General features: G+C 45.4%; 1 protein-coding gene across 4 annotated transcripts; it reads right to left on the bottom strand.

Moving 5' to 3' along the window:
• Positions 1 to 24,028: 24,028 nt before the first annotated feature.
• Positions 24,029 to 70,473, bottom strand: DESI2 (desumoylating isopeptidase 2). Of its 4 annotated transcripts, none has more exons than XM_035010969.1 (5): positions 70,188 to 70,473; positions 39,695 to 39,767; positions 37,063 to 37,156; positions 34,862 to 35,003; positions 24,029 to 27,339 (listed from the first exon to the last, which is right to left on the bottom strand). In XM_035010969.1, the coding sequence occupies exons 1-5, from the start codon at positions 70,227 to 70,229 to the stop codon at positions 27,181 to 27,183; spliced, it is 510 nt and encodes a 169-aa protein (XP_034866860.1). In that variant the 5' UTR covers positions 70,230 to 70,473; the 3' UTR covers positions 24,029 to 27,180. The 4 variants fall into 4 exon arrangements, with proteins under 4 accessions (XP_034866860.1, XP_034866858.1, XP_034866859.1 ...); XM_035010967.1 differs by having other exon boundaries at positions 24,029 to 27,414; positions 70,188 to 70,462; XM_035010968.1 differs by lacking the exon at positions 70,188 to 70,473 and adding an exon at positions 69,546 to 69,789 and having other exon boundaries at positions 24,029 to 27,414.
• Positions 70,474 to 71,896: the final 1,423 nt, after the last annotated feature.

Raw genomic sequence — 71,896 nt, 5'->3', positions numbered from 1 at the left:
TTTGGGATATACTTATAATCAAGAATTGTTCTTTATCTGAAATTCAGATTCAACTGGGTGACCAGTATTTCATCTGGCAACCCTAGACCCAGGGTCCCCCAGGGCTAGTCCAAGCAGCTGTGGATGGTGACAGGTGTCAGAAAACTCCAATCTCTAAGCCAGACCTGAGGCTGTCTGAGGCTGCCCAGATCTTCCCTGGTGGCCTGGTCAGAGTTGTACGGAGAGCATCCCTAGAGGGAGCTTGAGCACTGGGGTGCCAAGGAAGTGCCTCCTGGTGTTGTGAGAATGGAGGGGTTTACGGCAAAATAAAATGGTAGGCAAAGTCGGTGAGCCAGGGATTTTGTTCGCTAGGACCATCATAATAAAACACCACACCGTGTGGCTTAGCCATCAGAAACTTATTTTCTCACAATTCCGCAGTCCGAGAGTCCAAGATCAAAGCTTTGGCACGTTTGGTTTCTTCTGAGACCTTTTTCCTTGGCTTGTAGATTGGCCACTTTGCCCTGTGTCTTCACACGGTCTTCCTTCTGCGTCGGTGTCCTGTTCTTCTTATAAGGTCACCAGTCATATTGGATTAGGGTCACCCTTAGGACCTTGTTTTAACTAAATTACCTCCTTGGGGCCCATCTTCACATTCTGAGCTTCTAGGGGTTAGGACTTCAAGATAGGATGTTTCAGGGGACACAGTTTAGTCCATAACGGCCAGAAAAAGATTCAGGAAGCACGTGAATTGGTTTGTGCAGGTGAACGGCTCTGTCATGGTGCCTGGGGGACCCTGTATGCATCCACATAGGCCACATGAGCCAGGTTTGAATGACAGCTGCATCTAAGTCTTGACAGAACCCTCGGTAATCGTCCCAATACAGGAGGGCATGGGGGGCTTGTGAGGAGCTGCCAGAGCACATCCTCCTTGCCTCCTAGCTGCCCGGGAGGCTGTTCCTAGACAGTTCCACATCACCTCTCAGCTTCTGATGATGCGTGAGGCTGTCTGCCCTTGCTTCCCCCCGGCCCCCACCAGGGCACAGATGCTCACTGGACACGAGCTGCAGCAGCCTCAGTAACAGGGTGTCCCACCACTGCCGTTCAAGTCATCAGGATTGACCTTGGACTTGACTTTCTGGCACGGGAGGCAGGAAGCTCACCTGGCCAGAATGAAAGGAGGAGGCAACCATGGAAGACCCGGGAAGGAGCAAATAAAACAAAGTTGTTCTGAAAAGGGAATGGCTGGTGGGGGTGGGCTCTATGCAGTCATGCAGAGGGGAGGGAGCAAACAAAGTCCACTGTTAGGATATGCTCAGGGGACATGGGAACCGAAAGGCTTCTGCCCAGATGACTGTGAACTTATAAAGTTGCTAGAAATAAGGACTGGACAGCTGTGTGTGTGGGGGGGGAGGGGGTTTCCTCCTGTTTTGTGCATGCAGAGTCTACACAAACATTAAATGCTGACCCTTACCTTTTGGCTGTGGACATTTGGGACGATGGGTGTACTAGAAGAGGGGACACTGAACTGCTAAAGTGAGTAGGTGAATGCTCAACAGCAGTATGGTCATTTCATATCCTGGGGCTCAAAGAACCTGGGGTTCAAATCATTTTCCTTAACTTAAAAGCTATGTTATCCCAGATGAAGGATTTTTACCTCTTTAGGCTTTACTTGTCTCAATCAGCACAATGGGAATATGCACTTAGGAAACACTTCACTTGAGTTGTCATTAGGATTGCATAATAATAATTTACTCATGTGCACTTACTATGTGCCTAGTGTGTACTAAATGCTTTATATATATTATCTCATTTAATTCACACAACACCCTCCCAGAAGTAGGATTGCTATTACCTCAATTTTACAGATGGGTAAGGGGAGGCACTGAGAGGTTAAGTAACTTGCCCAAAGTTAAAGCTGGTAAATGTTGGAGCCAGAATTCAGACTCAGGCAGACTTATTCCAGAGCTTGCTCACTTGTGGGTGGGCTACCAAAAACAACCACAACAAACAAAAAACAAAAACAGCCAAACAAACAAAAAACCCCCAAAACAACAAAACGAGAAAAATATACAGAATGTTAGGTGGAGCGCTTAGTACATAATAAGCACAAGATGAGCTAGCTATTATTATTTAAATGTGTCCTTACTTGAATTTGAGAAATTGACAAGTGCAAAAAATTATATAAAGCAGGAAAAAGATGCTTTCTTTTCTTTTTCTTCTTTTTAAAAAGATTTTATTTATTTATTTGAGATAGAGCACAAGCAGGGGGAGCTGGAGAGGGAGAAGCAGACGCCCTGCTGAGTAGAAAGCCTGGGATCACGACCCTAGCCAAAAGCAGACGCCCAACCGCCTGAGCCAGGCAGGCGCCCCAAAAGATGTTTTCTTTGTTGTATTTGTGTTTTTCGATTTTTCCACAAAAAATCTTACGTTTGCAATCAGAAAAAAATACTGGAAAAAACATCAGTCATCATCCCACAAGGAAGAGGGCAGATGAAGAATATCAGATTTTGAGGTCTTTCCTGAAACTCTGGTTCCCCGCTGGCGGAAAATTACAGAACCCCTAAGACCAGTCCCCCCAAATGATCAGCCTCCGGGGCAACACAGGCCTGGGGCTGACATCCAAGCTGGGATGCAGTGGGGGGAGGGGGGTCGCGCACATGCTTAATGTGGGAGTCAAGGGGGGCCGGATGGACCCCGGGCACATCCTAGATCCCTTCCTGCCTGTCCGAGGCCAGTCCGGGGATCACCCAACAGAGACTCGGGCCGACTGACCCCCTTCGCAGCTCGAGGGCTCATGTGGGCCACCGGCGTGTCCCCGGGCGCCCAGGGTGGACCACGCGCTCGGCCGTGCGGGGGGCATTGTGGGGTCAGCGTTCGGGTCTCCCCGGCGACCGGAGCCCGAGCGCAGGCCGCGGCGACCCCCGGGAGGCGGCGGAGAGGACCCCTTGGCCGAGAGGGGGCCCGTGTGTGTGCGGAGGCCGCGTCCGAGCGGCGGGAGGGGGCCGGCCGGCATGGCGGAGGCGCGGCCCGGCGGCCCCCGGCGCGGCGGCGCGCAGCACGGGCTGCCGGAGGGCACGGCGCGCCTGAAGCGCGGGGACGCGGGCGACGGCGGCGCGGGCTGCTGGTGCTGGCGGCGGCTGTTCCGGCGGGGCGCGGGCCGCGGCTGGCGCAGGAGGAAGGCCAAGCACGCGCGGGGCAGGGCGGCCCCTGAGCGCGGCCTGTGGGCCCACCCGCGCCTGCAGAGGCTGCTGCAGCGGCTGGCGGCGTGGAGGCGGCGCTACCTGCGGCGCGGGGAGCGGCCCGAGAGGCTCGAGGAGATCCCGCTGCTGGTGCTGGAGCGCGCGCCGAGCGGCGACTAGGCCCCAAACTAGGCCGCGGGCGGCCAGAGCATCGGTTTGGTTTTGTTGGACAAAGGCAGGAAAGGAGAATAAACCCGACGCCCTGTGAACGAAAGACCGCGCGCGGGCTCTTTGGGGCTAAGCGTCTGAGGCCGGGCGTCCCTCGCGCGGGTTTTCAGGGACCGAAAGGGCTGCGTCCTCCCGCTGTCTCCCGGCCGCAGGGCCTCAGGCCCCGAGGCGGTGGGAAGCCAGGGTGGGGCAGGCAGGGGCCCCGTACCCCACTGGAGCCTCGTCCCCTCTAGGGGCCTCGCACCCCCTGGGGCCCTACCCCCTCCCAGCACCCCCCAGCTCCTCTGGGGCCCCGCCCCGCCCCCCTCCCCGCGGCTGCTTCCGGGCGGACACCCCGGGGCGGGGGGGTAGTGAGAGCGGCAGTGGCCATCAGTCTGTGCCTTGCCCTCCGGGATTAAAAATAAGTTTGTTTAAGCGGGTTGCTGAGCTCTTCACCCCACTTCGAAGTGCTCCAACTCTCCTTCGTTTGTTTACAGGCATTTGTGAGCTCCCATAAACCAACCAGGATTTGGGGTTTGCATGCAGGGAATTTGAAAACCAGCGTTGGAGATAAAAGAGCACAGGGCGAGGGACTCCTGGGTGGGTCTTTAATTTCTGCCTGTGCCTCATCAATAAAAGCCAGCTAATGATACTCTCCACAGGCTTGTGAGGATGATAGTAAAATACTAGAAGCGAAAGTTCTCGGAGCACTCTCTGAAAAGAGCAAACGCGGTCAGGGTACTTATTAAACTGTTAGGCTTGCCTCTCCTGGGGGCTATTCCCAGACCACTGTCTATACCTGCGGCCCTCCCCCCACCCTCACCCCCAAACTGCCCTTTCAACTAGCAAGCCAGGAACACCCCGCAATGGGCCTGGAAGCTCTGCGCCTGATGCTGAAGTGGCCGTCAGGGGAGCTCCTGATCCCTCCCGGGGTCTCCCGGTGCCCTTGACCTAGAAAGTCAGTCTCTGCGGAAGGGAGTGCGAGGACCACCACCCCTGTCCAGTGCACTGCAGTGAGAGATCGGTGGGCAGGCCTGAGAAGGGCAGAGAAAACCAGGCATGGGCCAGAAAGCTGGGGACAGGACTCTGTAATTGAGGTTAGGTGCATTTTGATCTACTAAGCTCTTCATTCCTGCCATTGCCCTGACTGCTTAAATTATTCCGTAGGGCTGTGATGGGGGATGCGTTTTCACCAGGAAAGCCATTAAGCTGCATAGACAGCCTCCCTACCTACAGGGAAACCAATCCTGCTGGCTTGTCTCTAGCTGGTTAGACGGGGGATCCCAAGATGCCTGAATTAAAAGCTGTTCTGTAGGAAGCAGCCCAATGAAATCTTCCTTGCTTGGAGAGGTTCAAGGTGAGAGACTAAAAAAGGAGAAGCTCAGGCGCCTGGGTGGCTCAGTAGGTTAAGCATTTGCCTTCGGCTCAGGTCATGATCCCAGAGTCCTGGGCTGGAGCCCCGCATCAGGCTCCCTGCTCAGTGCAGAGTCTGCTTCTCCCTCCACCCCCTGCTTGTGCTCTCTCTCTCGCTCACTCTCTCAAATAAATAAAACCTTAAAAAAATAAAAAAGGAGAAACCCCTCGAAGAATATACCAAATCACTGAATCCTCAGACACCGGAATGGTGGTGCTGTTGCATAATATGTAAGCAATTCCAACTACGTCATGTTTCCTGGGTTTCTTTCAGAAAAGCAAGAGCCAAACTAATGCAAAGTGAATTCTGTCTGACCCCTAATTTGAATGTGGCTGTGCCTTTTTGTTTTGACTGACCGTCCACTGCCTCCACAATACTTCCTCCTCAGGAGGCGAAGGAAATTGGTCTAGCCTGTGCTGGGGTCCTGGGGCGCTCATCTCTACTCTCACGCAGGTCAGCTCTGTGGACCAGCACATGGCGCAACGTCAGTGTTTCAGTTAGAGAATCTCTATGGTGGTTTAATGGGCGTCCGTCCTCTGTCTTCCTAGTTGGGCTCCTAGGTATCCCCCCAGAGCCACATGTTTTTGGTAATGCTGCCTGCCTGCGATTGGCGCCTCCTGGCCGTGGGCTATCATGGATCCCTCCCGGGCCAAGAGAACGGTAGCTTTTATTAGATTTGCTGGGCGGTGGGTAGGTATCTCCTGTCAAAGACCAGATTCAGCAGAAACAATGGCCTTTGGGTGCACACGCTCCCTCGGGGTTGCGAGGGGGTAACTGCCGGTGGACACCCCATTAGACACCCCACCCCCACTGCTCAGGAACCTGACAGTATTTCATGGTGACTATTTGTACTTCTGCTCTTCTGGGGCTGGAGTCCGACCAGCATGTGACTCGTTCCTCCTCTTACATCCATCCCCCTCCGAGCAGGAAGCCAATAACAAGAAATGCAGTTTTTCATTAGTCGGCCATTTTGAGTGGTTTTCTGGTGCAACCCCCAACCCCTCCGTGAGTCCCTGGAGAAGGACATCAGCCTCCTGAGCAGTCCCACACTCTGAGCTCTGGGCGGTGGCTGCCAGCAAAGAGGGGGCAGCTCGTGGTGGGAGTGGGGTCTAAGGGGGATGACCCACCGTGCTTGGGGTTCTTCTTGGAAAAGAGAGTTCCAGATGGTGAATTGTTTTATCCTCTGAAAGAGAAGGGGAGGGGCGCTGTACATTTGGGTCACCACTGATGAGCCCAAGAGGAGGAGCCTCAGCTCTGTGAATAGGTCAATGTGCTCAGTGTTCCAGAAGCTTCATGCTGCCAATGCTCCAAGGAATGTATATAGATAGGGCTAGGCATGCCCGCCAAGGGAGAGCGGTAAGATTTAAGATGCCCCCCATCCTGGTCTGATTTACACGGGTTCAGGTAGATCTTACTTTGTCTTTATACAACATTATATTTCTGACAACCACTACATGACTTGAATCATTTCTAAAAGTTATTTTTAAATGTGGTAAAATAAACATAACATTTACCATCTTAACTCTTTTTAAGTGTACAGTTCAGTGGTAGTATGCACATTCACATTATCGTGCAGCCATCAACATCATCCATGTCCAGAACTCTTTCCATTTTGCAAAAGTGAAATTCTGTGCCCATTAAACAATGACCTTCCCTGCCCCCTGCCCCCAAAACCTTGGCAACACTGTTCTGCTTTTCGTCTCTATGAATTTGACTCTATCATATAAATGGAATCATGCACTAGTTGTCCTTTCATGACTGGCTTATTTTTTTAATTAAATGTTAATTTTAATTTTAGTTAACATAACAGTGTTATATTAATTTTAGGTGAACAATATAGTGATTCAACACTTCCATACATCACCCAGGTGCTCATTACAACAGGTGCACTCCTTAATCCCCACCACCTGTTTCTCCCAGCCCCCACCCACCTCCCCTCTGGTGACCCATCAGTGTGTTCGCTAGAGTTCAGAGCTTGTTTCTCCGTTTCTCTCTCTCTTTTTCCTCCCCTTAGCTTGTCAGTTTTGTTCCTTAAATTCCACATATGAGTGGAATCATATGGTACTTGCCTTTCTCTGACTGATTTATTTCTCTTAGCATAATATCCTCTAGCTCCATCCACGTCATTGCAAATGGCAAGATTTCATTCTCTTTTATGGCTGAATAATATTCCATTATCATGATATATATATATCACGTCTTCATCCATTTATCAATCGATGGACACTTGGGCTGCTTCTGTATCTTAGCTATTGTAAATAATGCTGCTATAAACATTGGGGTGCATGTATCCCTTTGAATTAGTGTTCTTGTATTCTTTGGATAAATACCCAGTAGTAAAATTGCTGTATCATAGGGTAGTTCTATTTTTAACTTTTTGAGGAACCTCAAATTGTTTTCCACAGTGACTTCGAGGGGTTCATTCCCACCAACAGTGCATGAGGATTCCTATTTCTCCTGTTTCTCAACATCCTCACTAACACCTCTTGTTTCTTCTGTTGTTGATTTTAGCCAATGTGACAGGTATGAAGCGAAATCTCATTGTAGTCTTGATTTGCATTTCCCTGATGGTGAGTGATGATGAGCACCTTTTTTATTTTTATTTTTTATTTATTTATTTGAGAGAGAGAGAATGAGAGACAGAGAGCACGAGAGGGAAGAGGGCAGAGGGTGAAGCAGACTCCCCGCCGAGCAGGGAGCCCGATGCGGGACTCGATCCCGGGACTCCAGGATCATGACCTGAGCCGAAGGTCATGACCTGAGCTTAACCAACTGAGCCACCCAGGCGCCCCTGATGAGCACCTTTTGAAGTGTCTGTTGGCCATCTGTATGTTTTCTTTGGAGAAATGTTGGTTTGTGTCTTTTAATTGGATTAAAATAAATTTTTAATTGGATTGTTTTTTGGGTGTTGAGGTTATAAGTTCTTCATATATTTTGGATACTAACCATTTATCAGATATGTCTTTTGCAAATCTCTTCTCCCATTCCATAGGTTGCCTTTTAGTTTTGTTGATTACTTCCCTCGCTGTGCAAAAGTTTTATTTTGAGGTAGCCCCAATAGTTTATTTTTGCTTTTGTTTCCCTTGCCTCAGGAGACATATCTAGAAAAATGTTGCTACGGCCCATGTCAGAGACATTACTGCCTGTGCTCTCTTCTAGGATCTTATGGTTTCATGTCTCACATTTAGGTCTTTCATCCATTTTGAATTTATTCTTATGCATGGTGTAAGAAAGTGGTCCAATTTCATTTTTTTGCATGTAGCTGGCCAGTTTTCTTAACACCCGTTTATTGAAGAGACTTTTTCCCATTGGATGTTCTTTCCTCCTTTGTCAAAGACAAATTGGCCATATACTTGTGGGTTTATTTCTGGGTTTTCTGTTCTTTTCCATAGATCTATGTGTCTATTTTTGTGCCATTACCATATTGTCTTGAACACTACAGCTTTGTAATATAGCTTGAAGTCCAGAATTGTGAGCCTCCTTACTTCTCTTTTTCAAGATTACTTTGGCTATTCGGGGTCTTTTGTGGGTCCATACAAAGTTCAGGACTGTTTGTTCTAGTTCTGTGAAAAATGCTGTTGGTATTTTGATAGGGATTGCATTAAATGTGTAGATTGCTTTGGGTAGTATAGATATTTTCACAATATTTGTTCTTCCAATCCATGAGTATAGAATGTCTTTCCATTTCTTTCTGTCATCTTCAATTTCTTTCATCAGCGTTTTATAGTTTTCAGAGTACAGGTCTTTTACCTCTTTGGTTAGGTTTATTCTTAGATATCTTATTATATTGGGTGCAATTGTAAATGGGATCGTTGTCTTAATTTTTCCTTCTGCGGCTTCAATACTGGTGTATAGAAATGCAACAGATTTCTGTACGTTGATTGTGTATCCTGTGACTTGACTGAATCTGTTTATCAGTTCTAGCAGTTTTTTTGGTAGAGTCTTTCAAGTTCTCTATATAGAGTATCACGTCATCTGCAAATAGTGAAAGTTTTACTTCCTTCTTACTGATTTGTACTAGGAGACTTGAAACCTTGAACTCAGCTCCTGGTGGCCTAAGGCTGGGGCCCTGGGACAAAGCAGCCCTCGTGAGAGTTAATGTCTGGAAAAAGTTCAGGGCAGTCAGAAGAATTTGCTGTTTGTTCTAGCCAACACCTGAAGATAGGCCCTTGACCTCCCTTTCTTAGAACATTTACTAAAATGGGATTACAAGTGTGAATTGTTCTTCTGTCCCTTTGAGATGTATATATAGCTCCTCAAACTGATGCCTATCTTTCTCAAGGACCTGAGAGCCATTCCTTTGAAATGGATCATCAGGGAGCGGTGGGGCTCCGTCTTCCAGACTGTGTGGGAGGATAGACTCCTAATTTCCATAACTGTCAGCTCGCAGACTTAACTGGCCAAATCACATTTCCACTGACCAACCCTTTGTCATTTTTCACTTGAGGCAACCCCCCCTTCCCCCTTAAAAAGACCAGTCACTTCTGCACAAACGGGAATGGAGGTCAGCTCTTTGCAGCCCGCAGAGGCTGGGGGCGGTGGCTTGATGGTCTTGTTCTTTGATTGTGGACGGATCTATGGACACCGGGGAGTGATATGGAATCAGACACAGCAAGCAGGGGTTTCATTTCAGAATCGGACTAAGAAGAAGCCTGTGCTCCATGTTGAATACCTGGAAAGGGTAGTCAGATCTACACACTATTCTGTTTTTCTAGTAGAGCCGTAGACTATGACTCCTAGTCTCCGCGTTCGCCCTCAGGGCCTCTGGGGGGTGGCAGGAGGTGTGGGAGAATATAAGACTCATGCTCTCACCTGGGAAGGAAATGTGTGGCTGAAGCGGAGATGCTTATCTCCATATTCGAAACAGAAGCCTGTCAGCAACATTGGGAGAAGGAGGAACACAGTCGTTTTTAATTCTGTGGCTGTGAGCTCCGGGGATAGGAATCCAGCTGGGTGCGTTGTCCTTGACAGTGGCGTTCATCTCTCATGGGTACATGCTTGTTTGCCACCGAGCATTCATTTCTTAATGCTCCTTGGGAAAAGTACCCCACGTTTTCTTTTGCAACATTCCCTCTTCCCCAGTCTCAGCCATTAGGTTTGCAAAAGATTGACCCTACTCCTGGGTCCAGGGATGGGTTCCAACTGGCTTTACTCGTGGTCCTTAATCCTGGCTGCACACAGATTCACCTGAGCCCTTCAGAAGCACTGTGCTCTACCCCCAGAGATTCTGGTTTAATTGTTACGGGTGGGGCTTGGGCACAGGTTTTTGTTTTCGTTTTTGTTTTTTGAAGATTTTATTTATTTTGAGAGAGAGAGAGAGAGAGAGAAAGAACATGAGTGGAGGGGGGAAGGGCAAAGGGAGAGGGAGAAGCAGACTCCCCGCTGAGCAGGAAGCCTGACGTGGGGCTCGATCCCAGGACCCCGAGATCATGACCTGAGCCGAAGGCAGACGCTTAACTGACTGAGCCACCCAGGTGCCCCTTTGTCTTTGTTTTTGATAGGCTATATTTCTTAGAGCAGTTTTAGGTTCACAGCAAAATTGAGTGGAAAGTACAGAGTTCCCATATGTGCTTTCTCTGCTCTCACTCATGCATAGCTTCTGCCCTCATCAGCATCCTCCACCAGAGTGGAATATTTGTTAGACTCACTGACCCTACACTGACACCTCATTTTATCACCCAGAGTTCATAGTTTACATTACGGTTCACTCTTGGTGGTGTACATCCGGTGGATTTGGACAGATGTATCATCCAGAGTAGTTTCACTGTCTTAAAAACTTTCTGATATTCAGGGGCACCTGGGTGGCTCGGTGGGTTAAGCATCTGCCTTTGGCTTGGGTCAAGATCCTGGAGTCCTGGGATCGAGCCCCATTTTGGGCTCCCTGCTCATCGGGGTCTGCTTCTCCCTCTCCTCCCTGCTTGTTATCTCTCTCTCTCTTAAGTAAATAAATAAAATCTTTAAAAAAACCTTTCTGATATTTAAAAATTAAAAAACGGGGTGGGGGGGGCGCCTGGCTGGTTCAGTCGAAGAGCATGCAGCTCTTGATCTCAAGGGTCATGAGTTCAAGCTCCACACTGGATGTAGAGATTACTTAAATAAGTAAGTATTAAAAAAGAAAAATTTTCTGTGTTCTGCCTATTCATCCCTTCCTCCCCACAGATTCCTGACAACCATTGATTTTTTTTTTACTATTGTCATAATTTTGCCTTTTCTACAATGTCATATAATTGGAATCATTCAGTATCTAGGCTTTTGAGATTAGTTTCATATGCATTTTTAAAACCCTTCAGTTAATTCTAATATGCAGCCCTATTTGAGAGCCTATCTGAAGCCAATCAGCATACTCCACTTTGTGGCTACTGTTGAGTTCGGGGACGGGAAAGTTTCCCCAGTGGGTCTAGTCAAGATAGACCTTAGGACCTTGGGACACAGGCTCTTTTTCGCTGGTGCCAAAGGAGGAATCCATAGCCTGCTACCGGCTACAGTGACATCTCGAGGAGAGGGCCTGCCTGAGGCTGGAGCCAGTCTCCAGGAGGTGGAGCGAAGACATGGAGAGAAATAGGGCCTGGCACCACTTATGAGCCTCTGTAGGATAGCAAAGCCAGATCTAGCCCTGGGCTGTTTTAGATGGATGAGTTAGGATGCTTTTGGCTGCGACACAAGAAAGTCAAATCAAAGTAGCATACAAATAGGGACATTATCTCACATTATGAGAAATTCCTAGGGAGACCGGTTTCAGGTCTGGACGATCAGCAGCTCAGTGGAGCGTTAAAACCCCAAGTTGTGCATATTTATGCTCTGCCTATCCTTGGTGCAAGGCTCTACCTTTATTGGCCCCAGCAGTCCCCATGCAGCTTCCAGGTATAACAGCGCCAAAAAGCAGAGCATTGCATCTTGTAATTTTCTTCATCAGACAGAGCAATCCTTTTCAGAATTCCTCCAGCAGGGGCGCCTGGGGGGCTCAGTCGGTGAAGCGGCTGCCTACGCTCAGGTCATGATCCCAGGCTCCCGGGAACCAGTCCCGCCTGGGGCTCCTTGCTCAGCAGGGAGCCTGCTTCTCCCTCTCCCTCTGCACTCCCCCCACCCGTTTGTGCTCTCTCTCGCTCTCAAATATATAAATAAAATCTTTAAAAAAGAAGAAAAAGAATCCCTCCAGCAGACTCTCCTCGTGTGGCAATGGCATGGCTGGCTTTACCTCCAGCCTGGGGAATAAGCTCCACTCTCCAGAGAGTTGAATGTCTGAATAAAATTGGGGCCTTGGGGATCCCCCGTTCCCTAAAAAGAAAATTTTAGAGGCGAAGAGAAGATGAAGGGTAAAGAGGTGGTTTTTATTGCTCCCTCCCTCTCACCCCTCCGTAAGCCAATGTGCCTGTCCGTACGGTTGGCAGATCCAAATCAGAATCCCCTGGAGAGCGGGATAGAAATGCATATTCCCGGGCCCCATCCGGGTCTGTGGACTCCGCCTATTTGGAGGTGATGCCTGTGGGAATCTGTGTTTTAAGCTCCCCGATGATTCTTGGGCCCCAGTTTGGGGAGCACGCGGAGGGGTAGGAGTTGCGGGGGCGGGTGGGGGAGCCTCAGTGCACCTCAGGGAGCCGCCTCTTCTCCCTCCCAGCCCCACCTCCCGGGCTGTGAGAGTCTGCAGACGCCCCTGCGTGTCCGTCCGCCCCGAGGCCAGACCCAGAGGACGCAACTGGGACTGAGAGGGGACGTGAACTTGTCGGGCGGGTCGGGCTCTCTTCTCCCCGTGCACCCGCAAACGGGACTCTCCGCGGAGCTCAGGCCGCGCAAGCGGCAGGCCCTTCGCTGGCCCCGCCCCAGAGTCCAGGTGCGGAAGGAAGCCAGGTGCGGATCGGAAGCTTCTCCATGCAAATGTTTCCGGGAAACCGCCCAAAGAGATCTTGAAAAACAAAACACAAACGAAAGACCCAGAAATCTCCAAGACTCCAGTCATTTGTTCTAATTCCTTTTCTCATTCTGGATCCATGCGGACTTGGATATTCGTCCAAGTGAACGTCACACCTATGCACCAGCGGTCGGGGGAGGGTCACAAACTTAGGCTGTCTCTTGCTCCAAAGCGCCCTTTTGCAAATCAGCCCGTGGGGGGGGGGGCGCCTTGACAAGGTGGTGGCTCCAAGTGCACCCCAAGCTGGCCAGCCCAGGCCCAGGTGCTGAGCTTACAGACCAAGCTGCATGCCCAAATGACACGGTGCATCGGGACATTGTAAAACAGCCTCGAGCAAGGAGGATGAGCCGGGTAAGACACACAGGGAGCGGACAGGCGGGGTAGAAGGACCAGTCGCCTGAACCCGGGGAGACGCTGGATTCATCAGGGAAGCGATCTGGATTCTGTTCCCCACCTGGATGCTGAGGACCTGGGGGCGCTGGTAGCCACAAGGAGAATCCCATTGTCTCTCTGCCACGTCAGCTTGCCCCACGCATGGGGAGGCTGTGAAGACCAGAGCTGAGGACACCCAGGGCGGCTAGAGAGACTGAAGATGTTTGAAGTCATGTTCACTCTGTCGAGGAGAGGCAGGACTCGTTTGTCTGGACGTAGTTGACTCATCAGGTGGCCTACAGAGCGGCTGGGGAGGGCGTCAGGGCCGGGAGTGGGGTCAGTCGGTTGAGCATCTGACTCTTGATATTGGCTCAAGTCAAGGGTCCTGGGATGGAGCCCTGAGTCCGAGTCCGGCTCCCCGCTCAGCAGGGAGTCTGCTTGAGATTCGCTCCCTCCCCTGCCCCTTCCCCGCTTCTCATGCTCTCTCTCTCTCTCTCTGAGAAATAAAAAAAAAAAAGAACAGCTGGGAGGGAACCTAGCAGGCCAGAGCCAGATTGGTGCCCCCAGTGGGTGACCGTGCCAATCCTGTTGTTCACTTTCTCTATCTTATGACCCTTTGCCATCTTGGGGTCTTGCAGGCCCAGGGAGGGACTGCCCCTGTGGGGTTCGCTGTCCTGCCATCAGGCTCCTGCCATCTGGGGCACTATCCTCCTGGCCCATCCCACCCCAGGGCAGGTACTGGAAAACCCGGACCTTTCTGTAGCCCAGGAAGCATCTCAGCGACCCAAACTGTCCAGTTCCCTGCCTGTGCAGCTTGCCCACCTGCCTTGCCTGCTTCTTTCTGGGAAAACCACAATGAAGGCTCCGCCCGTGCTTTCCCCTGGCTTGTTCGGCCTCCTGGCTGCCCTCGGGGCTTCCCCCTGAGCCCTGCTCGCCTGCTTCTGCTGTGAGTATACAATCTCCCTTCATGACCGTCATTTCTGTGTCTGCAGGCCCTACCACACCTGTTTAAAATCAGTCCGGGTACATTTGCAAACAGTGGCCCCTTTAAGGCTCATGGATATTGAAGGCCTCTTGTGCATTCTGCATATTCAGTTATGAATTTTGGTGCCTTGGCTGCTGTATTGTGGGATTTTGGAGTTCAAGGGAATCACGTGGTGTATAATGAAGCTTTGGGGCTTCGTGCACCGTACTTGTGTTGGCTCACACGGGCTCCACTTATTTCATCCGTCTCTAACACATCTCACAGGTGACTTATCTGCCATACTTATCCCCTCTATGAGTTTTGTTTAGATCTCACATGCTATTTGGTAGCTTCTTCATTATCTATGCTCAACACGGAAGTCTGTTTTTCCCATCTAGTTTTCTTGTCTTCTCTAGCAGAACTGCACATTCTGGGGCAGCAAGCATATGCTTCGAGCTACAGTGGGAACCCAAGGGAGGTCCAGACCCGGCCCCTACCCCTGGGTGGGCTGAGCTCTGACTTGTCCCAGGCCCCGGGGTGCGGCACCTGGCCCAGCAGCTGGTGCAGGCTCCCTGGGAACTGTCGCAGGCTGGTCACTGACCCACGTGAGCATCTTTGTCTGAGGCTGCCTGGGGACTCAAGGGGGAGCGCTCACCGAGCTGAGGTGCATGCAAAGCTAGGGAAGGACAGGTGCCTGAGTCACGCAGGTGGCACCTATCCACCCACCTATCCAACCCAGTGCTTAGTCTAATGCCTGAGTTTCCAGGGGGCAGAATGTACCAGACCTACTGGGGATTGCTTGGCTCTCACGGAACTTTGGATGAAACGGTTTTTCAGATTTTGTTCAATCTCCCTTTCTACAGCTGTCGAACAGGTGTCCATGGAGGGCTAGACCAGGGACAAACCCGAGAGGCAACAACACCCCCTTTTCCCTTGATCTCTAATAAGATGGAAGCTCAGTTCCCCAACAAAATGGGCTGCTCTGGCTCTCTCTTCCTTGGGGGGAATCCTTCACGTCAGCAGACTCTGGCCAGCTTTTCCCACAGATGCGTCCAAACTTGTGAGAACTCTGGCTCTGGGCTGGACTGCAGGTCATGCATTTAGGAGAAGAAAGTACGAGTGTGGGGACCAGAGATCCCCAAGGGCCGTAAACTAAGCAGCGATGTCTCCTTTGGCGTCCGTGCACACGGGTAGCGAAGCCGGGGCTCCGCAGGTGGCCAGGTGGGCACTGACCTTTGGATCTGTTTTGTGAGCTCCTCTGTGAAACCAGCAACAGAATGTGTCACTGCTGATACGCGGGCCTTCTCCTCATGTGCGTCACCCAGGAGGAGGAGCGGGCCTTAACCTTCCTGGATACATGTATTAATTTTTTCTTTCACATTAAAAAAATTTTTTTTTAAATGTTTGTTTTAGGGGCCGCTGGGTGACTCAGTCGGTTAAGTTTCTGCCTTTGGCTCAGGTCATGATCCGAGGGTCCTGGGATTGAGCCCCTTGATGGAGGGGCTCCTGCTCCCTCCCCACTTCTCCCTCTCCCTCTGCCCTCTTGCCCCCCCACTCGGGCTCTCTCTCTCACATAAACAAATAAAATCTTTAAAAATAAATAAATAAGTTAATTAATTAGTAATAAAATAAAATGTCTTAAGTCTTGATAAAAAATTAAATTAAAAAATAAAAAAATAGGTGCACCTGGGTGGCTAGTCGGTTAAGTGCCCAACTCTTGATTTCGGCTTAGGTCATGATCTCAGGGTCGTGAGATCGAGCCCAGCTTCAGGCTCTGTGCTGGGCTTGGAGCCTGCTTTGGATTATCGCTCTCTCTCTCTGCCTCCACCCTTCCCCCCAACAAACCCCACTCCCGCATGCACACTCTCTTAAAAAAAATGTTTGCTTTACTAAAGTTTATTTCCTCCATTTTATTAATCAAGGATATTTGTTACCAAAGACTTGCAAGGTAACCAAGTGTTATCACACTCACATGATGCAATTTGAATCGAACACGAAGAAAAACTACAATGCAGTGCAGTCTTACTGCAAATTAATACATGAGACCATCATTATTACTTTGAAGTACCTGGCGACCCCGGTTTTTGAAGCTTTACTCCAGATTAAATAGCACCCACCATACTGGCTGGCAAAATACATGAAGCAAAACTTGACGAAAACTTGACATGCTTAAAACTTCCCTTTAGGATCAAGGTAACATTGTTTGGGAGGTCTTAGCTAAAGCATATAAATAAATAAATAAATAAATAAATAAATAAATAAAATGTAAAAAGTTCTATGGATTTGAAAGGAAGGCGTAACTGCGGCCTGCAGATGATATAACCGTCCATGTAGAAAACTCCAAAGAATCCCACATATATAACTAGAACTACCAAGAGAGTTTTGCAGGATCGTTGGATAAAAACCCTAGCTCTAAAAACCAACCTCAGCCACAAATGGGAGAAAATATTTGTAAAACACACATCTGCGAAAGGACTGTTATCCAGAATATACAAAGAGCTTTAAAACTCAACAATAGGAAAACACACAGCCCACTTAAATTGCAAATTAAACAGCAGTGAGATACTACTGCTAACCTGTTCGAATGGCTCAGATCTAAAGCACAGACCACACCAAGTGCCGGTGAGGATGCGGCGCCACAAGAACGCTCACTCGTTGCTGGTGGGAAGGCAAAATGGCAGCTACTTTGGAAGACAGTTTGGCACTTTCTTACAAAGTGAAACAGTCTTACCCTGTGATCCAGCAATTGCACTACTTAGTATGAACCCAAGGAGCGGAAAACTTAAGTCCACACAAAAACCTCTATTTATAATTGCCACAACTTGGAAGCACCCAAGATGTCCTTAGTAGGTGAATAGATAAGCAAACTGTGGTCTATCCGTACACTGGAATATTATTTAGTGAAAAGGCGTGGAGGAAACTTAAATGCATACTATTGAGTGAAAGAAGCCAATCTGAAAATGCTGTATCTTGTATAATTCCAACTATATGACAGTCTGGAAAAGGCAAAACTATAGAGACAGTAAAAACCTCAGTGATTAGTGGGTGGGAGGGTGAAGAAATGCAGCACATGGGATTTTTAGGGTAGTGGAATTATTGTGTGATACTGTAATTTTGCATATATAATATTATGCATTTGGCAAAATCCATACAACTGTACTGCCCCAAGAGTAAACCCTAATGTAAGTGGACTTTATCTCCTAGTAATGTATTAATTCATTCATCAAATCACAAATGTGCCACCCCAATACAAGCTGTTAATAACAGGAGAAAGAGAGGATGTATATGGGAACTCTCTGTACTAGCTGCTCAATTTTTCTGTGAACCTAAATGTGCCTTAAGAAGTAATGTCTAGGGGCCCCTGGGTGGCTCAGTTGTTAAGCGTCTGCCTTCGGCTCACGTCATGATCCCGGGGTCCTGGGATCGAGCCCTGCATCGGGCTCCCTGCTTGGTGGAGAGCCTACTTCTCACTCTCCCACTCAGCCTGCTTGTGTTCCCTCTCTCCCTGTGTCTTTCTCTGTCAAATAAATAAATAAAATCTTAAAAAAAAAATGTTGGTTCTTTACAAGTTGATATATAAATTCAATGGAATTTCAAGTGTGTGTGTGTGTAATTTGTGAAGCCGATTCTAAGATTTATATGGAAAAGGGCCAAGACTAACCAAAGCACTCCTGCTCTATCATATACCGAGACTTATTATAAAGCCTTAGCAGTTAGGATAGTGTATCATTAGTCTGGAGATAGTAAATAGACCAGTGGGACTAGAGAGAACCCAGAAAGAGACTCATCTATACATGGAAACTTGGTTAACAGAAAATGCGACTGGCGTATCAGTGGGTAATGGACAGTCTACTCAGTGTATTGCATTAGGGCAAATGGTTATCCACATGGGAAAAAAACCGGATTGGATCTCTACCTCACATACATACACACAATCAATTCTGGATGAATTGAGGACTTAGATGTATAAAGGAAACATTAAAATATTTAGAAGAAAATGTAGGAAAATATCTTTATGATCTAAGGGGAGAGATGAATGTCTTAAGACGCAAAAATATTTACCATAGAGAAAAATATTGATGTTTCTGACTACTTTAAAATGAACTTCTGTTTATCAAACACACCTTAAAGACAGGGAAAAGAGAAGTCTCCAGCTGGGAGAATATATTTGTAATACATAGAACTGTCAAAGAATAGTAGCCAGAGTATGTTAATATTTCCTACAAATCAGCAAGAAAAAGACATATAACCTAATAGAAAAATAGACAAAGGGTAGGACAGACATTTCACAGAAAAGGAGATATAAGTACTTAGCCCAGAAACATTTAAGATTCTCAATCCTATTAACAATCAGGAAAATGCAGATCAAAAGCACACCTCGGTAGCAATTTACGCTTGCCAGATTGACCAGCACTGAAGAGTCCAGTCATATCAGGTACGGGCAAGGTGTGGAGTATCGGGAAAGAGAATATTCTGCTGGTGGGAGTGGACAGCCACTGTGGAAAACACTTTTGATGACCCAGTGCCAACAAGATGCCACAAGAACTTTTAGCTGGTTTGTTAAATAATATATATCTAGCAGGGGCTTTGGTTTCTCCCAAATGCATGTGGCAGAGAAGGAACCTGGAGGACTACTGAGATGCCATTAGCAACATTATGGTTGAATCAGTGAATTATCACATAAGACGAGCCACTAATACAGCTGTCCTTTGGAGGTTATACTCACACGTGGTCATCTGCACAGGACGTGTCAACAATTTCCAAAGTGTGGGCAGCTACCAGGACTCTGCTGCTCAAACAGGGTTACAAACAGTGATAACTGTTCACACATGTCCACTTAGAACAAGACGTTCTGTGGAAAGTTCTTCAAACCACACCAATCGGATTCTTTGTGCTTTGTTTTCCTTCCCAGTGGCCGTGCGAGAGTAAGAGACAGTTCTCACCTCTTTGACTCCTTCAGTTAACAATGAAAAAACATTTTTAAAGGCTAGGCTCTGAAATTTCATTATATGACATTATAAGAAAATAGCGAGCCTGTGGAACTCTGATTAGCAGCAGGTGGAGAGAGGATTTTATTTAATAAAAGTGTAATAAGCAGAGGGCCTTGTTTTTTCTACATTAATAAAGTCGAACAGGTACATTCCCTACAACCTTGTGATTCCACTCTGAGAGAAATCTTTCCATGAGCAGCAGGAAACATGCATTGTAATATTCATAGAAGCATTGCTCATAATAGCAATAAATTGGAAATGGCCCAGGTGTCCATTAAGAGTAGAATCTGTAAATAAAATTGTGGAATATTTATACGACAGAATACTATACAGCAGTGAAAACAAATGAACTATCACTACACACATTCATGTGCATGAATTAAAAAAAAACACGGAATTTAAAAAACCACAGGGAACATATACAGTGGGATTCCATTTATATAACATTTTAAAGTAAGTAAAACCAAACAACATACTGTCTAGGGATGAATATGTGGGTGTAAAAACCATAAAGAAAAGCAAAGGGATGATGAGCACAGAGCTCAGGATGGCGGGGGGTGGGGGGCGGGGGGAATCATGTTGGAGCAAGCGCCGGGCAGACGGGGGAGCATGGGATCCAGTGCTAAGGGAGGGACTGGCCTTTGGGAACGGTAAGAGACCTTCTCCCATTGTGACAGGGACAGTGACTCCCGGTACAAATTCAGGTGTAGATTGGGAAATGGGAGGTTGTGAGTTAATAGAAAACACAGACACTTGGCTCTGCCCCTGCTCCTGACACGGGGCGCCTGAAACCCGTCAATTCCTCCATGGTGAGAGCACGAGGAGCATCTCCAGGCCTCCTGAGGTGACTCTGCGTGGGCTCCTGGACGGGGGCTGGTCACCTGAGAGGCCAAGCCATGACTAGAAGCTTGGAATTTTCACCACCCTCACCTCCCACTTATCCAGAGAGGGGGAGGGTATGAAAATGGAGGTAATGATCAATCCTGCCTGCTTGAAGAATCCTCCATAAAATCCCTATGGCACAGGGTTTGGGGAGCCTCGGGGGGGTGGTGGACACTTCCACGTGCGAGAGGGTGACGCATGCCCCAGCTCCATGGGGACCCTCCCAGACCTCGCCTTACACATCTCTTCATCTGGCTGTTCATCTTGTCCTTCATCATGTCCTTTAATCAACTGGTAAATGTAAGTGTTTCCCTGACTTCTGTGAGCTGCTCTAGCAAATCAACTAGGCTCAAGAAAGGGGCCGTGGGAACCTCTGATTTATTGCCAAGTCAGACAGAGGTTGTGGTCACCTGGGACATACTACTTGCGATTGGCACCTGAGCCCTGACCTGTGGGGTCTGGCACCACCTCTAGGTAGACAACAGCGTAAGAACAGAGTTAAATCATAGGACACCCCGCTGGTGTCACACAGAATTGCTTGGGGTGGGGACGCCCCCACATTTGGTGACCAAGCGTGTGGGACGTGGAATGTTCTGTGTGCAAGTAAAAGAGCGCAGAGGAGGGGGCACTGGGTTTCGCAACACAGGGGCCGGCTGCCTTCGCTGTGTCTGTGTTGGAGGCACACAGCGAGGTTCTCAGCGGATGTGTGAGCACATGGGGGAGATCTGAGGCGACAGGGCCTACGGTGTCACCTGGAGCGTCAGACAGCGGACCCACAAGGGCGCCGGAGCCACGCGGGCTGGTGGCCAGAGATGCTCGAGGTGAAGATTTGGCAGAGGGTCAGTCGCGGTGGCAACACGGTCAAGGTTTGAGTGCAGGTGGAAGTGGGGCGGAGACATTGACAATGGTTCTCAACCAGGGACCCACCGCCTACACCCCAGGGGCGAAATGCACACGGACTTTTGATGTGGCAATGACTGTGGAGGGAGCAGGACTGTCTGGCAGGAGGGATTGTCCGACCCCAGTGACAACAGAGCCCGGGGGCAGAAACGTGGGGCGAGGGCACAAGATGGCTATCTGTGTGACTGGAGTCCCTGGGAATGAATGAGGACAGGGACGAGGTGGAGGGGAAGATGGGCAGGAGGAGGGAGGGCAGACGGCGTGACGGAGCAGCTGGGAGCACTGGGGAGCCCGGCTCAGCGGAGCTGGCAGGGAAGGGAGGAGAGGAAGTGCGTGGAAGCAGCAATGGCAGGTGGGGGAACACACTCTCGGGGTGCACACCTGCCGGGGACAGCTGGGTCTCAGAGGAAGCAGACATTTGAAGAAGTGGAGGCTACTGGGGTGCTTGCCTGTTAGACTGGGAGTTCCACTGGGCGCACTGGAAGGGGCCCAGCAAGGATGAGTGGCTGGGCATGCTCGGAGTGGTTGGGGTGCAGACCGAGCAAGGGTGGCCCAAGAGCTTGGACTTCTAGTGCCGACTGCCTAGGGATGGCCGTGTGATGGGTGCGGTCCTGGTGGCCTCTCGCAGGCAGGAGGGCAACAGCTCAAAGGACAGTCCGGAGTCCCAGTGCGTGCATCAGGGGCCCCTAGGTCACTACGCCTTGTAGCCGCTCCAGTGGGTTCAAGTTTATGCTTTACTGAATGCTCCTCAAGTCATTTATATGGATTCAGTCAAACCCATGAGAATTTTGGAGATTTCACCTGCCAGGTCCTTCAGACACCCTTGTGAATGACAGACGACGGGCTAAGGAGTTGTCATTTCTGCGGGCAGAGAAGGCTTGAGCCACAGGAATGGACAGAGCAGGGCTTCTCTGACCTAAATGTCCATGTGAATCACCTGGAGTCTTGTCCAAATGCTGGATCGGATTTAGCAGGTCCGGGGTGGGCCACGGATTCCCAAGCAGTGTGCTTGAGTGGAAGGAGTAGAAGCTTCACGATGGGCTGGTTTCCAATATGGGCGTTTCCTATGCCACGTGCGTGGTCTTGGGCTCATGCGCACTCGATTGTTTCTGTGCAAAGCAGGAATCGGGTCATAGGCTGTTGTGCGGGTTACATGGAGTAATGTGAGTACCGCGCCCCGCGCTGCTCTGAGGCGCACACAGCAGGGCTACAATAAGACCATTTCCCTTTTCTACTTTGTCTTGTCCACAAAATCCACTGGCCTTTCCAGATGCGAGGTGATGACTTTTTGTATTTGCGGGGATGCTGGTCTTCTGTGGATTGTCAGCTGCCCACCAGGGGCCACTGCTAGGGCCTCTCCGTGGCGCCCACTCGTGACCCTGGGGGAGGAAGTGGGAGGCCAGAGTGTCCTATCTTTGATTAAGGCTGAGTCTGGCAGCCCTGCTTGCCTTAGTCTTTCTTATACCAATTTGGTGATCGAAAACCTCAGTCCCCATTTGGGTGGATAACCACATAGACTGGGGGCCCTAGGTAGATGGAATAATTTTTCCTTGTCGAATTTTTCACTGCCCTGCCCAATGCATATTCCTTTCCCAGTGCAGAGCAAGCAGAGGGGTCGTAACTCCCTCCATCTGAGGGGTCTGGCTGAGCGGCTTGGCTAACAGGATTCCAGGGCCCACCTGTCCGCAAAGCGGTAAGGACAGTCTGCCGAGGCCGGTGCCTCCGTCGGTGCGGCTGCAGCTGAAGGAGCACCTGGAGGCTGCCCAGGCACTAGCTCTCACCGTCGCTGCGAGTCAGGGGTGTGAGGAAACTAGCCACGGCCCCCCCTAGCTGGGGCCACCAAGGGGCCAGAAGCGTTTGATGGAACCCGGCAACTGCTCCCGAATGAGGGGGCCAGAGAAGAGCTCAAGGTAGCTCCTCCACCGCATGGGAATGGAACATTGCTGACTGGGAGCGCAGAGCCCTCCCCATCAGGACGCGGCTGCCGGGGACAGGTGCACCCGTGCAGCCTCCGGAAACGAAGGTCTCCATGGTTGAGCTGAGAGACCGCCCTTAACTCTCAATCGCTTTCCCCTTGGCCTTGGCGAGAAGGAACTCTCCCCACTGCCCAGTGTGGGGTTAACGCGCGATCTTCTTTGGGAGGGTGTTCTTTTTGGGAAGGATCAAAGGGACAAGTTTGAGAGGGTTCGGTTCTCTGGATTCAGAATCTATGAGGAAGGAAGTAGCCGCCCGTGTCGAAGTTACATCTTGGAAAGTACAGCATGAAGCCGTTAGATTGCCGCAAACTTAGAACAGGAGGATAATGGGGGAAAAAAACGCTATTGTGTTTCAGTATATTTGGCGTCTTCTCTGCAGACAAGACCAGTTGCTTGACCAGATCTGAGTTTGTGACCAACTTGTTAGAGTCTGTTAGGAACCTGTTCAGATGGGGGGGGGGGGGTTCCCTTTGGTTACTGCGCTTGAGGGGAGAACGAATGCCTTGTCTGTCGTTCCTTCTTAGAAGGAGCGGACCGCCAGCACTTATTTAACAATACTTAATTCAAGAGAAGTTTTTCAGTTAGTGGAGGGAAATGCTAGGTACAAGAAGGCCAGCAAAATGGGGCGCCTGGGTGGCTCAGTTGTTAAGCGTCTGCCTTCTGCTCAGGTCACGGTCCCCGGGTCCTGGGATCGAGCCCCACATTGGGCTCCCTGCTCCACGGGAAGCCTGCTTCTCCCTCTCCCACTCCCCCTGCTTGTGTTCCCTCTCTCGCTGTCTCTCTCTGTCAAATAAATAAATAAAATCTTTAAAAAAAAAAAAAAGGCGGCCAGCAAAGAGAAGGGTCAGGTTGGAGGTGCTAAACAGAAGTGAACAGGTTTATAGGAAACAGGCTCTTGCATGCTCGATGCTCCAAGATGGGGGGGTGCGTGTGTGAGCAAGCGCGGGAGGGGGGCTCTCCCTCTGCGACCCCTCCCCTGCACTCTGGGTGGACAGCAGAGACGTGTCTCCCCTCCCAGCCCGTTTCATGGCCCGGGAGCTGGGGCTGACACCCACGGCCGCCGTGAGGAGTGGGGTTATGCTCTTTGGCAGCTAAGGACTTGGCCCATGGACTTGGGCTCTAGAGCACACATGTGAGTCATACAAGAGGGTCCGACCGCATCCACAGAGCAGATGGGAGCCTTGGGTTTTAAGGGTTACCACCCACCCTCTAACACAAGTATGTCACAGTTGTAGTCAGAAAGCACTAGAAAACATTTCTTATAAAAGTATTTTTTTAATAAATCGATGTATTTCAATGTTGTTAACATGATAGCCCAATGCTATATCAAGGTAGCAAAAGTGAAATTCCTGGTTTTTTTTTTCATATAAACACTATGAATGACAGTACATTTGCATTCAACTTCACAAGAAATTATCTTCAGGTTCATGAAGATTCTTTAACAGCTGTAACACCTCTCGAACAGTGAAGATGTGTATTGACAAGGCGAGTCTAATCACTGAGCCGCACCTAGGACCGTAGGGAAGGGAAGAATGTGCGATGGCAGAAGAAACACAGCACGCACGCATCGAAACGACCGAGTATCTTGCAGAAATGGAGCCGTAAGAAGACACACAGATTCGAGCCCTGAAGCAGCGAATGTGTTTCTACCCGTTTTGTGATGGAGAGAAGCCATGGGCACGGAGTCCCGCAGCTGGGGTTGAGCTCTCTTGAGAGCGTGGACTCTCCTTGTGCGCGGTGGCGCCCATCGGCGAACACCGGACCCTGCTCTGTGTGGATGCTGGTGAAGGGAGCTGTGTGCTATCACTGCGGGCCAGAGCAACACTCAGCTGGGCGCCAGGCCTCCAGCGGGGGCTCTCTCCACGCCACCTCCTACAGTTCCAGAGGCCACTGTCCAAAGCCGATGCCCCCTTCTTAGGGTTGACAAAACCCCGACCAACCAACCCAAGTGCACTGACAACAAACCGAAACCAGTAGCTTCTGGCCCTCCCACACTGTCGCCGTCCAACCCACCATGAGAAATGGGTTTCGCTTGGTTCCCGCTACAAAGACAATCTCTGACTCCGTCATGTCACATGTATCTAAATGACTGGATTTTTCTGAACAGAGATCAGGCTGAGAACACAATTCTTTCCCGGCAAGGGCAAGAAAAAGCTGGTTAAATGCTAGTCCATTAAGTCCAACCTCAACTTTGAACTATAGAGGGGAACTGGTTTAAATGAGATTTTCTAAAGTAAAGACAACCTCAAGTACAAGTGGATTGCAAGCAATCTCACATCCAGAATTTTATATGCTGATTGCTAGTATGATAAATGGCCTCAGGCCACTATTTATTTCTACCAGGCCCCTTCACGCTATTTTTCACTCCAAATGCTGCAGATCAAAGTAAACACAACAGAACAGCGGTGAAATTGTTTGTGTGCCGAGGTGCTGGATTCCAGATTAGCACAGATGGGGTGTTCCTGGCTATTCACCAAGATGGGTCTAACGGATGGCCACTCCTTTATGTGGGTCAGCAGCACGGACTAAAATCACGTTTATCTGAATGGATGAGAAACAACTGTCATCCACCACGTTATTTAAAAAAATCCCAAGCAAACTGCCTCAGACACTTTCCACGAACCTGGGTTTTGGTGCTAGGACTCTCCTCTGAGGGAACAGACACATGGCCGGAGTCTTAGTGTTTTATTCTAAATCTCCTTTTTAGGCCTGAACCAAGTCAACTTCTCACAAAGATCCTATACTCCTTTCTTCCTTCTGTCATGTCTCTTAAGTGAGGGCTCTGCACCCTCTAAAGAACTGAGGGGAGAATGGTCAAGGCTTTCCTCTCCAGAAACAGAACAAAAGCATAAATTAGGTTAAGTGGCTTCATTTTTCTCAGGTCAAAGCTTCTAACCCAAGGTTTGGTTTCCCTAGGAATAGTGTGTGCTTCAGTTGATAAAATGAATCAAAATCAGCTGATGGAAAAGTTAAAAATGTCCTTTACTGAAAGATATGTATCTTTACAAAGAACAATAGCAAACAATCCAATCTAGAAGTTTAAATAAAAGTAGGTGCCTTTAAAACTAACAATCTCTATAGAGCTGAAGTCACTGCCTTGGATAATTTATACGCTGCATCCAATATTCTATGTAGGACATTCATTCTTAAGGCAGAAGAATTGAATCTGACATGTAATGACTTGGCTCTTACATCCAAGGGTCAAACTGGGAGTAGATTTGAGCAGACGGAGTCCCTGCTAATGAGGACTTATCTGCGGTTGACAATTTCTTTCTCAGAGTAGTTTCTGTAAGAGACACATTTGAGAGAACAGAAAAAGATGAATTTTAAGACACACAAATATCTTTCAACAAAAAGTCAACGAGACTCGGTTTTCTAAGATGAGGGGATGCTACTCCCATCACAAGCCAACGGACTCCAACACACTCTGTCTGAAATGGTACATAAAATGGTGGAATATCAAATGATTCACTTTGTGGACAGTGTTACTTCAGACTCCAGTTTTCAAGGTCTCGTATAAAAGGCAGCCCGAACAGTTAAAAAGCAGCTGAATGTCAACTCACACCGCTACTCAGAAGGCTGCCACTTAGGATCTTCCTACCCCGTTGTCACAGCCCGGTGCAGGGAGGGGGGTAGCGGGAGGTATTAAAATAAAGGTGAAGCTCCCAACACGTGTGCAAAAATACTCCTTAGTGACTAGCAAGAATATCTTTAACGAAAACCATCTTAACTATGGAATCAGAGGGGTCCAAGCCGGACGGACGTAGGAAGGGACCAGGCTGCTGAGGTGGATTGGTATTTGGGATGCAAGCACCACACCCCCCGGATTTGGGGGAGCCTGGGCAGCGCGCTCCTCTGTGGGGCAGGGAGCTGCCACCCTCGGCCACGGGTGCTCCTTGCCCTCTGTGTCCTGAACGTGAACAAACCCAAACACAGATCTAGAAGACCATCCTCAAGCGGGTGATGGCGACTCTCACCGCTCAAGTATCCCTCGTGTGCCTAGTGTTAACACCGTAGCTCCAGCAATTGTCGGAAGTGTACAAAGATGACCTGCCTCGTTTCTGAAGCCATGAAGATTTTCTTCTTTCACGGTGGCAGGAGTCCATGCAAGATTTGTAAACAGCGATACAAAATACTGTAAACATAACTTAACAGAGCTCGTATAAAACAGAAGTAAATCCAAATTTACAAGTGGGTAAAAAAAACCAGAGGGAAGCTTCATACAAAGTTCTCCCTCCTGCGCCAAGTGATTCTTTTGATTACAAATATAATCCTGAGCTGAAAAACTGGGATTGGGGGGAGAGCCATCTCTGCATACAAAATATCCAGAGGACGCTTACTCTTTTACTTTCTCTAGTTGATAGTCAACTGTCAGAGACAGCTCTGAAGGTGTGACTTTGGAGACGTTTATAGTTTGGTGTGGCGCCCAGGTCTGGAGCCCGCTGCAGCGCTGGCCATGGAGGCGGATGCGGCGGCGTCCTCGGCCTCCTCTAGTTCATCCTGCAGCTCCTGGCTGACACTGGACTGCAGGGCCGCGGGGGTGAGCCACTCCTTGGGGAGGCAACTCTGTAGAAAGGGTATACAGGAGCTGAAGTAGGCAAGTCGATTGATCCAGCGAGGAATCTCTTTCCCGCAGAGAATCTATGGACAACAAAGGGTGTGGTGTTAGGTAAGATGAATGAGGTGGGCCTGGTCCAGTGCCAGGGTATGCGGGTGCGGCGGAGGCAGGTGGGTGCCCCAGAAACATTGCACCTGGGCCTCTGGAGCCTGGGCCCTTCCGGCAGCCCCATCCCTCCCGTTCTGCGGAGCCTCGTTCATGTGGCTCACTTTCTGCATCTCTATCTACCCTGTGACTTCTGTCCCCATCCTACTTCTCCCCAGGGGCTCGAATCGGCAGAGAAACAGCTCCCCAGACGCAGACCTGGCTTTGGGAGTCCACGGCAGGAGTGGGGCCGGAACGCCCGGCTGGCTTTCGTCTGCAGACTCCGCTGGGGATGGCGGGAGCAGATGTGGGGCCAGCAGGGGCCTTTCCAGCTGACGATGTGTGGCTCTCTGCCCACTTCCCGCCCTGACTCTGTCCTTAGGACTCCGAAGCCACAAGCCACGGCCCCGTCTATCTCAGATAGTAAGAATCAGGCCTTCCACAACGAACTTTACTCCTTCTTAACCCTCTTGCCTGTCTGTAGACAACACTGGGCTTCCTGGACCCATGCTCCCCTGTCCCCTTGGTGGTTCTGCCTCCAGTCATGACACAGATTAGGATCAGGCCATCTTATCTTAGTTGATGACTTGAGAAAGGTGTCAAGGTATCTTATGCCCCCAAATTAGTGAAAATGTAAATAAACTGGTACCTGTAATGAAGCAAGGAAATTTTTCTCTCTAAAGGGTTAGCCTTACCTGACAAAGGTTACATTTCCTTTAAATACGATGTCTCTGTCTTAACCACAGGGCAAGTGGTCTCACTTGAGGGGAGATGGCATGTTTTGACCAAACTTGATCACCTGGCCGGGCAGCACTAGAGGTAGAGAGAACTTAAAAATATTGAGGGTGCCTGGGTGGCTCAGTCGGTGAAGCGTCTGCCTTTGGCTCAGGTCATGATCTCGGGGTCCTGGGATCGAGCCCCGCATCGGGCTCCCTGCTTAGTGGGAAGTGAGCCTGCTTCTCCTTCTCCCTCTGCCCCTCCACTTGTGCTCAAATAAAATCTTTAAAAAAAAAAAAAATTTGAGAAATGTGTCCGTGAACTTGATCTGGGGGAAAGCCGAGCCGATACCACTCCCATCTCTCTCCCCAAAGAAACCCAGGCCAACAAGTATTATGTTGTATTTTATACCTGACACGTGGGGGGGGGGGGGGCGCTGCATATTTGCAGGTTAAGCACAGAAGGAGTGGCGAGGAGCATAGAGGTCAGCATACAGCCGCTGCTGACTACTCACTTCCTTCAACCTACTTCCCATGTCCTGGTTGTGCTCAATAAGCTACCTTCCTCCCAACCCCTGGTGGTGTGGCCCTGATCAGCTGAAAACGCAGTACTGTCCGCGGCAGCCTCCTGTTTTGGTAGAGGGACTTGCGCTGGGACACGGCCACCCCCATGGGCTGAGTTCTCAGTGGTGGAGTCCAGTCTGTGACCAGTCCCCCAGCTTATAAACAAACCCCCGGCCCGGCCCTCTTGGAAGCGTGCTGGTCCTCCGCCAAGCCAATGTCTCGAAACTTCGAGTCCAGACCCATTCGTGAGTCATTCAGATTGTGACCCGAATTTTCAGAATGAACTAGATTATAGATAGGAGGGCTAGCTGTGACATTTGTTTTAACGCATTACACGTACGTGTGTGTACATACTGTGTCATGATGGAAAACATTTCTTACGGGGGTAGTGGTTTATGTAGCAGAATTACTTTTGCATTTAGGCTTCAACCAGTGATTCCTCTTGTAGAAATCCACCCCTGACACACACTGGCTGGGTACGAAGAGACGTATGCACAGGGTGACTGGTTACAGCGCTGTGGGTGATGGCAGGGTGGCATCCTGCTCCTGATCTTTCTGCACCGAGTATGACGTGAGCTGTGGGCCTGTCACCTTTGGCCTTTATTACAGTGAGGTACTTTCCCTCTCTACCCACTTCACTGAGTTTTATCATAAGTGGATGCTGAATTTTGTCAAATGGTTTTCTGCATCTACTGAAATAATCATACGACTTTTACTTTTCATTTTGTTAATGTGGTGTATCACACTGACTGATTTGCAAATGTAGAACCACTGATGCATCACTGGGTAAAGTCCCACTTGATCGCGGTGTAGAATCCTCTTAATGTAGTTTGAATTTGGTTTGCTAATGTTTTGTTGAGGATTTCTGCATCTCTGTTCATCAGGGATGTTGGCCTGTGATTTTCCTTTTTTGTGGTGTCCTAGTCTGGTTTTGGTATTGGGGTGATGCTGGCCTTGTAGAATGAGTTTCGAAGTGTTCTCTCCTCTTTCTTTTTTGGGAAAAGTTTGAGATTAGGTATTAAATCCTTGAATGTTTGGTAGAATTCACCAGTCAAGCTGTCTGGTCTTGGACTTTTGTTTGCTGGGAGGTTTTTGATTCAATCTCCTTAGTAAAATAACCGGTCTAGTCAGATTTTCTATTTCCTTATAATTCAGCCTCAGAAGAATTGTGTTTCTAGGAATTTGTCCATCTCTTCTTGGTTGTCTAATCTGCTCACAGTGTCTCTCTTACGATCCTTCCTACTTCTGTTGTGTCCGTTGTAACTTCTCTTTCATTTTTGATTTATTTGAGCCCTGTCTCTTTTTTTCTTGGTGAGTCAAGCTAAAGGTTTGTCAATTTTGCTCATCTTTTCAAAGAACCAGCTCTTAGTTTCATTGATCTTTTTGCTGTATTTTTAGTCTGTATTTCATTTATTTCTACTCTGATCTTTATTACTGCCTTCCTTCTACTAACCTTGGGCATTGTTTGTTCTTTTCTAGTTCCTTCAGGTGTAAGTTAGATTGATTTTTCCTGTGAAGTATATGGAATATTTTTAAATCTGGGGAGGAGGGGAAATTCATGATACTAAAAGAAAAAAAAAACACAACAACTCTTGATCACCTTTGGAGAATGCTATTGAGCTGCGTGAGCGGTCCCCAAGACCACCTCCAGTTAGATGATGACTTGCCGAGAGGGCTGCGGGCCTTGGTACACAGCTGCATTCACAGCCATGATCCACAACAGGCAAGAGTATGCAAAGTCCAGAGGAAACCAAGCACAAGCTTTCAAAGCGTCTCTCCCAGTGCAATCACACAGGATACACTTAATGACCCCGTGAAGGAGTGGGGGCAACACATGTGAACGTCCACTAGGGACGTTCACTAGATACCCAGCATCTGAAGTTTTACTGGGGCCTGGTTATGCAGGCAGGCACCCCCTCCTTAGCAGGTACCAAGCTGTTAGATTCCCCAGAATCTAAGCAGGTGTTTCACAGAAATCACACTGTTTGTACAAATCAGTCAGGCACAGCGAGCCACTCCTCCATTCTGAAAATCAAGTTCTCAGATGCCATCCAAAGCCCCAATCCCGCCTCGGATAAGCAGGGCTTTATAAGGACAGCAGGCTCTGGCCTGTTTTAACTTTTTTTTTTAACACAGTACCCCCCAGCCCACAAACTTGGCCAAGCTGTTGTTACAGCAAATATTATCAAAGGGCCCCATGCAGGAGGGTGAGACCAACCTCAAGTATTGATTTCGGTTATACCTAAAGGGTATAACTGGCCTTAGCCAGTTAAAACAAATCCCACTAACCATCAAGGTTTATTTTAGAAAGCCGGGTGGCGTCCACCTTCAGTTTTGGTATGAACCTTCTTTACCTGGCCTGAGGCATCATTCAGGATCAGCGAAACTCTGGCCAGTACCCTGAAGTCGGCCTGACAGGTTTTTAGGGCTGAGGCAATGTCTTGACAGTCAGGGTACACACACAAGAAGTAAAACTCCAGAGGGCACACGGGTACCCCTAGAAAGTCAGTTTATGATGTTAGGGCACCCCAAGCAGGGTACCCGGGTCAGGCAGTCCAGGTTAAAAGGCCCCCACCCAATGCGCTTTCTCTCTGGGAGTGAGCACTGTGGGCTTGCTCTAGACCGAAGATTTTTGTCCCATCAAAGTTGGTATGCTGCAATCTTAACCTGCAACATGATGGTCTGTGGAAGGGGGGCCTCTGGGAGGCGGTCAGGTCATGAGGGCCGAGCCCTCGTGAACAGGATTCGTGTGCTAACCAGGGATCTGAGCGCCCCCTCACCCTTCCTGCCACCCAAGGCCAGGGCAAGCAGCACCCTGTGACCCAGGAAGCAGACCTCACCAGTTGACCTCACCTTGATCTTGGGCTTCCCAGCCTCCAGAATGGTGAGAAATAAAGGTCTGTTGCTGAGAAGCCCCCCGGCCTGTGCTCTTGTGTTTGAGTTGCCCAAATGGATGAGAAGACAGGGCTTCTGCCCGAGGGTTTCTAATCTAGCCTGAAAAACTGGCTGAATCTTGGTTTCAGGGGGTCTGCCTAGAGACGGTCAGATCCAAACAGTTGTTTGTCTGCGACACCAGGTTACCGGCCTTGTGAGCGTGGAAGACGTGTGGGGTGTCGTGTGTGGAAAGTGTAGGAACAGGGCAACAGCTGGCTGAACTCCAAGTTGCAGCAGCTCAGAAAGGCAGAATGCAACATTTTTCTTTAGGACAAGGGGAGGTGCAGTGTTGAAAAACAAAGGTTATCAAGGCCTCCCTCTTCCTCTCTCCTCTCTAGCTGCCAGGGTTTGGGGTTTCTGTTTGTCGTCGTTACAAAATCAGTGTGTGCCATTTAGCAATCCTAACTTTACACTTTAAAAATTATCCCCTGCTCTCATCCAGCCCTTTTTTGGTCTGGAAAGGATGTACACAAGAGGGACAGAGTTCTTGCTGGAAATATTTTTATGTAACTGAACTAGACAGGCGCATCATGTTAGGGATTCGTCAGGATAAGATCCAGAGTTTTCAGAAAACTTCAAAATGGGTTTATACAGCGACTCCCTCCCTCTACCCTGACCACTTACATAGCGAGCAGCGTAGGGAAGCTGCCCCGCGTCTGCGGACAACTGCACTTGGTAACCGCACGGCCCCGCTAAGGAGCGTGCGGCGGGAAGTGGGAGGAGGGCGTCTGGCTGCTATCCCCTGGAGCCTCGGTGGGATATGCATCGGAAGTGGGCGGGGGTTCACAGTCCTGGTGATGTGCTTTCTCCCCACTTGCAGTTTTGGCAAGAATCACTGGTTAGGGATTCAATCAGTCCCTGTATTAGAAATGCGAGCCGATGAGCAGCTCAACACAGCCTGTCCCGGCGGGGAAAAGCCCTTTCTGGTGGGCACCTGCAAGTAAGCCAGACGGGTCGGTCAACGTCCGTAAGGCTTTCATAGCATAGGGCTCCGCAGACGGTGTCCTGACCTGCAATGGTCCCCAAGGAGAAGCCCTGTTCCCTGAGCCTCTACCTTTCAGTCTGCATGGAGGGTAGTAGACAGCGGCGGGTTTCAGCCTATCAGTCAAGCCATGGCAATTAGGGTTGTGAATTCAGGATTTCAAAAAAAAGGCAAGGGCTTTTCTTCGGCAGGAGTAAAGTCAAGATGCTGCACGGCCAGGGAGCCATGTTTCTAAGTTCAAGCAACATGCAAGGTTTCCCTAAGCCTTTTTTAAAAACCCAATACAAAATATGCACATCGGGCTGGAAAATCAGCAGCCTTGATGGGTCAGACATCTGATTTTACAGGAGCTCATTAGTATCTAAAAACTGCTTTTTAACACTCTGAGGTCCACCTGGAAATGGTCTCTCTTTGTATGTTGTCTCCCTTTTCCCAGAGGCCGTAATACGCAAAAATCATAGTAAAAATCTCAGCTGTGGAGACACATTCTCATTTCATTATCGAAGACTTAAAACTCCATCCACTCTATGGCTGCAAAAAGCAAGGAAGTTGTGTCCCACTAACCCTTTCGCTTTGCAGCATTCCCCAAGTGAGACAGTCCCTGTATCCTCTATAAAATTACATGCACAGAACATTTTATGCTAATTCCTATCCTACATCTATAGCAATAATCACAAAATACAATTCTTTCCTCATTGCAAAATCACTCACACTGTCCCAGCAATAAACTTAGCCATGACAGAGGTTGCAGCCGTCCGGCGAGATTCCAGCTGGGATGGGGCGGGGATGCCTCAGCGGCAGCTCAAGCATTAGTGTGGTATCCCCCCTGCTCCCATGCTTACTTGGCTCGGGCCTGGAAACTTTTTAATCATGTTCCCTCCCACTTGGAGAGAGCAACACAAAGGTTTAGCATTTTTGGCTGCCCCAAAACTCAACTTTGGGAACTTGGGGGGCTTTTCTTTTCTCTTCCTGCCTAGAGGAGAGGACAGACCTCAGGTATCACCTGGGCTACACTTCGTCCCCCTCATGCCTGCAGCCTGGGTGAAACAGCCAGGGGATCCAGTGCGCCGGGTCTTTGGGGCTGGATCGACCATTCCTAACTGTGTAGGTAGCTTCCCCTGTCACAAGGGATGGTGGCCCGGCTGCCCCTACATACTCTGGGATGGGCGACAGCCACCTCGTCTGTCAAACGAGGCGACTGGACTGGGTGCCAGCTACTATCTATGCCGATTTTAACATTCTATGGATCCCTATGGATCCCTGGATGCATTCCCTACACGTGCGGTCCAGAAGGACCTGAACCACCTTCTCTCGTTCCTGAGAGGCAAGCAGGTCAGCTCTACGGTATCAGCGCGTCTACAAGACTGGAGTCACGGCCGGACAAATCGTCAGGGCTCACATGAACATCAAGATGCTGACTCTGGGCGCTGCGGTGGGGTGCAGACGATGTGAATCACGAGCCCTCCGTGCTGCGGGTGTGGGACACATCCGAGAGGCGTGGTGCCCCCACCGCGGGCCGGTCCAAGAGTCGTGCTCTGGAAGCCACAAGGGCCGGGGAGAGGGCCAGTGAGTCAGGCACTTGTGCACAGGCCACCGAGGCGGACAGGCCACCGAGGTGGCGGCTCCGTCTGTCCTGCCTGCTGTCCAGGTCCTCTGGGCCCGACGCCGCCCCTGCCTCCAGCCGCCGAGTGCTAGTTAATTCTCTCGACCTTATTTCCTAATCTTGTGATTTCTTCCCTCCATTTTCTGTGTTCAGGCCCTCCGATTCTGATCTAGCCCTGGTCTCCTGCTTGGGAGTCAAGAACAGGGAAGGCAAGTAAGTGCCTGTGTGTGAGTTGGCAGAATGAAATTTCCAGAGCAGTGAAAGGAACGACTTAATAATTTTAAGAGCCAGGAAAAAAATTCACACTGGCAACTAAAACAGAGAAAGAAGAATCTGGTGGCTGAGAGGCAGCAAGTTCCATGCTGTAATAAGACAAACTGGAACCGGAGGAGATGATTATCTGTGCGCACTCCACCCACGGCCACGTGGTGATCGATGTCACGGTGGGAACCCACGCTCATTCATACCGGACACAGAGCACCGCATGCTCCCCGACGCGAGGGGTTGGGAAAGCGGCTGACAAGAGCGGCCAGTGATGACGCTCCGGGTGTTCTCCGCCTGAAGGGCCGAGGAGAAAACGGACTCACCTCCGACAGGGCCGAGGAGAAGTGATTGCAGTTCTTGTGCATCAGGTGGTAGGCGTTGCCCTTGTACTCCTTCCCCAGCTCCTCCACGATCTTCTCGATGTCATCCTCCAGGAAGTCTGTGCTCCCTAAAACTACAGCTTCTCTTGAAGAACAGAAAGAAAGAGGAAAGAAACAAACACGACTGTGTGAGTTTTAAGTATTTCTAAAGAGCATGTTCAAAGACTTGCTTATTTCCAGGAATATTCTGACTGGCGTAACAAAGCCGAGTTAATGCAATATGACTAAAAGGTACATGAGATACTTCTAAAAGTTCTGTTGAGTTTCTACTTTTCTACAATAAACTCCTAGGTACGTTACTTCTGAATCATACAAATGCAAACCTGGTCATTTTCTTTATGAAACAGTGTGTCGTATATTAAAAATGCAACAATACATTATTTTTACAAGCACTGGGTAAGCAGTCAGGTTATTAGAGAACCAGACTGGTGCTGCAAATACTCCTGCTCATTATACTGGCCACCAAAGAGCTGGCCACAGTCTCATCCAAAAACAGTCTTTTATGTCATCTATTTCTGTGCCACCATGAGATGAACTACCAAACAGCTAATTTTTTTTTTTTACAGGATTATAAAACTAACCAACCAACAAACCCCCCAATTAAAAAATAAACACCCTCCACCTGACCCCCAACTACTACCCTGGAAATGCAATAGACATTATCCAATAGAAAGCAGAATTTTAGTCAGATACAAGTTAGGCATCCAAGAAAACTGAAAATACTTAGAAAACCCTTTTATCTAGTAGTCCTATTAAAAGGGAAACCTAAGGAACAGACTCAGGATGGCATTATAGCAAATCAGTGATAGGCCAAGAAAACCATGAACTTAGTAGTGATAAAAATGTGTAGCCCCTGGGCCCCTGGGTGGCTTAGTCGGTTAAGTGTCTGCCTTCGGCTCAGGTCATGATCTCAGGGTCCTGGGATCGAGTCCCGCATCAGGCTCCCTGCTCACTGGGGAGTCTGCTTCTCCCTCTGCCTGCCACTCCCCCTGCTTGTGCTCTCTCTCTCTGTCAAATAAATAAATAAAATCTTCAAAAAACCCCAAAACTGTGTAGTCCTATCCTGAATTTTCAGGTTAGAACCTCATTTTACTACTTTTTACTTGGCAAGTAAACAATCATAGGCCCAAAAGTTTCTTTAAAACTCCTTGAACCTTAGGTTCTAAATCTCTCTTCAAATACAAACCTTAATTAAGAAATAGAAATCTGATTGTTAAGCAAATTCTCAGTGCTGCTGACTACACATAAGGCTCCAGAGTATTTTGGTGTATCAAAACATGTGATACACATACCTTAATAACAGTTTCTCAGCTAACTAACTCTTCAGTTATTTCAAATGTATAAACAGTGTCCCTTTCATTGGGAAAATGAAAAGATTAAAAAAATAAAATCCTACCGAATGGGGCACCTGGGCGGCTCAGTTGGTTAAGTGTCCCGACTCTTGATTTTGGCTCAGGTCGTGAGATCGAGCCCCGTGTCGGGCTCCACACTGAGTGAGGAGCCTGCTTGGGATTCTCTCTCTCCCTCTGCCCCTCCCTGCCCTACTCGCACTCTCTCTCAAAAAAAAAAAAAAAAAAAAAAAGAAAAGAAATCCTCCCGACCATTTTTTTTTTCTCTTCATGTATTTTATTTAAAAAATTTTTAACTTTGAGTGGACACCCAATGTCACATTAATTTCAGGTGTATGCAGAGTCAACAGCCCTGTATGCTCTGCTTACCACCAGGGTAGCTACCACCCGAAAAATGAAGACATTTATAACAGTCTTGGGGAGGCCACAAGAAAACCATCTTCCGTCCCCCGCCATGTGGGACGTCCAGGGGATGCATTACTACATACAAATACAAAAGTCTTCTAAAGCAGAACCCAAGTTACACCAAGGTAAGAATATTTTCAAAGTACACAAGGTAACTTACATGGGTCCTGAATAAAAGTAACAGACTAGTTATTTCAGGCACTTCATCTGGCTGATTCCCATCTTTATACAAACTTCAGATAGATTCAATTTTAAAGAAAGTGTCAGCAACTAAAACGTTAAAGAAACATTTTAACTTCCTAGATTTTCATCTACAGGATGAATTCTGTATGCCTGAAAACAAGCTTTGGCACCTAAGACAGTGTAATAAAAATTGTCCTCCCTACTTACTTAAATTTAAATGTTTCTCCTAGTTCAGAAGCATTTCCTGGGGAAATTTCAAATATTCCAGAAAAGGGGTAAGGATGGCCACCATAAGCAAATTCTGAAAAGAGAAAACTCATGATTTTTAGTATTTATCACACAAAACTTAACCAGAATGCTGAATTAGTTTTAATAAATGATGAGGATAATAATGATACCATCTAAGTATTTTCTAGATTATCAATGCTTTCACAAACATCTCATTCAGCTGTTACTTGTACACAACAGTTGATACAAAAGGCCTGAAACCAATAATGAAAGACACTCAAAGGTGATCCTGACTTGTCCATTTATTTCGTGTATGCTGGCGAGAGCAGAGAGACCAACACTCACAGGTGAATGAGGTCTCTCTGCCTAGCGATCGTGCCAAACTAAGTGGGTGGTCCGTGCTGTGTTTTGTCTTTTTCTAAATTAAAGTGGTCAAATGTTAAACTTACACTTCACTGGAAAAACTAATAACAATGATTTTGCACGGCTCCTGGGTTGAAGACTCTTGGTTTATCTTTGAATAAGAGTGAAACATTAGCAAGCCTGAAAAACTGAATTCCATTCCCCTCATTCAAGAAAAATTAAGCTGCCAAATTAACACATACACCTACTCACACACACTCTCCACAGCAAATCTCTGAGCCAGGAGAGGACGACTTGTGCTACAGGCTCACGAGATCTCAACTCTCATCCAGAACAGAAGCAGAGATGCTCTCAGATAAGGAAGGAACTAAAATTCCTGAGAGGAGATACTGAAGTGGCAAATTGTGGTGGACTTATTTTCAAAATTACAAATGTTTAAATTAATCTCATTGCTTAAAATTTATTAAATATAATCATGAAAGGTCAAAGAATAAGGCAGATACCAAGTTTACTTTTGATCCAGACCTTCCAGAGAAAAAGCAAGGACGTGGATAAGAAATAAAGTGTCTGGCATTCAATTGTGAAACAGTAAAAATTATCTTAATGATAGGATTTTATAAAACATTGTAGATAGTCAGGTTAGATATGGAAAGATAATGTTTTCATTTTTTACTTCCTCAATTCCAGCAAGAAAAGTTGTCGAGCCATTTATTCATTTATTCAAGAAGTGTCATTCACTTTCTGCAAGATATTGACCTTAGCTTGGTTAAGCTTCTGTGGACATGTTCAGACCATGTTTCTAATTATTCCTAAATCAATTTATGGAGGGGAGCAATGATTAGACAGGTGAAAGAATACTGGGCTAGTAGGTAAGAACACTTGGGTTCAAGTCCTCGTTCAATTAATTAGTAGTAGGACTGTCAGCAGAGCTGAGCTTGGGCTTCTTCGTTTGCAACATGGAGAAACTGCCACATGCCTCCATGTCCTTCTCTATGTCACAGCAGCATGATCATGTGGCTCAGAACTGCATGGCACTTAAAAGACTGTAACACACCACAGAAATTCAGTTAAAAAGGAACACACACAACTTTGGCAAAAGCCGAATCAAACAAGGGAGCAAATCCACAGACGATGATACCACCCGCAGCAACACTCTGACCACTAAACCCTTTCGGCAGGAGCCTCCTTGCTTTGGGGGGTTATTTGGTAGATGTAACCTTTCCACTAAGACGGTGCTTATGTGGCGGATCTTTATAGCGAACGTTTTCTATGCTACGCTGCAGCCAGAAGCAGCTAATGTGGAACGTCAGGAGGGGACAGTATAAACGCCACCCTGACACACAGGAAATGAGCCTTCTCCTTGTATTCGCGAAAGCTGGTCTGTAGCCTCCACAGGTTACTCTGGGTAGACTGCAATCACATGTTCTTAGAGGTCTTGTACAAAGACTGCCTGAGGCAAATAAAAGACATTTCTGCTACAGGGTGAGTTTATGATGCAAAATAATACGTTCCTACAACCCTGCTGGAACTGGCAATGTGGTCTGTGTTATGCAGACCATTACTGCTTACAGTTTGATCTGGAGGAAATTATCCTGCACCCACGGTGGGAATTAGAACCATGGAAAAAGCTGCTGAAAACAAAGCTGCTTGGTTTGAGTGGCTCCTGTCATATTTATAATAAAGGGCCACGAAGAATAAAAGGGCTGAGTTAATGACAAAGGCCATCACTCCTGAGCAAAAAGTCAGATGTAATCAAGGGCGGGATTTGCTCAGTGGTATTTTTAAACTTTGTAATGACACACTTGCAAGTCTATAAAAAAAATTTAATACTGAAATTCCCTCAGGAAATTGGCATTTCAAGTTTGACACTCTAGCACCAACTCATCTCCAACCATAATGACTGGTTTTCAACGTGCAATGTTTCTTAGGATCTCCAATATCTGTTAGCACAAAACTGTCATGGTAAAACAATCCCAAAAGGCAAGTATTTTTTAAGACCCTGTATTTGGAATAAAAGATAACTACATGAATGTACGGTCATGTACTACAGTACTTTCTCCCCAAACACATTCAACTCCAGGCATTTTCCCAAGATGGTGTAAACAAATATGGGAAAGATGTTTCTCCTACTTTCTGCAATAAAGGATGGAAGCAGCTGAAAAGAGAGGAAGGACTATGGATATGAATTGCAAGTCCTTTGAAAGAAAACAATCTTCAGAAAGTCTATTTAGACTGTGTGTACACGTACCTCTGCCATATACTTCAATTCCCGAATGAAAAACGCCAATTCCGATGGATGAGGTGTATTCATTCATCCAGTACTAGGAAAAAAAGAAGAGATTCAGAGTGTCTGTCCGTTTAGCATTTAACTCCACATGATAGGAGACTACTGCCCCCACATCCTTCATCACAGAATATTCAGGCCTTTCAAACTCCATCTTGTAGTATTTTTCCTTCTGGCCCCAAACTCAACAATAGTGGCTCATTTGGTCCTATCTCTGCACCTGTTCTTGTAGGACGTCCCAGGTGGAATGCCCTCCTGGGTCAAAATGACTGCCTCAAGTTGTAAAGCCTTGGGCACAAGCCATAAAAGCTAAACCTGGGCAGGTTGGGGGAAAAAATGGATCTAAAAGCTCTCCTGTGACTTAAAAAAAAAAATCACATATAATGTATGCTTTTATATCTATTTTTCCTCCACCTTAAGCCTTCCCTTTCACTCTCTGGTGAGCTCCCCGAGGACTGGGATATTGTACTCTTTTTCAAAAACGTTTGGAAAAGACATATAGATGGCATGTATGTCCTAATTCAGCTCAAAGTTTGATGACGATAATACAGGAACAAATCATACGAGGCACAGAGGCTACCACAATCTTCTTACCATTGACATGCAGTTAACATTCCCAGAAAAGGTAGTATCTGAATTGGGTTTTTAGGAACAAATGAGATTTCCCCAGATAGAAAATGTGGGGAGTGTGGTGGAGTGGAGGGGAATGGGGAGAAATGTCTGGAAGGGCGAAGAGGGTATACCAGCATCATGATGTGACTATCTGGGGGTGACTATGGAGGGGTGCAAGGTGGACTGGAGAGGGTTTACCTAGAAGAAAGTAGTAAATGAGTCAACAGCTCATTAAACAAACACTTAGGCAACACTTAACAGTGTTACAAACCCATTAAGTTTCTTCTAGGTTAGAGGATAGATAATTTCTCTTTAATTTTTCTGGGTTTATTCAAGTCTTATAGCCTTAGTTCCAGACCCCTAGCCAGTTTCTTCCAGACATCGGGAAGTGCATGCTCGCATATATTGCTGGAGGAAGCATAAATGGTAAATGTCAATTTATTTTGTCCTAAAATGTACCTGGAAGAAAAATTAAGCAATAATAAACAAGAAATATTTGAAAAAGAACAAGGAACTTTCTCATCTAGATATTAATATACTCATTCACAGGATGGTACTGCTTTAGAACAGATCCTTGCATGTGTAAGAATCTGGTGTATGATAAAGGTGGTGTTTATGATTAAAGATAAAGGATAAACTATTAAAAATGTGGTGACAAAACTCATGCATAAAAATATATCTCATGTATCTAAAAATTCTGATGTGTCTAAGAATCATCATAGAGAAGAAAATAAAATAGACCAAAAAAAAAAAATTTCTTAGATGGGAAAAGATGACCTAAGTAAAGCAAAACCTAGAATTTCTACAGGAAAACCACAGATACTCAACAAACACTTCCAATTTTTTATTGTGTAAAACCACATGAACAACATCAAAAGATAAACAAGACACAGGGAAGAAAAGATTAGTATGACAATACATCTTGCTCTCTACCAGACTCCATTTGGTTCCTGATTTTGGACAGCCTGAATTTGGATGGCAAGTTAGGAATGTTTTTATCTGAATTGATTTGATTTTGGATGCCGCAGTGAGGGTACATACAAAAAGGGATTTCTCAAGACTTTATCCAATCTACTTAATTCCACAGTTTAGGTAGCAAAAATTCAGACAGCAAGGGATACCTTATACAAAAGCTCCATTAAAATAACCCCCATAGGGATGCCTGGGTGGCTCAGTGGGTTAAGCATCTGCCTTTGGCTCAGGTCATGATCCCAGGGTCCTGGGATCGAGCCCCACTTTGGGCTCCCTGCTCACTGGGGAGCCTGCTTCTCCCTCTCCTCCCCACTTGTGTGCTCTCTCTTGCTATCTCTGTCTCTCTCTCAAATGAATAAAAATCTTAAAAAAAAAATAACCCCCATAGACAAGTGAGCAATCATAGAAGAAATTAGTGGTTAACAAACATGAACTAACATTTTCATTAGTAAACAGAAAAATACTAATGAAAACAGTAAGCTACCAGTCTTTTTTTAATCCATCAGATTGGCAAATATAAAAAATATTGCTAAATATTGCTGGTGTTGGTAAGGGTATGAGGAAGCTCCCACTGAAGTGTGAATCAATAACAGTTAATTAACCATTATACCTCTTGGGAATCTATTCTACAGAAATTCATAAACATATGCAAAGACATATTCTGGGATATTAATTGCAGTTGTCTATAATACTGAAAACCTAGAAACAACACAAATATCAGTAATGGAATGGTTAAATAAATTATGGTAAATCTGTATTATGAACTATCATCCAACTACTAAAAGAGTAGCTATGTATAACTCGATACATATGGACATAAAAAGATACCTAAGACATATAAGGTAAAACACCAAGTACGATACGTTTGCATATTTGCAAAATAAAGAAATAAATATGCCCTTTGTGTATATTTGGTGCTAAATATGGAAAAATACAACAAAACTGCCATCAACTACAGCAAAAGAAAGTTTGAAGGCTACAGGTCGAACTGTTAACAGTTTGGGAAAGGGGCGCAGATATAGCAGGGGAGGGAGTGGAACAGTAGAAAGGGAAACTTTCACTTTTACCTGAAAAATCTGAATAAAATTTGTATTTATTGAGGTGTAATTGACATACAATGTTATATTAGTTCCAGGTATAGAATACAGTGATTTGATATTCACATACATTGTGAAATGGTCACCATAATAAGTCTAGTTCCCATCTATCACCTTACAATGTTAATTCTATGCTACTCACCATATTTCCCGCACAGTACAATATATCCCAATGACTTATTTATTTTATAACTTGGAAGTATGTACTTCTTCTTCTATTCTCTTCACCCATTCTGCCTTCCTACTGCCAACCACCCTCCCCTCTGGCAACCACCACTCTATTCTCTGTATCTATGAGTCTGGGTTTTGTTTTTTTTTTTAGATTTCACACATAAGTGAGGTCATGCAGTATCTTGTCTTTCTGTCTGCCTTATTTCATTTATCATATTACACTCGAGGTCCGTCCATGTTACTGCAAACAGTAAGACTTCATTCTTTTTCATGGCTGAGTAGTACTTACATACTACTACTCCTATGCCTGAGTTATCTATAAATCAATCAATCAAATTTTCTTTAGCCATTCATCCACAGATGGACAGTTAGGTTGCTTCCATTATCTCAGTTATTGTCAATAAATCTGCAATGAACACAGGAATGCATACAACTTTTTGGATTAGTGTTTTCATTTTCCTTTGATAGATAACCAGTAGTGGAATTTCTGGCTTACAAGGTTGTTCTCTTTTTAATTTATTGAGGAATCTACATACTGTTTTCCATGGTGGCGGCACTAATTTACATTCCTACCAATGGTGCAAGAGGGCTCCCTTTTCTCCACATCCTGTTATTTGCCTTTTGGTAACAGCCATTCGACAGGTGTAAGGTGATATCTCATAGTAGTTTTGATTTGCCTTTCCCCGATGATCAGTGATACTGAGCATCTTTTCATGTACCTGTATGTCTTCTCTGGAAAAACATCTATTCAAATCATCTGCCCATTTTTAAATCATATTGTTTTTTGCTACTGAGTTGTGTTAGTTCTTTACATATATTTTCTCCCATTCAGTAGGTTGCCTTTTCATGTTGTTGATAGTTTCCTTTACTGTGCAGAAGCTTTTTAGTTTGATGCAGTTCCACTTGTCTATTTTCGCTTCTGTTGCCCTTGCCTTTGGCGTCAGATCCAAAAAACCACTGCTAAGACCAGTTATCAAGGAGCTTATCACCTCCTATGTTTTGAGGAGTTTCGTAATTTTAGGTCTTACATTCAAGCCTTTAATCCATTTTGGGTTGATTTTGTATATGGTATAAAATAGTGTTTCATTCTTTTGCATGTAGCTGTCCAGTTTTCCCAATACCATTTGTTAAAGAGACTGTCCTTTCCCGATCTCTAATCTTGCCTCCTCTGTTGTAAATCAATTGACCAAAAAGATATGGATTTATTTCTGTGGGCTCTATTCTGTTCTAATGATGTATGTGTCTGTTGTTATGCCAGGACCATACTGTTTGATTACTATAGCTTTGTAGTATAGTTTGAAATCAGGGAGAGTGATATCTCTGGCTTTGTTCTTCTTTCTCAAGATTGGTTTGGCTATTCAGGGTCTTTGTGGTTTCATACAAATTTTAGAATTATTTCTAGTTCTGTGGACAGTGTCATTGGAATTTTAATATGGATTGCACTGAATCTGTAGATTGCTTTGTGTAGTAGGGACATCTTAATGTTATTATTTCTTTCAGTCCTTGAGGACAAAATCTTGCTTTCTATTTCTCTAATTTTTTTCACGAATGCATTATAGCATTCAGTGTATAGGTCTTTCACCTCCTTGGTGAAATTTATGCCTGGGTATTTTATTCTTTTTGATGCAATTGTAAATGGGATGTTTTCTTGATTTTTCTTCCTGATACTTTATTAGTGTATAGAAACACAACTGATTTTTATATATTAATTTTGTATCCTGCAACTGGACTGAATTCTAACAGTTACTTGGTGGAGTTTTCCATATATGGTATCATATCATCCACAAATAGTGACAGTTTTGCTTCTTCGTCTCCAATCTGTATGCCTTTTATTTCTTCTTCTTGCCTAATCACTACGACCAGGAATCCCAAAATGATGTTGAGTAAAAGTGGTGAGAGTGGGCATCCTGGTTTTGTTCCTGATCTTAGAGAAAAAGGAGAACCATGTTCATGTTCACATGGTCTCAAAGTATTGAACCCCACATTTCTCTAAATTATAAGGAAAAAGATACCTTTGAAAATATGAAAAAAAATATTGTGAATATCACCTGTGTGGGTGATTAAACAGAGTATCATTGATAGCTGGACAAACTGATGTTATGCGCCTCCCGATGTGATAAAATAGGCCACAACATTTCCTTTGTTAGTTTTCTTGTCAGATGTGTTTAACAGAATATAACCATAAGAAAAAAAATCAGTAAGTCTGGACTGTGGGGCTTTTTGTAAGAAAAGCAACCTGGTCTTTTAAGAAATAGTGACATAAAAGTCAAAAGAAGAGTGGCTATTCTTTAAAGAAGATGAAAAAATTATGACAATTAAATGCAATGAAGGAACACTGTATCTTAGATTAAATCCCCCTCTCCCTAAGACATTATTAGGGGAAATATTAATCAATGGAAAATTTCTTGGGTGTGATAACAGTACTGTGGTTAGGCAGAGAATGTCTTATCAGGAAATAACATGTTGAAGTATTTAGAGATGAAATGCTATAACGTTTGTGACTTATTTTCTGTATGGGTGTGAATGTGAATATGTACGCGTAGGAGAGGGTATGAGAAAGCAAATACTGTTAAAAACTGGTGAATCTAAGTGAAGAGTATACAGATTGTACTCTTCTTTCAAGTTTTTTTTTTTTTTTTTTAAGTCATAAACATTTTGAAAATAAAAAGTTAGGGGGCACCGAAGAGAATGATCTAGTCCTCGCCTCCTTACAACAGAAGAGGATGCTTTTCCATGTTTCTTGCTATCCTCCTATTTTCTCTCCCTTTTCAGAGGAAGAGAGTAGAAAATACCACAAGGTGATCATGCTAGTCTGCATAAAAATTTTGCTAGTCTTTTCCAGTCAGTGGTTTCCTTGGCAGCCAACTTCTCTTCGACTTAAACTGCCTTTTCCATTTGAAAAATTCCCTTGTTTATACTGTTTGCAACCAATAATTTGGTCTGTATACTGCTGACTTCCTTAACAACAGCACCGACAGGCTTTTGTTCTGGATGCAGACAGCTCTACTTTAAAGGTGACCTTTTCTCTTTTTATAGTGTGAGCTTCTCTTCCAAAATATAGAATATTTTCCAAAAAGACATATATCCAAAATGGCTTGTCTGCAATAATCAAAAGGTTTTAAACTCTTAGAAAACTGAGCATTTATCTCCATTTAATGTCTAATATCATTTAACTTTAACAATTTATCTTTTAGTTGAACACTAAATAGTTTTCCAAAAGTGCTTTTATAATAAATTTCTATAATGGGAATCTAAATGTTTTATTAAGAGACAGAAAGGTTTTCATGAAACTAAAAATGATTTTTGGCCAGGGTGACTACGGGAATGCACTTCAGAGTGGGGGTCTTGAACTCAGAAATCTTTTATTTTCTGCTCTTCCACAAATGAAAATAATCTCTCCCATGCTTAGAACTCCTTTAAGTTGCCCGGGTATGTACTCTACTACTTTAGAGTCTTAAACTTCCCTGTATTCAAGACTTCACATTCTAAAAAAGAAAAGGGTATGTTGTGACACATTTTTTGAGTTGGAAAATCTTTAAAATTAGAGAAACTTAAAAATGAGAGAGAAAAGTACTATCCAAAAATTTGGCTGGTCCTTTGGAATTCACTATGAGACCTGATCGATACAAGATTTCTCATGAAGTGCTGACGCACTACAGTGAAAAACGAATGCTTGACAGCTTTGCAAGTGTCAGCATCCACCTCCCCTCTTGGACGCAAAGTTGGACAATCTGGTCAGGTGTTTTTGTTCAAGGTTTTAGGAAGCCTAGAAGTTGCTAAAAAAAAGGCTGTCTTAACCCAGAGATATTCCTTTGGGTCGTATTAAGCAGCAGAAGCCCCCCTCCTAACATCATTCCCCGCCCCCCCAAAGTCTCTGTCTTAATATTCTGTGCCAGGCAGGAATTGATGGTGGTGCTACTTACTCACTGTTAGCAGTAACAATGAGGGACTCAATAGTTCTTTTATTTTCATGTTTCTTTGTATATTCCATCCCTAGAAAGCCCCCAAATTTAGAGTTAACTTCTTTGTGAGATTAGGGTAACTATTTACTAGTTAGAAATCTATGAAGACACAGCTTTACGGACCTTACAGAAATTAAAGGATTATAAGGAATGCTATGAACAATCATATACCAATAAACTGATAACAGATGGAATGAACAAATTCCTGAAAAGACACAAACTACCAGAACTGACTCAAGAAGAAATAAAAAAATCTGAATTGATCTATAATAAATGAGAATGAAAGAAGAGAGAATAGATTGGTAATTTAAACTACCCACAAATAAAAGACTATGACCAGATGGTTTTGGTGAATTCCACCAAACATTTACTTATTTTTAAAATATTATTTATTTTAGAAGGAGAGAGAGAGAGCCCGTGCGTGAGTGGGAGGAGAGGCAGAGGGGGAGGGGGTAGAAGAGGGAGGGATCGGGAGGGAGGGGGAGAGAGAGAGAAAAGCAGACTCCCCACCAAGTGCAGAGCCCAACGCGGGGCTAGATCCCACAACCCTGAGATCATGACTTGAGCTGGAATTAAGAGTCGGATGCTTAACTGACTGAGCCACCCAGGCGCCCCTCCACCAAATATTTAAACAATAATCAGTACCAATTCTTCACAAACTACTCAAGGGAATATTTCCCAATTCATTCTATAAGGCCAGAATTAACTTGACACCAAAACCAGAAAAACATCACAAGAAAGCTACAGAAAACTACTCAAAAATCCTCAACAAAATACTAGCAAATTGAATCCAGCAACATATAAAAAGGACTGACTATACACCATAAACAAGTGAGATCTATTCCAGGAATGGAAGATGGGTTTAATATTAAAAAATCAATTAATATAATATACCATACTAACAGAATAAAGGACAAGATCCACATGATCATCTCATTAGATGCAGATAAGCACTTGATAAAATCCAGCACTCTTTCCTGATAAAAACACTCAACAAACTAGGAATATAAGGGAACTTCCCCAGTCTGATAAAAGGCACCTATGAAAACCCACAGCTAATGTCATACTTAATGGTGAAAGACATAAGGCCTTCTTTCCCTTTCGGATCAGGAACAAAACAACGATGTCTGCACTTGCCACTTCCAAGATACTGTACTGGAATTTCCAGCCAGGGCAATTAGAGAAGAAAAAGAAATAAAAGACACCCAGATTGGAAAAGAAGAAGTAAAATTATCTCTATCTGCAGATGATGTATTCTTGCATATAGAAAATGGTAAGTCCGCTAAAGAACTATTAGACAAGTTCAGCAAGATTACAGGGTACAAGATGAATACACAAACAACAACTGCATCTCTTATTAGCAATTAACAATACAGAGATGAAATTAAGAAAATTCCATCTACAGTTACATCAAAAAAGTATTTAGGGATATATTTAACAAAAGAATAGAACTCTGCATCTGAAAACAATAAAACATTCCTAGCAGTATTACTTCTAATAGCCAACAAATGGGGACAATATAAATGTCCACCAACTGATGAATGAACAGGGTCTGGTCTATCTATACAATGTGATATTATTTCTCAATAAAAAGGAATGGAGTACTGATGCATGCAATGGCATGAATGGCCCTTGAAAACATTATGCTAGGCCAGAAAAGACCACCTACTGTATGATTTCGTTTACATGAAATACCTAGAATAGGTAAATTTAAAAAATAGTATATTAGTGGTTACCTACAACTGGTAGGTTTGCAGGGAAATGGAAGTGATTGCTAATGGGATGGGGTTTCTTTTTAGGGTGAAGACAAATTTCTAATATGGTCCGTGATGACAGTTGTAGAACTCAGTGAATACACTAAAGTCCACTGAATTGTACACAAAGGGTGAACTGTATGGTATGTGAATTAAAAACCCGTTTTAAAAATGGTAGGAATAAAGGATGTACTAACTTGATGCAAATGGCAGAAGAGCCTATCATTTTATAGTTGGCAAACTTAAACACAAACTGTTCTATAAATAACATGTGCCCCCCAGGGATAAATTTTCCTTTAAATACAATACATACTTAGCTCCTTTGAAAAAAAAGGAAATATGTCATTACAGGAAAGTTTTCCCTCTGTTAGCAAAATGAAAACCAAGAAATTCATGAAGAAAAAAGTTTCCATTTCCCTGTTCTTAATCTAATAAATGGTCTAATATAAACTCTTCTATGAGTGAAAGAAAATATACAGATAATAAATGTGGGACTTTTGACCAAAAAACCCCCCAAAAAACAGTTAAAAATATACTAGCGACCCGAAAACATTTTCTAATAACACAGAAGATGGTCCAATTAGTTCCTGAACTCTTATCTCCAGTCAAAAACCTTTAAATAGGTTACTTCTCAAATTACAGACTTCATTCCTAATTCCAGACAGCTGCCTTCAAAAACATGTAGAAACCAGGCTATACACAAATAACACATTGAGAACAGAAAAAAACCAACTCCAAATAGATGTATTCTGGTCAGCTACCAGAATGAACATATCAACAGCAGCACGTTGCTGCCAAAATTTTTAGAATTTACGTTATGAAGTAGATTCGATGTTTTTTCCTTTGGTGTGATTTTTTTTCTGAATGAATTCGGAAGAAAAGCCGGTAAAGCCTTCCGGGGAGAAGCTGTCGTGGAGAGAGATGCCCTCCAAGCGTTTCTGCTCCTGTCTGGGCTTCCGTGCTCTATTATTAGAGCACATGCCTAAAAGGCTCGATCTTCAAAAACTGGCCAAGTGGCTGGTGGAAGCCAGGCGTTTAGTTCAAGGTCAGCGGGCCTTGGTGAGTCCTTCGGCCTCAAAGTCCTGCCCCAGGCTTTGCAGACAATACAGATGGTGCCTGTTTTAAGTGGGGATTCAGTAAGGTAACTGTAAACAAAAAAACAAAAAAACAAAAACCTATGTGGCAACGGAGCCTTTTACTGAATATTTCAGTTGTCAAACTTCCCTCACAGTGATTTAACAGCTATCCTCTCAAGATTTTTGAAAGTACTGGTTGTGTTTCTCAGTGCTTCTCCAACGTGGTTTCCATCCTTTGTCTTTACTTTAAAAAAGTATTTACTACCGTCGGCACATTTCACATAGAATGGCGTCTCTGTGGTGAAAATCTCCCTACGAAGCTCCACAGAGCTTCTCAAACCTATGTGGAAATTCCTGCTTTTGCAGAACACCATAAAACACTGACATCTTCTAAAAGAAAAAATATAAATATGCAACATGAAATCCCAGCCAAGAACACGCATGCATGGAAAACAAACAAACAGAACAAGCTGCGGAATTAGATACAATCGGATGTTAGCGAGACTTCTGTGAATTGTGGCTGGATACGTCTTTCACTGATTTTGTTGTCTAAATAGTAGCAGATGCCAAAGTCTACATTGACATACTTGGGAAAAATGGATAATGCAGAGCGGTCTTATCCCAAAGCCTTTCGCTGGACCTGGAGAAGCCCGCTTCTATTCCTAGAGCTTGGTGCAAGTGTAAGAGGACGGCTAACACTCGGGGCTGTTCGAGAACCGTGGCTCCCAGATTTCTATGGCATGACACGGGGGCCTGCCATCAGAGGCCAGGCTGTGTGACAGAGAAAGGACACAGAACCTCAGGGGCAGGTCCCCTAAAGGTGCCTAGATATCCCAGTCTACCCAGTGCTGAGAAAGACAGTCCCTCAGTCCATGAGAAATCAGATGTCTGCATTTGAAAGTTAATTTACTGTTCGATTCTTCTCAAGCCCTTCCTAACGTACCAAAGGAAAACAATAAGCCTGCCAGGCGCTACCACAAGATCGTCTCTCTCAAACCACCACACGAAAGCAGAGTCACCACAACGTCGCCACAGCAACCACCCACTAAATCATCTACACTGAGGATATCATTTGTCCGCTGACTCGAAGGCTCTCTTTCCCTCAGCGTCTAAAAGGAAGGCCCACCGTGTTCCTCCGTTCTGGGTTAGATCGCAAGGTCGTGGCTTCTGTTATATTCAACTTTCCTTCAGAGATCATGGCTCCGATAAAAAAAGGTTGGTCCAAGTTATGACAGCTCACACGAGTTGAAGCATCTGAACTACAGTGGAAAAGACAGTGGGCTGAGTGTCAGGAGACTGGAGCTCTTGCCTTGGTTTCTTCCTATACATACACATAACCTGTTTAAGGTACCCAATCAGTCTCAAAAAGTGTTTGATTCCAATTTAGATCCTGGAGCCAGAATGCCTTGATTCAAATTCTGGCCTTGCTATTTGCCAGTTGCATGACCTGGGGAAAGATGCTCTCTTTTCTGTCCTTCTTTATAAAATGGGGATGAGACACAGCATCTACCCCAGGGGATGAGTGTAAGAACTAACTGACTATGTGTATAGACTTAGAAGACTGTCCGGCCCGTGGTAAGCCTAAGTGTTGTTGGTAGCAAACACATACACATACTGACCACATGATCCTTCCCTAATACTCTTGTTTTACATAGTGGGAATGCACATGTAAATAAGCAGATTAGTTCTAGCTCTCTGTTAATTCTCACAATTTTCAAGAATCTTTGGGAGTTGATGTCAAATTATCAAGAGCAGTGACTCATTAAACTGAATGGCAAACAATGGCAGAATTAATTGGATTCTACTTTAAGACTCCTGCAAGCAATTATTTATATTCTTGAGAAGCACCATTTGAGTAAAAGGTCTCTGTAAGTGAGGCTGTGGTTTCACAGGACGTTTAGATACTCAAACAAGAGCACGAAGCTGAAGAGCTCACTTTGGCACTGGGAACTTAAGGCCCTCACTTCCTAAGTAAACAGACGAGGGCCAGGGACAGACCACTAACCCACGCCTACCTCTTCTGACACCAACCCCTGCCGCTCAAGTTTACAAGGCTTTTCAAAGCACTTTAAGTATTAATATAAGGTAAAAGGAAACACTTCATAGAAAAATTATCAATTTAAAATATGTGGGAAGGCAACAAATGCATAAATAAACTAGTTACTTTTGAACTTGATCTTGCCTTAATGCAAAAGACTGACCTTGGTATTTCCATTTATTATTATTATTTTTTAAGATTTTATTTATTTATTTGACAGAGAGACACAGCGAGAGAGAGAACACAAGCAGGGGGAGTGGGAGAGGGAGAAGCAGGCTTCCCGCGGTGCAGGGAGCCCGATGCGGGGCTCGATCCCAGGACCCTGGGATCAAGACCTGAGCAGAAGGCAGACGCTTAACGACTGAGCCACGCCCCCCATTTATTACTTTAAAGCACTGTTTACAGAAGTGACTTCACTGTGGCATATTATAGTCATATATTAAAATGTTACATTATTTCTGATAGAGAACTTTCATTAAACTTCATTTCAGTCAGTGATTTGCCTTATCAACTTAATAAAATTTTATGTTTCCTGTTTGAAAGCAGCAATGACAATAAATGTGATCTCTCTGGTCTGGAACTTAAAACATTTAATATAACCACTTAGGTCCTGGGCCTGACTTCCTTAAAATGATCTCAATATAAAGTGTGACTGTTTCCCCTAAAAATCCTAGAACCAGTGTTCATGCGGATTAAAGCAAGTGTTTTACTTACTTCCCATGAAAAGGTGCTTAGGGAAAAGAGAGGGCATTTCAATTATGGAGTTAAAAATTAAAAATAAACTGTGAGTAGTGGAGACTGTGGGGTAATTACTAGAGTACGGACTCATGGAAAACTGTCCTCACTATTCACACTGTTGAACTAGCTCAGGAGGTCTTTTTGATACCACTGGGTCGAGTCCCAGATAATCCTACAGCAAATGCTATTTCATAGTAAATCATATTAAAATGCCATCTATAGAGCCTTAGCATAAGGCTAATCGTAAAGCAGAGTCAATGAAAACGCAATGAATGAGCGGAGATAGTCTAGTATCTTTTCCAGATGAAACCAAACACATCGGGGGCTATCTGTTAATTTGCGTTATGCTGTAAGAAAGATGGCATACCACATAGAGATCCTATTCCATTACTATTTCTAAGAAAATGTCCAATCTTTTCATTACCAGAGAATAGTATCTAAAATAAGCACATCACTCACTTTCTAGGTCTTAGGGGAAAAAACCCTGTATATTACAAAAACATTTTCATTATACCATTATCTATAAATTGTTGATAACGCTGGGTATTAAGCCACCATCTCTGGAAGTAATCTCTCCCGATTAGAAGAGATTTGCCAGTATTTTTTTAGTCAGTAGTGTTTCAAGTTTTGTACATGTTCTGTCAAGTTTATTCTTTTTGAAACAATGTAACATACACGTGCACTAAAGTTCCGTAGGGTAATTCCCAGTTGCCTAGGACAGTCCCAGTTCACATTTGTTCACTCTTTTATTCTCAAGTCCCAGTTTTGATGATAAATTTTAAGGTTGGCCCAAAGATGGCCTTTCTAAAGACTGTACTTTGAGATTTAAAAACTCCTAAGCACTGTCCTGGACTCAGGAGTGTGAGTATACATACCTATGCATGTACGGGATAACCTAAAACCAAGGAAAATGTGGTGCTCTGCATTTCTTATGAAGCTAGTTTCCTCCTCCAATTTTAAAAATAAATCATCGTGCTTCTCAAAGGACCTAATTTTAGGACCCCTCACAAGCTAGGCACAGGATCACTGTGAACTGTTAAGTTATTTAAAGGAGAATAGATTTTTAAAAGTCCAATCACTGGGCAACCAAATGCCCCTTGACTATATGTAAGACTAAACCTATTTTACAGAACCTACAGTTTGACTCTTCTAGTGATGAGAAATCTATGGGCTGGGTACTTGGTCCTGATACCACATCTGTACCAGAAAACCAAGTTCTTGGCAAATCTTCCCTATCTGGCGTTGGCTTTGGTTGTGCCTATGGCTGGTGTCAGATACTTTGGTAAAATCTTAAAACTTCTTGTATGGCCTGCCTGTACTTAACTATCCCCCTGGACTGGGCTCTAAACTGGACGAGGCCTGAGACTGAGCTTTCTTGAATACTGGATCCTCCGTGCTGCCTAGGGCATTGTATTATACCTAGCAGAGCACTCAAATGCTTGATGAGTTGAAGCATCGCAGCAAGGAATTTGTAAAGCTTTCCCTTTATCTTGTTTTTAATTGTGGCCCATGGAAAAGAGCATCTCCACTCTTTTACTCACTCAAGCAATATTTATTGAACACCTACTATGTGCCAAGCACTAGCAACATAGAAGCAAACACGATGAAGTTCCTGTTTTCATGGAGCTTGCGTTCTTGAGAGGTGTCTTTTAAACTGTAGGTTGCAACCCATTAGAGGACCCAAAATCATTTTGGTGGGTTGCACCAGCATTATGAATGAAATATAATGGGGTAGAACTCAGCAGAGGACATGATCCAGAGCAAGGCTGTTTCCTGAACATTTGGTTTCTGTTATATGTGTGTATAATGGTATTATGTAAAATGTATTTCTGAGTTGGTCCAGGATAAAATTGAGAACCACCATTCTAGAAGGGTCCCCTGAGGGGCACCTGGGTGGCTCAGTCATTAAGCGTCTGCCTTTGGCTCGGGTCATGATCCCAGGGTTCTGGGATCGAGCCCCGCATAGGGCTCCCTGCTCAGCAGGGAAGCCTGCTTCTCCCTCTCCTACTCCCCCTGCTTGTGTCCCCTCTCTCACTGTGTCTGTCAAATAAATAAAAAATTAAAATTAAAAAAAAAAAAGGAAGGGTCCCGTGAATTGCACCTCAGTTTAAATCTCATTTAAAATGTTTACTTACAGCAAAGCTATAAAGCAAGTCAGACAACTTTGATTCAGTATAATGTGGGCAAGCCTCCTATGTGTCAGGGACTGCTAGGCGCCGGGGTTACAAGGATGATTAACTCACAGTCCTTGTCCATGAGGAACTCATTAAGAATGTAAACAATCAATCACAACATAGTGTTTAAACAGAAATATGTGTGTATATATAGTAAATTAAAAACTCATTTTTTGAATGCTATCCTACAACGTACTTTCACTTACGCTGTCTTTCATAATGACAAGAGTGCATGTAAGGGGCGCCTGGTGGCTCAGTCGTTAAGCGTCTGCCTTCAGCTCAGGTCATGATCCCAGGGTCCTGGGATGGAGCCCCACATCGGGCTCCCTGCTCCGAGGGAAGCATGCTTCTCTCTCTCCCACTCCCCCAGCTTGTGTTCCCTCTCTCGCTGTGTCTCTGTCAAATAAATAAATAAAATCTTAAAAAAAAAAAAAAAAAAAGAGTGCATGTAAAATATGTAAATCGCTTTAGGGACATTCTGGCAAGTCACTTGCCCACGGTCACATGACAAGGGGCTGAAGTGCAGAGAGAGCTTGGGTTTCACAGTCTCCACCTAAGGCTTTCCTACCACAGGGCTCTACCTCAAGTAGATAGTCTCACATGCCCTTGCTTTTCTTTACATGATCTTGAAGCATCCTGACCAACTTCACAGTAAGATGGAGACCATGACTATTAAGTCATTTTTCCTGAAGTGTGAAGTTATGGTGACCCCTCATGTACCACTCTACTAAAAAGCAATAGTCGTCACCCAGTTCTTGCCTAAATGCCATATAATGTGCCCACCCGGTTGCTAATTTAGTAATGTAGAGACCTCCTATTCTGGGAGCTGACCTTCACATCTGAAAGGAGAGGGAAAATCTAGAAGATACAGTCCTTTTGGAAACGAGAACTGCAACCGTACTGCAAGCTGACAACTCTTTTTTTTTTTTTTTTTTTTAAGATTTTATTTATTTGACAGAGAGAGAGAGAGCACAAGCAGGGGGAGCAGTAGAGGGACAGGGAGAAGCAGGCTCCCCGCCGAGCAGGGAGCCCGATGCGGGACTCGATCCCAGGACTCCAGGATCATGACCTGAGCCGAAGGCAGCTGCTTAACCAGCTGAGCCACCCAGGGCCCCCCAACAACTCTTTTTATACTGTTCAGTAGTAAACGAGAGTGCACGCAACAGATTATATTGAGAGCTGGTGGAAACAGCTAATGTGTAAAATTCTTTATCTGGTGGTTCCTTTAACTTATTGCTGGACAATGAGCTAGAAATCAGAACTACGCTATGGCATACAAACCAGTCTCAAGCCGACTTGTTTATTTTCACAATTTCCATAAATGTTTAAAGACTTAGAAATTAGTTCCATTGAGTTCATCTGGCTGAAAGGCTAAAGACCAGCTGTCAACTCCAACACTCAAGGGGAAAAAAAAAGGCTTTCTATAATCAACCCCAGTGTTATGCATATACTACGATGGAGATTTTAGAGCGAATGTCAAACATACAACAGCCTGCTTTTAATGCCTCAGTCTGGGCGGCACTTTGTTCCCTGAAGGAGAACACTCCTTGAGATCCAGTGAGGAAACTCCACAGATCAGGTTACTTAGGTGTTGCAACTGCACAAAGGATACAGACGGGAGCTAATTTCGCTTCTATAATCCAGCAAACAACACCACTAACACACAGCTAACACTTTCTAGGGCTTATCACGGGCCAGGTCCCATTCTATGCATTTCACATAAGTCACCTTAAGAGCCGTTCAATAACCCTATGAACTGGATACACTACAATTTCCATGAAATGTTCCATTTCATGTAGTGCATGAAACTCTCCGTTTAGCAAGAAACTTTCCCAGGTCACACACAGCTAAAAAGCAGGAGGCGGGATGCAAATCCATGTGGTCTGATTGATTCCATTCTACACCACGAAGACAAAGAACTGCATACACCACTTATGGTAACAGATTTCAGACGGCAGATGGCAGGCCTGACCGGGGAGGGGATCATGCACGGCTTCTGGCTGTCCCTGCCTTAGGCGTGACTCTGTCACATCGCTACTCCTGTTCAGAACCAGTGCAGGTGTTTGGGGCTCTCACACGCCACCTGACAGGCTGGGGAGGTCCGTCAGGACAGCAGAGCAGTAGGTCACTCGAGGGGGGCGGCGGCCATGAACGAGATGACACAGTGGAGAAAGGAACCATTTCAGGATAACAAGTCCTAGGGGAATGTCAAAAAAGGTTTGTTGCAGTAAGCCCAACAAACCTTTTTAAAGTAACTACAATGTACCAAGTTCTGAGTAAGACCCTGTCTCTGCCAGCAAGCTCACTGTAGAGTGAGGAACTTCAACAGGTATGCTGCTAAATTACTGTTTATACCCGCATAAAACAGCAACTGCAATGGATGAAGGGGCCTCAAATACTACTGTTCCGGCTTGCTTGTTAGCCTTTTGAAAGTGACACACTTTTTTTTTTTTTAAAGATTTTATTTATTTGATAGAGAGAGAGACAGCGAGAGAGGGAACACAAGCAGGGGGAGTGCGAGAGGGAGAAGCAGGCCTCCCGCTGAGCAGGGAGCCTGATGCAGGGCTCGATCCCAGGACTCTGGGATCATGACCCAAGCCGAAGGCAGACGCCTAACGACTGAGCCACCCAGGCGCCCCTGAAAGTGACACACTTCTAAAGAAGTTGATTAAAAGATACAAACTGGGCACCTGGGTGGCTCAGTCGGTTGGTTAAGCATCTACCTTCAGCTCAGGTCGAGCCCCACATTGGGCTCCCTGCTCAGTGGCGGGTCTGCTTCTCCCTCTTCCTATGTGATCTCTCTTGCTCTCACTCTCTCTCAAATAAATAAATAAATAAATATATATAAAAAGACACAAATCTCCGGCTTGAGAGCATGGTAGTGAGAGGCCAGTGGAGAGAATGTTGACGGAACTCTACTCATTCCCCTCAGTTCAAAAGGAGAACGGGCAGCTACTACAGCATACTCGCATACCAACTGGAAGGGCAATTCTGGGCGAGAAGTCCTTGCATGGCAGTGCGGGGCTGGGATCCAGCACACAGCGGGAGGTTAAGGACACAGCGACTCCCACTCTGCGTCCAAGAGGCAGGGCGGGGCACACCAGGACAGTGGTGAGGGGAGGACAAGCAGGTTCTCGGCAGGGCTCCTTTTTTTTTTTTTTAATTTTATGTTATGTTAATCACCATACATTACATCATTAGCTTTTGATGCAGTGTTCCATGATTCATTGTTTGCATATAACACCCAGTGCTCCATTCAGTAAGTGCCCTCTTTAACACCCATCACCAAGCTAACCCATCCCCCTACCCCCTCCCCTCTAGAACCCTCAGTTTGTTTCTCAGAGTCCATAGTCTCTCATGGTTCATCTCCCCCTCCGCAGTGAGGTCATCAGCGGAGAGTGGGAAATACTGTAGTTGTCTTGCAGAGTGGGAAAGTCAGTTGGCCAGAGAAATCAGGAAGCGCTGCCAGACAGCATGTAGGGTCCCCCTGGGGTCTGCGGTCAGGATTTTAAAGTGAGATCAGTCAGTATGGTTGTGGGGTTTTCTCTAGGTGCACTCAGCTGCGGAGATGTAGATGGAGAGTTCAATTTAATCAGGGTTGCCAGAGGGAACAACTGTAATGGTAGACTACAAAATCTAACTCAGATGAGGGTATAGTAAGGGAGTGATTATTTTAAGGCACCAACTCACATGACTTTGGGGGGTGCCAAGTGTAAAGTTGGCAGGGCCAGCTAGTAGCCTGGAGACCCAGGAAGAGATGATGTGGCAGCTCCTCTGGAGGCCGAATTCCTTCCTCCTTAGGGGACCTCAGTATTTTCTCTTAAGGCCTTCAACTGATTGGATGAGGCCCACCCATATTATGGAAGATAATCTGCTTTACTCAAAGTCTACTGACTTAAATGAAGAGACTTAAACTACAGAGAACAAACTGAGGGCTGCTGGAGGGGGGATGGGGGATGGGCTAAACGGGTGTTGGGGATTAAGGAGGGCATTTGTTGTGATGAGCACTGGGTGTTGTATGTAAGTGATGAATCACTAAATTCTCCTGAAATCAACATTACACTATATGTTAACTAACTAGAATTTAAATAAAAACTAAAAAAAATTTTAATCACATCTGAAAAATGCCTTCACAGCAACATCTAGACTAATGTTTGACTAAAACCTGGGGACTAGCCTAGTCAAGTTGACACATAAAATTAACCATCACAGAAATAATCACATATGTAGGGATTTTTTTTTTTTTGCTCCTGCCCATTCATGAGTTCCAGAAAGCAGAGTAGAAGTTAGTTGGGGGGGGGGGGGGGCGGATGAGATTAGAACAAATTAATAGAGAAACAGCACTTTCCAGGGATGGGAGAAGGAGAAATATAATGTGGTGGTTAAGGGCACAGACTTTAGTGTCAGAGCTCATCGTTCAAGACTGTGCTCCACCACTTACGGCGTGATTCTGAGCAGGTTCTTCAGCTAAGCCTGTGTCGTCATCTTAAAATGGGATAGTAATATGAGGCAAGGGCTCACATGATGTAATCACTCAAAGTTAGTTCTTATATTACGGGGAGACTCGATATTCTGCATCTGTCAATTCTCCCCCAAAATTACTCATAAATTTAATGTCATTGCACTTAAAATTTCAGTGAGTTTGACAAACTGATTTTAAATTTTCTTTGAAAAATTGACGTGTGAGAAACATAAAATTTCAGAAGAGAGTAAGAGACACTTCCATCACCAGTATCAAAACACACTGGAATACTGCAATTAAACATCTGGTAATGGTGAGGGAAGAGGAAGCTAAGGACATAACTAGCCCAGAAAGTCAAGAAATAAGACTTCTAGGGGCGCCTGGGTGGCTCAGTCGTAAGTGTCTGCCTTCGGCTCAGGTCATGATCTCAGGGTGCTGGGATCGAGCCCCGCATTGGGCTTCCTGCTCTGCGGGAAGCCTGCTTCTCCCTCTCCCACTCCCCCTGCTTGTGTTCCCTCTCTTGCTGTGTCTCTGTCAAATAAATAAAAAAAATCTTAAAAAAAAAAAAAAGAAAGAAGACTTCTAGATCCACGATAACTAAGTATAGGATGAATGAGGTATGTGCCTCCAGTTAGCATAGGGAACCATGGATAATTCAATCAACAGTGTTGGGATAATTGGCTTTCTACTTGGGAATGAACATGGAGACTATTTCTATAATTTCAGGCCAGCGAAAACCTTTCCAGGGCTCACAGAAACCAGAAAGGTCATAAAACAAAACAGTTTTGACCATGTGTGATTTAAAATTTCTGTAAGGCGAAAGACACCCTAAATATACTTAAGAAACTTAACAAGGGATTTAATTTATTTACAGGTCATTTCATGATTTTTGTATTTGGTCCTACTTGTCTTCATCCACATTTTTCTTTTTGTTTTCTCTCTTACATTGTATGAACTGTGTTCTCTCTGTTTCCCCTCTAGATCCAACTTTATCCCAACAATACTTACGTTTATATGACAACTTTATACAAACAATTTTCCAATACCAGTCCAAACCAACTGCATCTGCTGACTTACCTCCTCCCTCTCACCCAAGATTTGGTCAATATAATCTGAGACTTAATCTTCTTAACATCATGTTCATTCTCTGTGAAGAGTAATTCTGGACACTGGCATTGGAACCATATATATATGTAATAGGAGACAGCTTTGCTAAATGAGAAGTGGAGCCCATAGCCTTTTCTCTTACCCTGCTCACTCCATTCTTAAGGGCTGAGTCATTTTTCAGCTCCCCAAAAGGTGCCTGATACTCTCTAGGTCCTTTTGCACAAGTGACAACTTGAGAAGCCATAGCATTCAGACAGAAATGTTTTCCCTTTCAATACTCTGTAGATAATGCTCCATTTTATTTAGGCTTTGGTGTCACGAAAAAGAAGTCTGAAGTTAGCTTGATTTTGTCCCCTGTATTAACTTTTTTGCCTGTGTGTATTTGTAGGACCTTCTACTTTATCCTTAACATTTAAAAGTTAAACCAGGCTTTGGTTCCTAACTTTTTTGTCTTTAAAAAAAATTTTTTTTACTTACATTCAAATTTAGTTAACGTACAGCGTATTACCAGTTTCAGGGTAGAGTTTAGTGATTTATCAGCTGCATATAACACCCAGTGCTCATTCTATCAAGTGCCCTCCTTTATGCCCATCACTCACCTACCCCATCCGCCGCTGCAACCCTCGGTTTGTTTCCTAGAGTTAAGAGTTTCTTACTGTTTGTCTCCCCGTCTTTATCTTATTTTCCCTTCCCTTTCCCTGTATTCACCTGTTTTGTTTCTCAAATTCCACGAATGTTCCTAACTTTTAGGAAATTCTGCCTAGCACTTGATCCTTTTGGAGACTGACGTTGACCCTTCTACTCAGAGTTCTCAGAGATTTTCTAAATCTTAGTATTTTCTCCTCAGTTTTCAATTAGGCAATGTTGCTCTTCAGCTTTGTGGAAACTATCCCCATCTCAGACTGCTCCTTCTTTGGTATCGCCTGCTCTATTTTCAACCATCCTCATGAACCTGAGAACATCAATCAGAAATTCCCCTCAAAACCTCTCTCGCTTCTTACATTTACTAGGAGGCATGTGGCCTGACTTATCCTTTGTACTCGCATACCCTCTGCTTGGAACATTCTCTCCCAACATAGGCACATGGTGTACCACTTCACCTTTCAGGAATGCCTTCTTTGGTGAGGCCTTTCTTGACCACTCTATTGGAAACTGGAGTAGAAACTACACTACACCATCCTGACCTACACTCTCCTACCCCTCCTGTTTCATTCTCCTCTTTAGCTGTACTGCCACTTAATATACCATATTATTTTTTACTCATGTCCGGTATTTTTGCTATATGCATCTTGGCCACAGATATTTTTGCCACAAACATTTCTGCTGCATAACCAGTTGGCTGTAAGAAAATTTTGCCTTAAAGATAAAATAACTGGATGACAGTCTGGCTTCATTTCTCCAAGGACGAATCAACGGCCCTCAGCAGGGTTAACATACTGAGGCTAGTTGTCAGTTATTTTTCTATTAACAAAGCCCCTATTTTTATGTTATATAAATCTTAGCTAGCGATCTCTACACTGACAGGTAGACATGGCGGTCTTAAAACAGTGGGTTGTAACAACTATATATATTGACTTGATAAAAAATACGGTGATGGAACCTACTGGAAGTGTGAAATAAAAGAGTGTAAAGTCATACTGCATACTGTACTGTTCTAGAACATGAGAACACAGTAGTTACAGTGATAACAAAGCTCAGTCACAAATGCATTACAGCGTTAGCACTTCTTCCACACTTCCCATAGAACTCTGGAATGTCTGTCAATGAACATGTGACAACATGCCAAGAAAAAACCCCAGCAGTGTAGGAGGCTTGCACAATGCAGTGCAAAGCTCAGTTCCAAATATGCATCCTGGTATTTGGAAACTGATACCTCTCTTAATGGAGGAAGAAACTTTAGTGAAAGAAGCAAAACTGTGATGCTGAATAAGATGAATCAACAGGCCGAAAAAAGAAAAAAAAAAAAGAAAGTATACTACTACAAATGAAAGACTTCGAAGACGAGTGCCTGGTACAATTCACAAAATCAAATCAGTTGTTTGCACAATACTGCCATGAGTCCACATGTGTTTTAAATGCATTCAAATATGTTGTATTTCACAATTAAGTCTTTTAATTTTGTTATTCATTTTTCATGATTATATCCTTTCAAATGAAAGTCCCTCTTTTGTTTTTTTTGTGATTTTTTAAATAGCAAATTGCCTTACAGTCAATTACTTTTGCGGCAAAAATGTTTGCAGCAAAGATGTTTATGGGGCAATGACCTAGAATCATATTTTACTTACTTTTTAAATTTACTGTTAGTAGATGGCACAGATATATGGGCTTGGAATTAACCTATTTAACTATTTGCATATATTAACTATTTGCATTTTCTGAATAAAAATTTCAAAGAGCAAAAAAACATACCCATTTCATGGGGAAGAAAAGAATACGGAAATAGGAAAGATGCCAATTCTTCCCAAGTTACTTTAAACTGCACAAGAACCAGTGTAATTCCAATTAAAGCAACAACAACAATTTACAGACTACTGGGTGTACATCCAAAAGAACTGAAAGCAGGGACCTGAATAGATATTTGTACACTTATGCTCACAGGAGTATTACTCCCAATCGCCAAAAGGTGGGAGCAACCCAGATGTCCACTGTCACATGAATGGATAAACAAAATGTGGTGTATCATATGTATACAGTGAAACACTATTCAGCCGTAAAAAGGAAGGGACCTCTGACATGTGCTAGAACACGGATAAACCTTGGAGAAACTATGCAAAGGGAAATAAGTCAGTTAAAAGAGACAAGTACTATCGGATTTCACTTCTACGAGGTATCTAGCCAAATTCATACGCAGAAAATAGAATGGCAGTAACTAGGGGGCAGAGGGGAAGGAGGTTTAGTGAATACAGAGTTTTTAGTTTTGCAAGATGAAAATGTCCTGGAGATTGGCTGCACAACACTGAATATACACTACTGAACTATACAGCCATAAATGGTTAAGGCAGTAACTTCTATGTTTTAACACAATAATAATAATAAAAAAAACCAAAGTGACAGACAATGTATGGAATTTTTCAGAGAGCCTAGAAAAGGAAATGAGTAATAGCCAAAAAAAAAAAAAAAAAAAAAAAACCTTGGGAAAAAGAATGAAAGGAAACTGGCCCAGGCATATACTAAGATATACTGTGAAATTATAATAATTAAAATAGTGCAGTAAAGAGACTCACCAATTCTGTACGGGCAAAAATTTAGTGTTATGACAAGGATGACACTGTAATTTAGTGAGCAAAGACTTTTATTTCAAATAATGTGGGGTCAATTAGTTTTTAAGTTATTGTTTTGGGGGGCTGGTCACAGTCATATACCCAAATCCATTTCAGATTAATTGAAAATTAAAGTTATTTTCATGTATCTCATTTCCCTTTATTATTTTTCTGCCTTTCTAACAGCTTAAGATTATTTTGGCCGTCTTCCCTTTACATTCTATTCACCAACTGGGTGACACCTGAACAATGTTGCTGCTTTGGAATGTAAATAATCGTGTAGAAAATCAGTCAACAAATGAAAAGTAAATGTATGTCCTGTTTTAAAAGATCTATTTAATGGAAGAATCCACCTAAAATAGTAGGCTCTCCTTGGTATTTAATATTATTTAATTTACAAGTTTCACTAAATTCTATTCTGTTAACTTTATCACAGATGTGACGTCAGAGTGGATACTATACCACCACAGTTTGAAGGGCCTGTAGTCACCAACATGCTTGGACCTTTAGTATTAGCCACTCATAAAAGGTTTCCATGCTTTAGTTTTAAATTTTATTTATTTAAGTAATTCCTACACCCCATGCAGGGCTCGAACTCCTGACCCCGAGATCAAGTAGTCTCATGCTCCTCTGACTGAGCCAGCCAGGCACCCCTCCACGCTTTATTTTTTGAATATTTCAAATTTTTCACTTGAAGTTACTGAGTTAATACTTATTCCATGCCAAGTCAAAGGACTGCTAAAAGGTAGATCTGGGTTTACAAAATACCTTTCATAGATGGTGTGATAGGGAAAATGACTCCGTAAGGTGTCTACACCCTAGTTTCCAGAACTTGTGAATAAGTTACTGTGAATCATGGTAAAGGGTCTTTGCAGATGTTTAGATAGAATTTAAGATAGAGACACTTGAAGACAGGGAGATTACCCTCGCATATCCTCATGGGTCCTCTTTAATGACATGAGCTATTAAAAGCAGAGAAGTCTCTCTGGATGGAGGTAGAAGAGATGCAGCAGAAGGGAGGTCAGAGACATCTGAGGTGAGAGGGGGACTCCAGGCACCACTGCTGGTTTGAAGACCCAGGAGGCAAGAGGCTTTAAGCAGCTGAGAAGGGCTCCCCGCTGACAGCCAGCAAGGAATGGGACCACGGCCCTACAACCACAAGCCACTGAATTCTGGCGACCATCTGGATGAGCCTGGGGACAGGTCTGCCCCTGCGCCGAGGCCGGCTGACAGCGATTTCAGGGATTTCAGCCTGGTGAGACCTGAAGCAGAGGGGCCAGCCTGGCTCACCTGGACTCGTGACCCACACAAGTGTGAGATCCTCAATCTGCCTTGTTTTAAACTGCTAAATTTTGGCATTTTGTTATTGCAGCAACAGAAAACAAATACATAGCGAGACTGAATTCTTCTCTCATGTATACTAAACAAGAAAAAAGAAAAGATAGTGCCACAGGTAATGTAGGAGGGCAGATTTAGGACTGTCCTTTTCTCAGCTAGACTCATGGACTCACAGATTCTCTGTCCAGTAGTGAAGGGCACTGGCCGAAGCAGCAGAGAATCTTAAAGTACAAGGACATGAAGATGAGTTCCCACTAACTGGTTAATCTATGTTAAGGTTCTGACAATGTTTTCAGAAAGATTATCTTCCAAGGAGTGACTACTTGTTCTTGGTTTGTCCCTTAGAGTTGTAAAATGACTGTCCCAGCATCAAACACAGTGTCCTCATCCAGCAGCGCGTGAAGGAAGACAGAGGCGTGTAGGGCCTCTCAAGGACTGACGCAGATCCAACTTCACAAAATAAACAGATTAAGACCATTTCCTCAGTCTAGGCCCACAGTGTTTAAAAAAATTAAAAAACTATGTCAAAGAAGAATATTTTGATATTTTTCCTATCCCCTTCCCGTGATTCTCCCCCCTTCATTTGATCATCCTGTTACAATAACCAAAGCTAAAATCCAGTAATATACTAAGTAAAAGTAAGGGAACAAATACAGAAATAGGTATCAGGCCCAAAGAGAAGAGATATCTGAAGACCTTTTTGTGCTATTTTTAAGTACTGGCACCATTCCTAATAAAACCGCCTCTTAAATTCCCATTCATTTGGTAAATGTTTATAGAACACATCCTCATGAGAGGTCCTGTTCTAGACACTGCTGTCAAGGAACCTGGTCCAGTGGGAAGCACGGAACTATAACACGTGCATTGTAAGGTATGCAGAAAGTACAACGAGGGCACAGTTCACTCAAGTCTGACGACCACGGGCTAAGCTATAGGCAGGAGGTGCAGGGGTTGGGGGGTGGGGGGTGGCAGCTGATCAATGCTGGAATAGGACATTTCTAGGTGAGACCAGCATGAGTAAAGATATGGGGTGTGAGCTACTACAGTAGAGCCTGTTCATAGAATTAAACAATCCCCCCGTGTGAGCATAAAGTGTGTATGCTGGGGTGGGAAGTAGCGGGGGACCGGCATGAGGTGGGCCTCTAAGAGTCAGGTAGGGGTCACATCATAAAGGGCATTAGCCTCTCTCCCGCAGGTGAACGTGAAGCCGAGGAATGGCACAATCATTCACATGTCCGGAGATTACTTTGGTGACAGAGGGGGAGATGGATTCAAATGGAGTAAGCCCAGAGACTGAAACCAGGAGAAGGCTATTATACAAACAGAGATAATGAGGACCCGAACTTGAGAAGCAACAGTGGAAATGAGCATAAGGTACCCAATTTAAGGAATACGCAGAAGGTAAAATATGTGACAGGCATCACAGGCTCCCGGCTAACTGCCATTTCCAACTCCCTGCCTTCCCCACCACAGCTCACGGCGGTGCAGGCCGGGAAAGCCAGCCAGCCACTCTCCCAGCTTCATCGGCTACAGGTGAGCCCAGTCCCGACCCCTCCTCGGGACGGGAGTGTGGCTCTGGCAAAGCCTCTTCTAAGAAAAGGAGAAAAAGGCCCTACTCGCCTCTGTCTTCCTTCACATCCTGCTGGGGGACGATTCTGTTTGGTGCCGGGACGGTCATTTTACAACCAGGAGGGGACAAAGCAGAACAAAAGTCAGCAGGGTGGGGACAGACAGCAGAGTGGAAGGACGAAAAGTCTTGGTCCTTGATGAGCCCCCATTGAGCTGCTGAACTAGCCCAGGGGTTGTTTATCTCTGGACTCAAGAGAAGTATCCCTCCAGCTTAAGCTACTGATGGTCAAGACAGAATCAGACAGAATCAACCAAACGACAAGAGACAGGGCCTGGTGACTGGACTCTGATGGGCTTTAATAAAGAAGAATCAGTAGTTTTACTCCCAGCCTTCTAGCTTGGGAAACTAAGCAGAAGGTTATCAAGACAAAATTATGACCCAAGAGTGGGGGTGGGGAGTGTTTGGTGGAGCAAAGGGCGAAGTCTGAGCTGGGGAAAGAAGGGAAGGGAGAGAGTCTGTCCCTGGACATGCTGATTTAGGTGAAGAGTATATTTAGGTGCGTCTGGAACTCATTTAAGAAGTCTGAATTAGATACACAGAAGTGTGCGAAGTCGGGTCCTCTCACACGTGTGTGCCCTCACATGCTCTTAGGGGACTCGGACTGAAGCAGGATGGTCAAAAGAAGTCCGGACCCAAACTTCCTTATTTGAAGAATCTTAGCGGTTTTTTTCTATTAAGGCTCTGAAGATGTAAAGATACTATTTAAAATAGGAAGAAAGCTGCTCATTGAATGAATCTACAAATACTATCGTGCTACTGCATACTTGTATTTTATAAAAATTCATTAGTAGCCAAGATGATCTGAAATGGCACAAACTCTGGGTCTCTGGCAAATGAAGCCCTTTTGTGAGAGCGCCTACACCAGAGACTGTCCCGGCACCTGAAACTCAGCTGAATCACCTGCTTGACGTCTGCCAGTAAACTAGGAATATGTGAATAACCTCATTCCAGGACCCGGAAATAACCCAGGACATGTTTTATTGGTGGTAGATTACCCCCAAGTACAAAGAGGAACATAATTACTGAGAAGGTAGCAAGCAATAATTTAGCAGCACTTTGTAAGATTAAGTAACCTTTTAAGGATTATGCTATCCTCCATGAGAAGAAGCTAATACAGATGACCCCGATACGATTTCTCCCTTACGTGCGGCAGTTATGGAAGAACAGAAATGATCAGCAATTCCCCATCGAGGGAACAGGAAAACTGCAGTCTGAGCTGGAGCAGGTGACCATCTCCCAGACAGAGAGACACAAGGATGCATGGAAAGGGGTCCCTACAAACAGTGATTATCAAGTGCAAACCAAAGGTTGATTTTGATGTTTGCAGAGTCTGGACTGGACGGACTCTGCTAGATGAGGCCTGTACAGACAACAGCAATCCCCATCAAAGGCATCTATGATGCACGAGCGGCACGATCAAAGATAAAAGAGATTTGACCTTGACATCAAGCAAAACTGTTTCAAAACCAATACAACTTGAGAAAAAGCAGTATAAAAGATACGATCTTGTACCTCAGCACACTGGTCTTAATTCAAGAACATAACTCTGATCACCCTGCTCCCAACAACGAAAACTTGAGATGGTCCCCCTGGTTCAGAGACCAGCCCCCCCCCCCCCCCCCTGTCCCCGCCCCCACCCTAATAAAGTTCTAATCAAACTTTCCGTTTGTCTCTTTCATGCAGGCTACTTGAGTTATACTGGACCAGCTGATGTTTCCCAGTCCCACCTGCGCTCTCCTCCTGCCACACTGTTCCTGAAGACTGTTCTCTGCCTGCAGAGGTCCCTGCACCTCTCAGCAATCCCTGATCCTACAACTACATGTGGTCTCCTCCTTTACATCCTCTTCTGTCATTCCATTACCAAAATCAGGCTACTTTGTTTTGAATTGTTACTACTGTTGTACCTCCCCTATAATATTCCAAATTCCTCAAAGAAGAAAGGATAACTCATTCATTTTTGTGACTTCTACAAGGTCATAATGAAATAACAGCAGGTTGCTGAGTTAGTGACACGAAATAGCCATAGCCTGAGAGCCCTCAAAGAACATGCAAGGGCAAGTTTGTCCGAAGTCTAATAATTCAACTATTAACCGTTCTGATAGACATTCATATGCTCCTTCTCCTACTGCTAGGAAGATGCAGTTTATAAGAAACACAGAAATTATTCAGTAGAGGAGATAATGAATCAGACTGCAGTCTAGAAATTCTAGATCCTATTTTTTGTCACCTGGGCAGGTTTAATTTACCCCTTTCTCTACCTGCCTCCTCTGTAAGTACCTACTTTACAAAAGTGATGTAAGGAATAAGATCTTTATTAAACAAGTTTATATTTTTAACATCTTTCTGAATACTCCTCCCTTTGAAATATACTGGTTTAAATACCACCTCTAGCTTTTCCTACAGTTACCACAATTAACAATGATTTTTGTGATTCATAGAGTACCTAAAGTGTAAGGAAGCCCATTATATGCCAAAGAATGCACTGGCATTTTTATTTAAAAAGCCAAACTTCTCTCTACCTCTACTTTCAGATTTCTTTTAGTCTACGACCCTCTGGCCATTGCATAATCCTAATTTATAAAGGGGTTTAATAATCCAGAAGAAAAAACATACTGTGCTCTCAGAAGCAGAATACATGCTGTGAGATGTTTTGTAATTGTCTTCATGAATAAACAAAAAACCAAACGCAGATCACTGGGGTGGGGGTGGGCAATGAAACAGTAAAAAGGCAACAAAAAGTCTTGAACAATAAAGGTATCCAGTATCATAAAAAGTTGACATCTAGAGAATGATTTCTAACCAGTGACATAGGCCAAAGACCTTACCAAGTGCCCTGTTTTCCTAGGCCCTTCAGTTCTACTCTAATTTTTTCTCCGTGTTTCACTTTCTTCAGTATGTTAATCCATCTCCTTCCACCTCCAAACCCCGACTTAACTCAACTGAGACCTCACCTCAAGTCCCGGGCGGGCAGTCTCTATCTCATCCTGATATAATTCCCAGATTAGGGCACGGGAGTTCCTTTCTACCGAAGAAGTTACCCTGTAAATTTAGAAATGTAAACACAATGCCAGGGAATAAAAAGTTTAGATCTGCGAGTGAGAACCATGACTCCTGACATCTGGCGTTTCAGCTCTTCTGCATCTTTAAGCCAGCAAAAATAATGAGGAGGACTTCTTCATCTGCCAAGAGATCTCACACATCGAAGGCAGAGGTAACTCCTTCACAAAACAAAACACATCAACGGAAAGCAAACAAACCCAAGCACGCATCTTAACTGCAACGCTAATCCTCTACCGGGGACTTCAATTGCAATTATAGGGCAGATCAATCCTTGGACTCGGTTCTGTGTGCTTGCAGTACTCCAAAGTTAGATGACCTCATAAACAAGTTCTCCCCTTCCCTCTCCTGTGGTCACGTCAGATACCTGTTGCATCACCTGGAAAGTGGTCTTCAGAGGCTAGCAGAGGAGCCCCACCAGGATCTCCAGGGAACTCAGCTGGGTTTACTAAACTGGAGCCTCGTTCACGTTAATGAGGTTGCCTTGGAGGCAAAGGGGTGCTGGCTCCCGTTCACCTTGGACGAGATTCTAGCACAGGCACCGACAGCTGTGACTTTCGGGACTTGGAAGGGCTTGGGAGTTTCTGAAGACTCGGGCAGGAAGAGGTGTGCTGCTGGGAGAAGCGGCAGAGCGGGGAGAACCGGCGCTCGGGGACCTGGCGGCCGGGAGTCGGGGGGCGGGAGTGGGCGGTCGGACCCGCGACGGGAGCTTCGCCCAAAGGACGCCGCTCGGCCGCCGAGGTGTCGGGCCCGGCGCGAGCTCCGGGCCGCGCAGGGGGCACCACCGAGGCTCCAGCCGCCCCGAGCCCGGGCCAGAGCCCTCGGGCGGACCCGGCAGCGCTGCCCGCCCGCCGACGTGCGCGAGGATTCAAACAGCCCCCTACTCCCCTCCCCCACCCCGACGACTGAGCTGGAGGCGGAGGCGCGAGGCAGGAAGCGCAGGGGCTGGGGGCCGGGGTCCGAGCCCCGCGCCGAGCGTCCGGAGGCTGCCGGCCTGGGCCGCACTCACCATGTCGTACACGTTGAGCACCACTAACTGGTTAGCCCCCATCCTCCTCCCCGCGGCCGCCGCCTCGTCCTCCAGCCGCTCCGTCTCCGCGGGGCCGAGGCCGCTCCCACCCCCTCGGGCACTTCAGCGGGCCAGAGCCGGGCACTAAGCGCACAGCCCGGCCCGCGGCAGCCGGCGCGGGAGCATCGGGGAGCCGGTCCGCTCCCGGGCGCCGCCGACAGGACCCTCTGCGCCGACGGGGCCGGACCGCTGGCGGGCCCGCTCCGGCTCAGGCGCCTCCCCTCGGCAGCGGACACGTGGGGAAAGGCGGGGCCTGAGCGGGGAGGGGGGCGGGCGCCAGGAGCCCCGGGGCGGGGCCGGCCCGGCGCGGGGGCAGAGCCCGCCTGCGCTCTGGCTCCGCGCGGCCGCACCTCGGGACCTAAAATGGCGCCTCTCCACGCTGGAGGAGCGGAGTCGCAGAAAGACTACAGTTCCCGGCATGCAGTGAGGACTCCCCGGTTCGCCGCTCGAAGCGCAGGAGCCGAATCTCCACGACTACCGCTCCCAGCATGCCGCGGGGGCCCCGCTCTTTACAGCAGCAGGCCTCCCCGGGAGACTACAGCTCCCAGGATGCAGTGCTTGGGATCCGCGCCGGTCCTCTGCGGTCCGCCCTTGGCGGCAGGTGAAGTCCTCTACCTTCAACGCTTCTTTGTCGGTGCTGCTACTGTTGGTTTTTGTCGCGTTGAGCCCGTTGAAGCCAGCGGAATGTGGCAAAAGACCATAATGATGACCCTGTTTTCCAAACCCTCCTTGCTTTTTTTTTTTTTTTGCACGTGGAGCGGTGGGGAAACCGAGGAAGGCAGGTAGCTGTGGGGGGAGGGGCACAACATGCATCCAGTTAGTACTCAATGTAAAATCTTACGTTGTATGAGACTATCTTGCCGACATGGGAAGAGTGTGCAGTACTCACAGATTAGCATAACCCTAGGACACAGTAGTTGCTTTTCCATTTATTTAACAAATATTTGTCGTGTGCCTGCCATATGCCCCGCAGTGTTGCAGGCCCTGGGGAATACCGTGAACAAGAGGAGGAAGGACAAATATGGGTGATATGTGCTGTGCAGAGAATCAAAATAGGATGAAGTGATTGACAGTAATCTTAGATTAGCTGCAGCTGGAAGGTGTTGGTGACGAGGTTTGGTTTAAACGGAGATTTGAATGGCGAATATCCGTCTGGATAAATATCCTATCAAAAGGGAACAGCAAAGCTAACATTCAGGCAATTAGGAAGCTCTTACGCAGCGCGTGCCAAAAGGTGGCTTGGATGTTGGGGGAAGTGGGGAACCCTGAGAAAATCCTATTTGTAATATTTTGCAAGTGGAGCCTACAGGAACTTGCTAATGAGTTGGTGTTGAGTTTGTTAGGGAGAAAGCATTCAACGGTAATTTCTAGATTTTTGGCTTAGGAGATTCTTTGGGTGGTAGTGCCATTTATAAGATGTGAGACTTGGGAAGAACAGTTGGGAGGAGGGAGATCAAGAGTTGTGGTTTGGTCATGTTCAGTTAGAAATGCGTTTTAGACATCTATGGTACCAGGTAGACATCGGGATAAACTGGAGTCGTGAGCATTATAAATAGACTCTTAAGCCTTGGGACTGATTGGATGACCTAGGAGAGAATGTGCAGCTAAAAAAAGAAAGGGGCCAAAGGCAAAGCTCTAGGATCTTTCAT

The sequence above is a fragment of the Mirounga leonina genome, unplaced genomic scaffold, assembly GCF_011800145.1.
Source record: "Mirounga leonina isolate KUSES-001 unplaced genomic scaffold, KU_Mleo_1.0 Mir_154, whole genome shotgun sequence".
Classification (NCBI taxonomy): Eukaryota; Metazoa; Chordata; class Mammalia; order Carnivora; family Phocidae; genus Mirounga; species Mirounga leonina.
This window is presented reverse-complemented; position numbering and strand designations above follow the sequence as displayed.

Bases quoted from the DNA above. Each gene is read 5' to 3' on its own strand.
- DESI2 (XM_035010967.1), bottom strand. From the start codon at position 70,229: ATGGGGGCTAACCAGTTAGTGGTGCTCAACGTGTACGACATG. The intron at 39,768-70,187 runs GTGAGTGCGGCC...TTTTTTTCCTAG, and splicing joins TGCTCAACGTGTACGACATG to TACTGGATGAATGAATACAC. The intron at 35,004-37,062 runs GTAAGTAGGGAG...CTGTTCTTCAAG, and splicing joins GGAGAAACATTTAAATTTAA to AGAAGCTGTAGTTTTAGGGA.